This window comes from Medicago sativa, chromosome 3 (assembly GCF_051527215.1).
Source record: "Medicago sativa cultivar Bolivia chromosome 3, Bolivia_mono, whole genome shotgun sequence".
NCBI lineage: Eukaryota > Viridiplantae > Streptophyta > Magnoliopsida > Fabales > Fabaceae > Medicago > Medicago sativa.
This window is the reverse complement of record NC_140751.1, coordinates 36,578,507-36,638,182: the sequence shown is the minus strand read 5'-3', so window position 1 is coordinate 36,638,182 and position 59,676 is coordinate 36,578,507. Positions and strand designations below refer to the sequence as shown.

At 35.3% G+C, this 59,676-nt stretch overlaps 4 protein-coding genes and 1 long non-coding RNA gene across 8 annotated transcripts; 3 read left to right on the top strand and 2 right to left on the bottom strand.

The window, feature by feature from the left end:
* Positions 1-4,993: 4,993 nt before the first annotated feature.
* Positions 4,994-6,939, bottom strand: LOC146937416 (uncharacterized). Its single transcript, XM_085749421.1, has 2 exons — positions 6,559-6,939; positions 4,994-5,994 (listed from the first exon to the last, which is right to left on the bottom strand). Exons 1-2 carry the CDS (start codon positions 6,937-6,939, stop codon positions 5,248-5,250), a joined length of 1,128 nt encoding a protein of 375 aa, XP_085605547.1. The 3' UTR covers positions 4,994-5,247.
* A 20,305-nt stretch (positions 6,940-27,244) lies between these two features.
* LOC146937415 (uncharacterized) lies at positions 27,245-30,331 on the bottom strand. The gene is made up of 2 exons (XR_015033277.1): positions 30,150-30,331; positions 27,245-27,527 (listed from the first exon to the last, which is right to left on the bottom strand). It is a non-coding gene; the product is annotated as an uncharacterized LOC146937415 (long non-coding RNA).
* Positions 30,332-33,320: 2,989 nt separating this feature from the next.
* On the top strand, positions 33,321-39,034 carry LOC146937414 (RINT-1 / TIP-1 family). Of its 4 annotated transcripts, none has more exons than XM_085751740.1 (5): positions 33,321-33,727; positions 33,935-34,033; positions 36,117-36,221; positions 36,319-38,586; positions 38,693-39,034. In XM_085751740.1, exons 3-4 carry the CDS (start codon positions 36,162-36,164, stop codon positions 38,278-38,280), a joined length of 2,022 nt encoding a protein of 673 aa, XP_085607866.1. In that variant the 5' UTR covers positions 33,321-33,727; positions 33,935-34,033; positions 36,117-36,161; the 3' UTR covers positions 38,281-38,586; positions 38,693-39,034. The 4 variants fall into 4 exon arrangements, with proteins under 4 accessions (XP_085607866.1, XP_085607865.1, XP_085607864.1 ...); XM_085751739.1 differs by having other exon boundaries at positions 36,319-38,590; XM_085751738.1 differs by having other exon boundaries at positions 36,103-36,221.
* A 2,167-nt stretch (positions 39,035-41,201) lies between these two features.
* Positions 41,202-45,761, top strand: LOC146937413 (cyclin-dependent kinase C-1-like). The gene is made up of 11 exons (XM_085751736.1): positions 41,202-41,453; positions 41,537-41,618; positions 41,724-41,844; positions 42,864-42,973; positions 43,052-43,124; positions 43,235-43,355; positions 43,484-43,601; positions 44,065-44,204; positions 44,343-44,400; positions 44,809-44,879; positions 45,056-45,761. Exons 1-11 carry the CDS (start codon positions 41,344-41,346, stop codon positions 45,579-45,581), a joined length of 1,530 nt encoding a protein of 509 aa, XP_085607862.1. The 5' UTR covers positions 41,202-41,343; the 3' UTR covers positions 45,582-45,761.
* Positions 45,762-51,443: 5,682 nt separating this feature from the next.
* On the top strand, positions 51,444-52,586 carry LOC146937412 (uncharacterized). Its single transcript, XM_085749420.1, has one exon. The coding sequence runs from the start codon at positions 51,444-51,446 to the stop codon at positions 52,584-52,586; it is 1,143 nt and encodes a 380-aa protein (XP_085605546.1).
* Positions 52,587-59,676: the final 7,090 nt, after the last annotated feature.

Below are 59,676 nucleotides of genomic sequence, written 5' to 3'. Positions count from 1 at the left end.
GCAGTCACCGACAATATCACAATCAATTAATATATATGTATTCACCATCAATATCACAATCAATCAACATATATGTATTCGCCAACATCGACTTCATCATATAATTCAACAACATCATAAGATTTCTCACAATCCAATTAAAGGAGAAAATACAACACATTATGATAAACATCATATTCAACACCTAACAATCATTCACATATCTTCATATAATCATATCAAACTATCCACAAAAGATTTGCAAAGTATTTGGTCTTAAAGATTATTTTCGACAAAGTTCGTCTCTCATTTTACAACTTTAAAACAATTGAGACAATTGAATCAAAACTAAGCAAACAAGTTCTAGTGCCTCCACTATGTATACACTTAGATCACATATGAGTGCAGTTACATATACATGTGTGTTTCACCGGCCAATTGCGATTAAAAACGCTAATCCGACAATTTTCGGCTCAAAGACAAAGTTAACCAAGCATAAATGAAAACCAAGGTAGAATCAAGCTATGACACTCTTAGAAGCTTATTTATACATTGATTGAATAGGGTTAGGTGTTTGGAATCCATTGGCATGCTTAAAAGTACACAAAAACACGAAAAAACGAGGTTTCGGGGTTCTGCAGAACTGACACAGTCGCGTCATCAGGACATGAGGTCGTGTCATCCCTTACAAGAGACTTTGACACGGTCGTGTCACCTCACCAGTACAGCAAAATGCATTTTTAAGTTTTCGCGCATAAAATCTTGTTTTTGATTCCGATTTCAGTTCCGTTTTCGCCAATGCATTCCTAACACTTAGACCATACAAACCACACTTGAAAACTTGAAATTTCAACATTAAAACAACTTAATCAAACTCATCCCAAAATGACTTATTTTGCAAAAGCGCTTAAAAACGACTTTTACTCAAAAACCCGATTTCTTCCCAAAATGATTTCTCTCCAAAACCAAGTGATTAAAACAGAAAATCGTATCATCCTAATTCATTCTAACAACTTCCTTAACTCATTCAACATCATCAAAATCAAACTTCTTCATTATCAACCCATTTTCACAAAAGTTGCAAAATCACCACATTTCAATCACAACAATACTTTCATCAACACCCAAAGCATAAATTGATAAGAACATCATCACACAACAACAACTACATCATATAATCATGATCTCACCATCATTCAACAACCACAACATCATTTTTCATCAAATTGAACAAAATCAACAAAATATACATATATACACATCTTCAGCATGTAGTTTCATCATCAACAACTTAATTAGCATTAAATTCACATACCCAAACATTACATCAAAACCTAAGCACTAATTCCACCAATTAAATTCACAATAATCACTTTTCACAAATAAGCACTTTTGAATTTGAGAGGAAAAAGAGATTATACAAAGGATTATGAATGAAAACTCGCTCCATTACCTCAAATCTTCACAAATCTAAGTTAGTGCTTCACTTTAGCTCCAAACCCTTGAGTCTCTACCCTCTTCTTTCCCTCCAAGTTCTTCTCTCTTCAAAACCCTCTCTCTAGCTCTTTCTCTCTCTACGTCTCTCAAAATGGTTTGTGAGAATGAACAAATAATACTAAGTGACCTAATTTTCATCACAACTAGAGTTTAAATAGGTTCCTCACTATTGGGCTTAACTATTTATGTCTTAATGGGCTCAACTCACTCGCTAAACAATTCACAAAGTTTCTACTCACTTAACGGTAAAAAATAACAATTACTCACCGGCTCTTAATTAATTGCCACAACCCACTAATAACTTAGTAAAATAACTATTCACTCCAAGCACTACAAAATAATCTAAGTGGTAAAATTACTAATTTACCTTTTCCCACAAAATGACCAAAATACCCTTCTAACACAAAACCCATCAAAATACACACATAAGCAGGGCCGTCCCTGTGAAATTAGAGGCCCGGCTCTCTTAATATAAATAGGCCCCTAAAAAAATACAATTTTTTAAAGAAAAAAACTATAATATTTTTTATTTTATTAGAAATAATTATAATGTTTGTTGTTAGAGCTTTGTGATTTTATACGACAAGTATATGCCAAAAATTATAAGTACTCTAAAAAAAAAGTAATATTATACTTTTATTTGTAAATAAGTAGAAGAGAAAATATTGATGAAATATAGACATCAATTCCAATAAAATTAGGCCAAAAAAAGACTCTATCATGCTGGAAAAAAATACAACTTAAAAAAAGAAAAAAATGCCATCACAGGGAGTTGAACTGCCACTAAGCATCACAATGCCGAATATTACCACTGGGCCACGCGCTTTTTATTGTCAATACTTCAATACTACGGCTATATATTATTATTTTCAGTGCATTATATAATATAAAAAAATAAAAAATTGGGCCCCAAAATTGGGGAGGCCCAGCTCCATTGAGTTGTTTGCACCTCCCCAGGGACGGCCCTGCGCATAGGCAATTAATCACATACGAGCATAATTAAAACACACATAAAACAATTAAAATAAATCTAACGAAAATCGGGATGTTACACTTATGACTCAAAAAACAAAGTGATTCTACGAAAAAGTGTTTAATCTTGAAGAATGTATGAACAATGAGGTTTAGAGACTTTAGAGAGAATAGATGCAACTGATTAAATATTTTGGGTGTTATGAGGAAGTGAGTATATATAGAAAAGGGTGGTAAGTGCAAATTTTCGTCCAAAAATAACTAGGTGAATCGATTCAGACAGCTAAAAAACAAGACTGGAGATAATGAAGATGTATGAAGATTGAAATGTATCACACACGATTTTAATCGATTTAAAAGCCTTAGGATGGAGATTGATACGATTCAAATTATTTTGAATCGATTCAAAGTAAGTCAGAAAGATTTCATGATACAATTCAAGCTATTTTGAATCGATTCAAGCATAATACGATTCAAAACTCCTGAAACGATTCACTCCAAGTCAGAGACTTGTAGCGAAACGATTCTCTAAAGTTATGAGAAATGGAATGAATGGAAAACCCTAGTTTTCTCTTAAGAGTTATGAATATATACTCCTCCTTAATGGGTGTTAGCCTGTATTTTTGACAGGCTACAATAAATGCAGTCAACTAAGGTTGACTCAGGTTTCGAAGAAATCTAATCGAGTTTGACTCACCAGCTGAATCAGTTTTATGGACTTAAGAGAGATTTCACCGGTCGATGGAGAAGCTTCGACGAGCAAGCAGGACATCGAATGCACACAAAACTTACACACTAAAACTATTTGCATTATAGGAGAAACGAATAAACAAAATGCAAATGTATGAATTTGTGTACCACTTACATTTATTTATGCAATTTAGCTTTTTCCTTTAAATTCCTTGCAATTTATCCTTTTTACTCAGCGATTTGCTTCTCGGATTCGACGCGTGTTCGGTCCCAACATTTATACTTTTTGGTTCACTTCAAGAACATTCATACTTTCTATCAAACATAAACACAATATGCCTAGAGATTTACTGGTTCATCTCTCAAGTTAACCGTTTTCAGAAACCAGCGTTTTTTTACCAAGAAACAGGGTAAACAAATTGGCACGCCCAGTGGGACTGTTTGTGTTATTTATTTCAGAAAAAACGTTTTTTCTGAGTAATTTGTTCATTCTCTTTTAAAATCTTGTGATTCTTGTTGTGCATGTTCTTAAGGAGCAAAAAGAAACTCCCAGAAATGGTACGTAATACATGTAACAATGATGCACAATCTAGTCCATCACATGCATTTTGGAGAGGATGATGATTTTGGAGAGGAGAAGGTGATGAAGGTTTTAGCGGGAAGGAGAAAGGTCGGGGACTGTTTTGATGGGTATGACTGAAATCTGAAGTGGAAGGTAAGAATAAAACAGGGGTGAAAATGGAAAAGCAGAAAAAATTGCATTTGAAAAGTGAAAACTGAATTTTTTGCGTTTCTATCAATTTAGTCCTTGTACACGTGGCTTCCTTTTTGACACGTGTACAGGACAACACAACATGCAGGGAGCCAGCTCAGCATCACTAACAGACCTTTTGGACGGAGGTATCATTTTGATGAACGTGAGAGAAATTCAGGGACGAAATTGATATTTCGCAAAATTTGGAGACGATTTTGGCTGATGCTTGCAAATTCAGGGACGAAGTTGATGATTCACTCGCAGTATATTACTTAAGAAATTGAGAAGCAAGAAAGAGAAGGAAGGTTAAAGGGCAACGGTAACAGATGTGTGTATTGATGTTGTGTCTTTTAAAGAGTATTGAATACAGTCTTTTTTATTTTAATTAGTTGACTAATTTCTCACTTTGATGAATATCATTACCCTTAATTTTAAACTCAATCAAACAACATTATACTGTTTTACAAAAAAATACAGTTGGTTACTGTAAAAAAAGTTGTAGTTGAAAAGATCCAAGGCTAGTCACGTTAATGTACCTTCTGGAGCAAAAGGAAGTCGCAATCAACGTCAAACTTTGATAAGTTTCAATGTCATCAAACTTTAATGAATCATTCGATGGACTTTTATGAACGACTTTGATCTTCAAAAATAAGCTATATGTGAAAAAGTTGACAATGCTTGACTATATGAGAGTATAGTTTTTTACCTTTATAATGCTTGAGAGCAGTAAGCGTGTTAAACGACGGCGCCAATGCAGAATTTTAGATAATTACTATATGCAATTTTTTTAAAGAATGACTACAATGGCGACGCGGTGCCATAGACTGCAATAGCGTGTTTATATGACCGATTTTTTGCCTTCCTCCATATTTTATCCGCCATCGACAACACTGAGAGCAATGATGCTAACCGCTAAGACATATGTGTATAGATCACAATTTTTACAGATGGGGCTAACCATAAACAATTTCAAATGCCATATAAATGAGACAGCCAACAACATGAGATATAATGCTCATAAGACCTTCATAACATTCAACAAATTGAAATATCAAAGACTCGAAATAAAGGAAAAAGAAAACTCTAATCAATCATAGGATATTGAAGGTTAATCAGAACAGAAAAAATTTGATCAAACAAATACACAAAGTTGCAAGCAATATCTGGAATCCTGATCACCCACTTAAAACAGCTTCGTTGGAAGAACAATAAGCTGGAAACTTAACATTAAATGCGCCGTGGCTAATATATCATGATTCGCCAAACAAGGTTGAGAAAACTAAAATAATGAAATGGAATACATTAAAGAAAAGGTCATGATAGTTCATAATTACAACTGAAATGACATGCTAAACCTAAGGGGTTTCAAATGAGTGGGGCCCATCAATTGACCACATGTTCATGTTCATATGATGTGTGTTATAGTCAGATGACAGAATTGAAGCAGCAGACTGATCCTCTAGGTCGGCCCATTGTGTACTAACGTCGGCTTCATTTGGCGCCGTGGTTTCAGTTTTCACTTGCAATGAATCAAGTAAAGGTGGAGAAGTTAGAACTGACTGATAAGGCTCAAACGGAGGAGGCTGAATCAACGCAGGCATGCAGCCCCAGCTATATTGTTGAGTCGGTAAATATTGGAGTGAAGGGAGCTCAGAAGGAGAAATATTTGATGTGGCATGAATACCGACCAGAAGGTTATTATATCCTTGATACTTATTAAATGGAGGAGACCACGTAATAGGATATTTAACGCACTGATCAAATGTTGCTGGGACAACATGACTACTGCTACAACCGTACAAATTATTGCATGTTGAATCTGAACGATGTCCAAGCAAGCCACTTCCCCATATATCAAAACATGGTGGTATTATATCTTGGCGGAGTTTGTAATCTTTGAATTCCACGTCAGGTATACTCAAATTTTCTGTTTCATCACTCTGGCTGGCTTCATTTGTGAATGTGTCGGCATTTTCTTGATTCGCATTCAATGGTCGTTTGGATCTTGTCTCTTCAGGGTAGACTGGTAAGTTAGCTCGTGTTCGTTTCTTATATCTTGTGTTCCAAAAGTTCTTTATCTCATTATCTGTACGTCCAGGCAACTGCAAAAAGGAATGAACATAAGGCAGTATCCTAGAAAGTATATGCAAAAATGGTATCGTGGCAGAATACACACACAAGTAATAGGTTACCAGGCGCAATTAAGAAGTAATGTTGAAGAGAAGACGAATATTATTGTTCAAAGTATTTAGTAAAAGAATATTTTCAGACACCAGTCAGAGATAACAACTTTGCTTTCGCAGTTTAATATGCTAGTATAGAAGATTCATTTGAAATTGAAAACTGTATAAAACAAATCAATCTATAAGAATCTAGAATGATTTGATCCTGCAATATCAAGTGCATAACCAGGGACAGTGGACTAGGATTTTCTGATTGAACTAGCTTCAACAACAAAGTATTATGTATGTACTAAATTTTAAAAATATAATCATTACAGCAAGATAATCAACAAAAGCTATGAAATGTGAAGATACTGCAATGGTATTATAATTGCATATTGATAGATTTGCAAGCATCAAGAAAATGAATAAAAATACATGGATAAGCTTCTTGAGTGATTCAACTAAACAATGATATTAATTATCAAAGAAGTTACTACAAACCAGTGCAGCAATTTGAGCCCATTTATTTCCCATCTTAAAGTGTAACTCCAGAATTAGGCGTTCTTCTTCAACAGTAATTGCACCCTTTCTTAGATCTGGTCTCAAATGGTTTGCCCATCGTAGACGACAGCTTTTCCCACAACGAGCAAGTCCTGTAAACTTTTGGACTGCACTCCAATTTCCCTCTCCGTGCTTTTTAACATGAGCTATCAAAATATCATCCTCTGCAGACGTCCATGGACCTTTCTTTAGACTACCTTCTCCTCCTCCTCCTCTTCCTCCAGTGTTACCTCCTTGATCAGCTTCTTCAGCTGATAATGATGACGGACCGCGCATTAGCCTTTTGCGATCATCATCCCCGCTTGAAGCGCTACTACTCATGACTCTCAATATACCTAAAAAATTGGCAAGGTTTGAACATTTTAGCAACATAATTCAGCATACATATCTCTGATTTCTCAAATGTAACCAATAAAACCTTATTTTCATATGCCATTTCCAAAATCAACCATTTACCAGCTCAAATTATAAAATAATTAGAAGTTTGCACACATTCATTATGTAATTTGATCCACTAGTCAAAAGTACCTAAAATATGTTTAGAAATTGTGTTTCCCTACACATAATTCAACTATAGTACAATAGGTACAAAAAAATTAACATGCAAACGCTCATATTTTAGACATGATATTATATGGCATCTGATTTTCATGTTTCTTGTTGAAAAATAATTTTGAGGAACTTTATTTACTATTTCTGAAGATATTTTCAAAGAATCCATAATTGAAATATTCAGAAGTCTTGAATCACTAACCAAACATCACTAACCTGATATTAATAAATTTTGAAAATATAAAGCAGATTTCTGAAACAATTAATAAAACCAAATAGAAAGAAATATTTAATTACCTGAATAAATAAAAAACAATTTTTAGCTGTAAGTGTTTATACTAACAGCATGAATACTTCACAGAAATGCAACAAAAAAAAGATCTAGAATCACCCAAACCCCATTACACCAAAACAAGGAAAAAACTTTGGCCGGTTCTATGTACTGAGATGATTTTTTTTTCAAGAACTTTTTTATTTATTTTGATAATTTTCAAAATTTATTAATTTAAGGTTTGTTCGTTCCACTTTTGTCTCCTCCAAAATTGGAACAAACTGTTGTATTTTTCGATGTTTATTTATTTAAATAAATAGCAATTATCCCCCCCAAAAAAAATAGTAATTATCCATTAAGTGGTAATTACGGGTAAAATTGATATTTTATCTTTGCTCAATTGCAGTAACCGCCCACTATCTTCATTTGAAATATGGATGTCAAATGTCTTCAAAAGCTACATAGATACATTTTTGTATTTTGGAATTGTATGTAAGAGTATCTTCTATAAATCTGTCTTGTTTGCATGGAAGTGGCAAGTTAGTCAAGTCTGGAAGTGGGAAGAATAACAATTTGAGCCCCATCTCCGTATGTTTCATCATCAAATTCATGCAAATTCTAACCCCTTGTTATTTGTTGCTTAAGGACAAGCGATAGTTTAAATTTGGGATTGTGATGATGGAATAATATATGATGTAGCAATGTTTTTAATCATTTTGTATTGTTTTCATTCAATTCGTTATAACTCACTTTTATCTTAAATCATGCAACTTCATAGGTGTTTTGAGTCTTTTTAAAGAGAAATCATGTAATTCGACAAAACAAGACATCAAGTGAAGGATCGAGATATGAAATTGAAGTTCAATGATTCTTAGAAGGTATTTGAAGACAATACAAAGTAAAAAATATTAATTTGAAGTTCTAATGCATTGCAAGACGGACGAACGCGTAAAAAATGGTCGAAAATTGTTGAATTTGCATAGGAGGGGTTGCCTCATGCAACCATGTGCATGAAGCCATGTGCCCCTGCACATGGGACATCAACCATCACTTCACCACGCGCCCTTGTACACCAAATCATGCGCCCCACACATGGACATAGGTGAGAAGTGTTGTTTTCTTGTTTTCCAAGTTGTTTTTTTTTTGGAAAAACCCTATTTTCACTCTCTTAATCTCTTAGTAATCATGTAGTATAAATAGAGACTCTTGCACATTCTTTTATGGATTTAAAAAGCTAGTTGTACAAGGTAAGAGTCAAGCATCATAAGCTTCAAGGAAGAGGGTTTCCATCCTCCTCTTGTTCTCTCTAGGGTATGTTTTTCTATTGATTTGTAATGATGCCGGTTGTCATGAGCAACTAAACCTCTTTGATTAGGGTTCTACGATGAACCTCTTCTTATTTGTTGGATTCTATCAATAATTTTTTATATTTAGTTTATAATCTAAAGTCTGATTTAATTCGTATATGTCTGTTTTTATACCATATTTTAGATGGAGCATATTAGGATTGACAACCCTAATTTCATTGGAGCAATGCAGTAGTGAATTGCTTAGAACAAATATTTTATTTGTAATCTTTTAGAAGTCTCTTGCTTGTGTGCTTGAGCATTAGAAGTCTCTTGGTTGTGTCCTTGAGCAAGTGATTATAGTGAAAATCCCTTGAAAGTGCAACGGAACTAAGCTACTCATGGATTGTAGGAGGAACCAATATAATTGCTTGTGTCCTGTTCTCTCTCTCTCTCTCTCTCTCTCTCTCTCTCTCTCTCTCATTATCTTTGTGTTTGATTTTATCCGCTGCTTTCGGACTCTTCGTCAGACTCTGACCAATGTAAAACACTTAGAAAAAAATCAGAAAAAGAAAACACAATTCAACCCCCCTCGATTTAGACAATGGACAAAAAAAAAAGTATCCCTTACATTCCATCACATTTAATGCCCACGTTAGAGAGCTTATTTATAATTCCTTAAAAAAAATGAACTGTCTAAGAAGTTCCTTCTTGAAACTTCAAATTTAACATCTTACTTAAATTTATCTTAATTAAATTTATCATTTTATTAATATTTTTCAGAGACTAAAATGAAATAGAAACGAACCTAACAAACATTTTGTGCTTCAAATAAATAAATAAAAAATTTAAATATTGATATTGTGGGTGTGGAAAAGTCTAATCTTGTAACACCCATACTAGACGTATCTAGAAAGTCTAGCATGTGTATTAGTATAGTACTGGATACATTAAAAATTTACAACAATACAACTACGAATGAATATATATACAACCAAATGCGTTCGTACATAATAATACAACTCAACTTTCTAAAGTATAATAGATGCATCCTTGAATATCCACATCGTCCTGCAGCGGTACGAACAAACATTTGTCGCATAATCCATTCGGCTACTAGCTTGCTAATCCAACCTGTTTATCTGAAACAAATAAGGATTAGGATGAGACATAATGTCTCAGTGAGTTCCCCTAAATCCTTGGCTATAGGCAACCTCAGGGGAAACCTACGGTCACCACGTGTCTAAAATACAACCTGACGGTTGATTATACGTGCGTGGGGACTTGCATACTTAGACGGTCGTGCATACTAGGGCCGTCATAGTCTTATCTCACTTGTTATAGGCTTCACTTCCTATACGTGTCATGGCGGTCAAGGGGAATCTAAAACCGCAATGCCAAGAATACGCTCTACGTATCGAGGCCTAATTCTAACATAATCATGACAAGGTTCTAAACCGGACGATTAGGGGAAACCTAAGATCGTCATCGGCATATCTTTCTCTATTTGCACTAATGCAAAATACGATGTTTCTAACAATGTATCTTATCTTGCTATCATACTAGTTTTGACGATCTACGTCTATGTTCTACTATTCTTGACGATCTACGTCAAGGCTCTACTAATTCTTGACGATCTATCTCAAGGCTCTATGACATAACATAAATATGTCTAATAAATATGCACAGTCAGATTCATTCATAAGTTAGCGTTTAACAAACAAGCATTATCTGAGTTCATTTTACGGAAAGCCCCGAGTGGAGTAACCCCGAACGCAATCCCTATCTATCTGATGGAAACCTAACTAAGGTATAACCAACGGCACTCCTGCAGTGACGTGCGGGATCCTTACGGCTAACCCCGTTTCTCCTAATGGAAACCCCTTTAACCAACCTAGTGTGGACACAAGAGACACGACCACTACATCTTGCTTACTAAGTGACATGCGGGTTCCTTACGGCTAACCCCGTTTCACCTAATGGAAACCCCTTGAGCCAACCTAGTGTGGACACAAGAGACATGGCACCTTTAATTTAAAAGTCTTGGTCTATATATATGCATGAGTGTTAAATCTATAAATGCTATCTCTTTTACCTCGGATGCCTATACGATCCGACTAGAGGTAAACTATATGCTTGCTTGACTTGCTATGTGAAGAGATGTCTAATCAATTCACGTCTGGCCACACTCGTATGACACTCTAGTTTCTATACGAAGAGAATTCTCTATATCACTTCACATCTAATCAAGCATACTACTCATGCCTAGCATTCTATTCTTTACTAACTATTCTAGTTCTTGACAAGCTATGTCAAGGCTCTACTTTCATCCCATGCCTAGTTCTTTGCTACCCAAGTAATTCGGCTAATCTCTCTTGAATCACTCTTGCCATTCATGTTAAGATTGCCATGATTTTCATTTCAAGAATCGTTTGATGTTATGTGCATTGCCTAGATGTTGCTTTGGGGTTATAAAGTTATAAAACGATGAAAGAAAGGCTATGGAATGCACCACCGACCCTAGGATGGACCAACAAGCCAAAGCATGTTGGCCAGGACCAGTGAGCTGCGCTAATAGCTCAGCTGGGGCGTGGCTCATCCTGAAGAATTTCGCTATTAGCGTAGATTTCGCTAATAGTGTAGTTCTTCGGGTCTGTGGTACCAAATTTCCAATTTTTACCCAAAACTCATTCTAATGGTTCCTGCAATGCACCAAAACATCCAGCAACATATATATACCTTATAATACGTCTTTCATGGCAATATTAACATGTACAAGACTAGATCAAGGCTAGGGTACTAAAAATCATTTTTCTCTAAACTTAACTAAAATCATGATTTGCTTGCAATTAAACACATAATCCTGATGGTGGGTTCTATCTAAGAACTCACCTAACATATTCCTTGTGATTCCTCAAGTTCCAAGCTTTCCCAAGTTCAAACCCTAAGCCAAGAATCCTTGCTCAATCCTTTCTCTTTGTTGTTTCTTGTGCTTGAAGCTTCTATGATTCTTGTTTGGTTACCAATTGCATGATTTGGAAAGCCTTGGATGGATTGGAGAGGGAAGGAAGGGCGCATATCTAGAGAGAAGGAGGAGAGAATTCTTTACCCAAAAACCTAGAGAGAGAAGGAAGATGGAAAATGTGATATTTTGGTGCCAAAATCCAATAAATATCCTTTTTCGTGCAATTACCAGAATACCCTTGCCTCAGGCATGTTAAATCCGACATTGATGCTTAACTTGTATTAAGTTGACATCACATAATAAATATTTCCGTCAACTTACTTTTCATAAACTTTCTTCCTCTGGCACGCTTGACTGATAATATTCCGATACTGATAAGCGGGATATTACACTCTACCCCCTTAAAAAAATTTCATCCTCGAAATTTAGAAATCATCTACAATCATCGCAACTATAATCTGCCTCCTTTGGTTTTTGTTATACAATATCTGATCAAACTCACTCCGAAGAGTTTCGAACCATACTTTCCTTATCAATACATGTAATTCTTCCTCTTTCTTATTCTGCATATGATTGAATATGGTTTCTTCAATCTTACTGTCTTTATCAAAATCACAGAACTGTCTGAGAACATAGTGATTAAAACTAACTTTTGTTATATGAGGATTGCTTGTCTCAGATCTATTCCTTCTCTGCTTAGCATGAACTCTGCATCTAAGTAACTTTTCTCTATCTGAATCACTCAGGATTTGCCTTTAAACTGGAGTTCTACTGATATCCAGGTTTGCCCTGCAGTGCTTACTTGTATCTAACACATCTTATCACGCATACATCTTATCACGCATACATAATCTTTCTTGCCGCACCTTGCGACTTTTGCCTCTTACTTTGTTACTCATCTTGATGATTCAGCAAATCTATTATCTCTTTTCGGAGTCTTAAGAAACCTTTCTATCTCTCACAGTCTCCTTGCACCCGAATCCAGGGGTAACTTGTCTAACTTGGTATGAAGAAGCGAAACCATATACACCGATTCACCTGAAAATCTATTAACCAATCTTGAGGTTTGCACGCTCTTAAAACTTTCTACTAAGTCCATTTACACTTGCATTGGACATTCTAAGTACAAATCTGTGCATCCCGTAGGACATTAGTATCACATGAACATCGTCGTTTCCTCATAAAACCTTATCTTCTATAGTTTGCACACATTCTAATACGGCTTCTTGTTAGTTAATAACGATACTCATTCTAGCATTCTGTTTCTAAAATTTCTAAACTCTGGTACATAGGTTCTTGGAACGAATAGATACATGACTAGAAAAATATCATTTTAAAACTGAGTCTATACTAGTACTGCAGAACCACAGGACGAGTCTCTATATCTGAAAAAGGTTTTTACGACTCTCCTTCACACTTGCCTCTAGCGAGTTGGTCCTGAAGTCTGTACGTCTTAAGTGAGATTACTCGCTTTCGACGTATCTCATCAGTTTTAACAATGTGAAATTTCATGTTTTTAAAATAAACATCGTTCCCAAGTTCCTCAATACCAATCTTAACTCTAAAAATTATAAAATCATGGCTTGACACCATTCTAGAAAGTACTGTTATCACCTAACAAGTATGGTATAAAATAATGCGTGCTTCTCCGTGCATAACTCATGAATCGTATTCTTTTATCACATCACAAATTCTTTCTGACTGACCAAAAGCTCTTCTGCGCATTCGACATCACCAAATAGGCAACCCAATTAATTCATCTGTGTAACTCTAGTGTTTCTCATCTTACTTGAGTGAAGATACTTTCTTTAAACTTTTACCTTTATCAATACTGGCTGCATAAGCATCTATACTTACTTAACATAACGAGAACTCCCTGCTCGTTTCATAATACTTCTCACTAAAGCTGCATTTCTATCCTGAACTTCCTTCACGAAGATTCTTACTACCAATTTCCATGTTCCATGGCTACTGTTAACAACTTTACTGATTAACTTCCGTTGCGCTACTCTGATTCTCACCGATTGGTTTCAACCAATACTCTGATCCGTTGAGACGAGTGAACTTTATTCTTCTTCTATCCCTACATTAATATCTGCTTGAACTCTACTCGATACTTCTATGTTGCATGCTACTGTGCAACCTCGCTCTACTCCTTGCTGGTAAGATTGAATCTTAGGGAAACTTACCTCTGGACATATCAATGTCATACTTACTCTTATTCCCGAGCAACTTAACTCAAGGAGCACATCTTTGCTATTACATACCTACTATTCCATGAATCGCTCTTACATCTTCCCATGGTAGACTCATCTTTCACTAGGACATACTTCCTTATGCATATAGCATTGTATCTTCACATCTCGCATACTATGTTTTGCTTAATCATTCCTATGCATGCTCGTTTATTTTCTTTAAAAGAAAACTTCATAAATTAACACACGGGTCATTGACGTTGATGATTTTTCTACTAAATAAAAACATATACTGAATCTAGGCTCCAGTTGTTACTCTAAATTCACAGGACGAGTTGACAACACATACATGCCATCATATCTTAGTCCTAGTGAGTTTAGCCCAACTATATGAGTCGCAACAAACCGGTACCTACAAAATTTTCATTTTAATTCCCAAAATAGCAACTCCAATCACCCATATGCATTTATCTTTCTAAAATCATGTAAACTTTGTGATTCAACATCATAACGAGCCTTAGCAAGTCAATCAAGCAAAACATAGATTCGAGGGGTACTCATAACTTCGCGAAATCCAACATCCTTGGGATTTCGTATGACTCTGCACCACTTTAACTCCTTACTTTATGCCTTCACATCTGTGACTTCCATTCTAGATACTGGTGCCTCTAAACTCTTGGTCTAAACTCATTCTTATCTCTTGTCACATTAACTTCCAAAGTCACGTTAAACCGAATCGATTTTCGTTGATGATTGCCCATGCCTCTTTCCCTTTTGAAAACTTTAAGATATGATATGCATTCGTCACTCGATATCAAGAAAATTTTCGTAACATAAAAGATGGTGAAGAAAACTCTCCAATAGTCACTGCATTCCCTAGAGACGAACTGAAATTTTTCGGGAAAACCGAAAATTTCGCTCCAGGTTCGCTGTTGTCGAGTTTCTTCAGCTCAATTTTTTTTCAAAAACATTCTTTGCATAAATTTTTATTTCTCAGGTAAATCAATGCACATCAGTCATTCCCAACATCTAAAATATCCTACTACATATGCATGGCAAGCATCAACCTAATTCGATACAATTCTCGGCACTTTAGAAATTAATGCCTCATTCCTGATAACATAAAACTTTCACTGAATCCTTTTCTACTACGAGTAGCTTGCTTCTTTGCGTTGCCGCTTAACGTAACTTCGCGAACACTAGAACCTTGTTCACTTTTAACATTCAAGTCCATAACCTCAATAACATAACGCTAATCCTGAGAGTCTACTAATTCCGCCAACGTACGTCGACTGCTCTCTATCTTGTAGCCTTGTGCTTAGTTTCTGGAATACAATTCCGTTCTAACTATGACTCTTACTGAAGCTTCAGGTCCTGCTAAGATATTTCCATATTCTTCACTTACGGGTATACGAAGTTTCATTAACAACTTACGCAACACTTTCGGAACGACCCTTCTCAACATTGTCTTACATTCCCGGAGGATTCATACTTCTTACTTGCTTAGTTCAACGGCCACCTACTGGCACGATCAACTTCTTACTAATACTCATTCCAAGTTCTTACTTCTGAGTTCACACTTTCTGGTGCATCTTCATCACATACTTCGTTCCTCCAGGGTCCTATTCAGCTCTCAGGCATCCATTCTAATCGTCGAATGCTAAATTGAGTTGATTAGGCTCAACTAACAACAACAACTAGAACATTTACCCGGAACCCAATGGTCCCACTACCTTTGTTGTAACTTAATGACCCAAGGCACGATCTGAATCGACCTGCTCTGATACCAAATGTAACACCCATACTAGACGTATCTAGAAAGTCTAGCATGTGTATTAGTTTAGTACTAGATACATTAAAAATTTACAACAATACAACTACGAATGAATATATATACAACCAAATGCGTTCGTACATAATAATACAACTCAACTTTCTAAAGTATAATAGATGCATCCTTGAATATTGTAACACCCCGTTTTCCCAACATAAAAATTTCATATTAAATCAGAGTATTTAAATCATAAACGGAATGTCACATACTACTTTAACGTCATAAAATAGATATTAATAAATATCCTTCCAGGTTCAACATCATAAAAGTCTGGAAATACGCAGCGGAAATAGTTCGACATGAATAAAGTCTTGGCACGCAGGCCTTATCAGAAAATCTCATAATTTGGTTCAATACTTATTCATAAAAAGTTCATAAAAGACACGTAAGGAATAGATATGAAAGTAAGTCTCATCCCGTTACGTATCAGAGCACCTAGACACAAGTGAGGAGTCCACTCACGAACACTTCTAGTCTTTATTACCCTTACCTTAATTTTGCAGAAATCGCAGCTCTCTCTTCTTCTCTTCTTCTCTTGGCTTTTCTCCTCTTTTCTCCAAAACTTGAACGTACGTTGTCAACTATTCTCTCAACCTAGCTTCCTCTATTTATAACCTTTCTATTCTAACCCCCAATTCTACTTACACTAATAATTCTCATATTCTAATAAATAATATAATAATGCCACATAATAAAATACTAACACCTCATATATATAAATAAATCACATAAATAGATTCTAACTTAATAAAAATAATTAAATAAAAGGAGGGCGTTACAAATATCCACATCGTCCTGCAGCGGTACGAACAAACACTTGTCGCATCATCCATTCGGCTACTAGCTTGCTAATCCAACCTGTTTATCTGAAACAAATAAGGATTGGGATGAGACATAATGTCTCAGTGAGTTCCCCTAAATTCTAGGCTATAGGCAACCTCAGGGGAAACCTACGGTCACCACGTGTCTAAAATACAACCTGACGGTTGATTATACGTGCGTGGGGACTTGCATACTTAGACGGTCGTGCATACTAGGGCCGTCATAGTCTTATCTCACTTGTTATAGGCTTCACTTCCTATACGTGTCATGGCGGTCAAGGGGAATCTAAAACTGCAATGTCAAGAATATGCTCTACGTATCGAGGCCTAATTCTAACATAATCATGACACGATTCTAAACCGGACGATTAGGGGAAACCTAAGATCGTCATCGGCATATCTTTCTCTATTTGCTCTAATGTAAAATACGATGTTTCTAACAACATATCTTATCTTGCTATCATACTAGTTTTGACGATCTACGTCTATGTTCTACTATTCTTGACGATCTACGTCAAGGCTCTACTAATTCTTGACGATCTACGTCAAGGCTCTATGACATAACATAAATATGTCTAATAAATATGCACAGTCAGATTCATTCATAAGTTAGCGTTTAACAAACAAGCATTATCTGAGTTCACTTTACGAAAAGCCCCGAGTGGAGTAACCCCGAGCGCAATCCATATCTATCCGATGGAAACCTATCTAAGGTATAACCAACGGCACTCCTGCAGTGACGTGCGGGATCCTTACGGCTAACCCCGTTTCTCCTAATGGAAACCCCTTGAACCAACCTAGTGTGGACACAAGAGACACGACCACTACATCTTGCTTACTAAGTGACATGCGGGTTCCTTACGGCTAACCCCGTTTCACCTAATGGAAACCCCTTGAGCCAACCTAGTGTGGACACAAGAGACATGGCACATTTAATTTAAAAGTCTTGGTCTATATATATGCATGAGTGTTAAATCTATAAATGTTATCTCTTTTACCTCGGATGCCTATACGATCCGACTAGAGGTAAACTATATGCTTGCTTGACTTGCTATGTGAAGAGATGTCTAATCAATTCACGTCTGGCCACACTCGTATGGCACTCTAGTTTCTATACGAAGAGAATGCTCTATATCACTTCACATCTAATCAAGCATACTACTCATGCCTAGCATTCTATTCTTTACTAACTATTCTAGTTCTTGACAAGCTATGTCAAGGCTCTACTTTCATCCCATGCCTAGTTCTTTGCTACCCAAGTAATTCGGCTAATCTCTCTTGAATCACTCTTGTCATTCATGTTAAGATTGCCATGATTTTCATTTCAAGAATCGTTTGATGTTATGTGCATTGCCTATATGTTGCTTTGGGGTTATAAAGTTATAAAACGATGAAAGAAAGGCTATGGAATGCACCACCGACCCTAGGATGGACCAACAAGCCAAAGCATGTTGGCCAGGACCAGTGAGTTGCGCTAATAGCTCAGCTGGGGCGTGGCTCATCCTGAAGAATTTCGCTATTAGCGTAGATTTCGCTAATAGCGTAGTTCTTCGGGTCTGTGGTACCAAATTTCCAATTTTTACCCAAAACTCATTCTAATGGTTCCTGCAATGCACCAAAACATCCAGCAACATATATATACCTTATAATACGTCTTTCATGGCAATATTAACATGTACAAGACTAGATCAAGGCTAGGGTACTAAAAATCATTTTTCTCTAAACTTAACTAAAATCATGATTTGCTTGCAATTAAACACATAATCCTGATGGTGGGTTCTATCTAAGAACTCACTTAACATATTCCTTGTGATTCCTCAAGTTCCAAGCTTTCCCAAGTTCAAACCCTAAGCCAAGAATCCTTGCTCAATCCTTTCTCTTTGTTGTTTCTTGTCCTTGAAGCTTCTATGATTCTTGTTTGGTTACCAATTGCATGATTTGGAAAGCCTTGGATGGATTGGAGATGGAAGGAGGGGCGCATATCTAGAGAGAAGGAGGAGAGAATTCTTTACCCAAAAACCTAGAGAGAGAAGGAAGATGGAAAATGTGATATTTTGGTGCCAAAATCCAATAAATATCCTTTTTCGTGCAATTACCAGAATACCCTTGCCTCAGGCGTGTTAAGTCCGACACTGATGCTTAACTTGTATTAAGTTGACATCACATAATAAATATTTCTGTCAACTTACTTTTCATAAACTTTCTTCCTCTGGCATGCTTGACTGATAATATTCCGATACTGATAAGCGGGATATTACAAATCTAATATGTCCTCGTGAGCTTAACTCAGTTAGTATGGACAACGCATAATATATGCACGGTCCGGGGTTCGAACCCCGGCCACCACAAAAAAAAAATCTAATCTAATGTGAAGACAATTGCTCATTTATCCATGAAGTGAAGTGAACAAAAGTTAATCATTTCAGTCATCAATCAAAATGATTTGTTTCTCTTTTATTATTGAGTTGTGTTATTCAAACAATCATTTTAATGACAACTTATGGGACAACCATAATTTACAAAGAAAATGAGGTATGAACACAAAAACGAAAACAATAGAGAGAGAAAGTAAAAACATAATGTGAGTATGAGAGAAAAAGTTGTTAAAAAATTGTTGTACAAATATCATTTATCTTTATTATTGCTCTCTCAAAGATAAATTATAGGATGTTTTGGGCATTTCACACGTTTTAAGAAATTTAATTAATTTTTTATGAGAAAGAGATATAAGGAGTTGGTTTAGAATTTCCCTTACTAGTCCTCGTGAGCGTAGCTCAGTTGGTAGGGACAATGCATAATATATGAAAGGTCTGAGGTTCAAACCCGGCTACCACCAAAAAAAGAAAGAACTGTCCTTACTAAATGGTATGGCAAAGATAATTTAGTAAGGACAGTATGGTATGGCAAAGATAAATTAAAGAATTGACAAAAGATAGAGTAAAAAATAATTAAGGATATACAGGGCCGTTCATATAAAATTGAAGACTCGGCTCTTGTAATAAAAATAAGCCACTAGTAAAATAAACACACAATTTTTTTTTAAGAACACTCTTTTATATAGATTGAAAATAACATTTGTAAACATTAAAAATCATCATCATTGTAAGTAAAACAAAAATAAATATATATTTTAATCAATAACATGAAAATACAACTTCAAACAAATATTTTTTATCAACCTTTAAACAAGTAAAAACGAGTTATCAAATTGAAGGCCCGACTGAAGTACGTAATTAAAAGGGTTAAATATGTTTTTGGTCCCTATAAAATGGCGACCTTCTAAGTTTAGTCCTTACTTAATTTTAATAGTTTTTTTAATCCCTACAAAAAAAAAATTACTTATAATTTTAGTCCCTGCTAAAATAAATTTTGTTTAATTATCCTTAAACTCTTAAATTTTTTAACGATTCTTTTTATACAAGTTTAGAACACTATGAAAGGTTCATTTACTAAAATCTATAATTTTTTAACATGAAATAAATTAAATATGAATTTTTTAAAACGACAAAAGTTTCAGATATAAGTAACAAAAATATGGACGTAGAAATCAAATTTTTGCGAGATTTTTTTCGGAGGACCTTTTAATAACGTTTTTAACACGCCTGTAAAAAAATTGTTGAAAAACTTAAGAGTTTAAGCATAAATTAAACAAATTTGGATTGAGTAAGGACTAATATTGAGTACAAATTTTTTTTGTAGGGATTAAAAATGCTATTAAAATTAAGAATAACATTCTTAACACGCCTGTAAAAAATTGTTGAAAAACTTAAGAGTTTAAGCATAAATTAAACAAATTTGGATTGAGTAAGGACTAATATTGAGTACAAATTTTTTTTGTAGGGATTAAAAATGCTATTAAAATTAAGTAAGGACTAAACTTAAAAGGTCGCAATTTTGTAGGGACCAAAAACATAATTAACCCTAATTAAAATTATCTTGAGAAAGTAAATACTATATATATATATATATATATATATATATATATATATATATATATTGGTATTTTAAAATTAAATAACATAAATGTCTATAACCTAGTGTTAAAGTGTGACGTATACCAATGTTCATAAAAAATTAAACTTGAGAGCTCAATAGGTGACCTTCAGCTTGCAAAAACTCGGTTTAAATGATTTTTTTTAACATCGCAAGTATACATTCCAATATTTTGCGTCTCATAAAAAAAAATTGACGCCTTCATAAATTGAAGGCCCAGCTTCATAGGATTGTTTGCATCCCGTCAAGGATGTCTCTGATGGGAAAATTATACCCTATACCGAGACACATGTACTTTCACCCCTACACATTTTCATAAATTCCAATTTTACTTTTTTTTCCCTTTCTATTTAACTTTTTACACATTAATTTTTCACTTCCACTTTCACCCTTTTTTCTTAGCAGCATATTATTTGTTGTTGTTCAAACACGCACAGTGCACATAGCTTCATTTTTGTGGAAGTTCAAACGAAGGGGTGCACAAATAGTGAAAGCCCCACAATCCAATAACACACCTTGCTGACAAAACACCTGAAGGCTTATACCGGAACACTTTGCACGCGTTTTTCGAATATCTACCGGAACGCTTTCCGGATTCCTAACCCACTACTAACCCAGAAAATCTTGAAAACCCTAGCAAACCTCAATCAATGATTCAGGTAAACAATTGAGAGAACAAACAAAGGAAAGAACACAGAAACGATGAAGAGAACTTATGGAATCATAAGAAGAAGTAGAAGAATTTTTTTTCAAGAAAAATGGTTGAACGCATGTAACGTGTATGTGGGGGTAAAAAGTGAAAGAGTAATTGTGTTTTGTTTTATTTTATATAAAAGGTAAATTGAGTAGTTTGTGTCAAATGTTGAGGTGAAGGTATAAATATAGACTATTACTTTTCCCACCCTCTTAAGTTCTTGCGCGCCTTATATATTTACAAAAAAGCCATTCGGATTTCATAATCCGGAACTCCCTTTTACCAGAATTTCAACACTGCTTTGCTTTATTTTATATTGTTTAGATGCCAAATTCATAAAATAAATGCAAATATAAACAAAAATAAAGGAACAAAAATACTTCACATAAAATCTCATTTTATTAATATAATTGATACATTTACAATAAAGTTGAAACTTAAAGCTTATTACATATAATATTCAAACACCTAAAGCTAATTTATTAGAAACCTAAAACTAAATCTGCAACCCAAGAAGATGGAGAGGGGGAAGGGAGGGGGAAGGAGAAAGAGATGTTGGGGGGAGGGGGAGGCTACTGGGGTAAGGTTTGTTTTCAGGGCGAAAGAGACCATGATGGTCAACCTTGGACCCAAACAAACCAACCTTGCACCCAGACAGACCAACATGACACTCAGATAAACTGTGCTTCTTTGCAACGTGTTGCCTTCCCCGTTGACCGTTCATATAATCCCTGAGTTTCTAAAGTAGCCTCTTTTTATGAAAGACCAACGATGGAATCTGTCATACCCCAATTTTTGACCTAAGGTCCCACTGACACATGTCTTTTGACTAGGAATATTCCTTGTTTTTTTTTTCAAACCTTCTCTCACTTTTTTTAATTTTTATTATTATTTATTAGTCTTTTTTTAGTTTCCATCTTTTAATAATTTATTTTTATTTAGTCTTTATGGGATGTATGAATTAGCCAGGATGCGTAAATGATGAAAAAGACGAGTGTTGCCATGTATGAATTGGCCAGGATGCGTAAATGATGATATGGGAAATATGTAAGGTTCAGAAGGTACCTTTCGTGACTCAAGTAAAGAATCAAAGCATGTTATCAAGAAAGGAGATGCAACTCTTGAGCTTTATGCAATGAGCTTTATGCCCTTGTATGCAATACTTGTTGAATGAAACGATACTTGTTAAGACATGTCGAGTAATGATTTTATAACTTTTAAAAGTTAAGGTTGGTATTAAGGAACTTGGGAACGATGCTTATTTTAAACATGAAACTTTTCATTGTCAAAACTGAGGAGGTATGTCGCAAGCAAGTTTACATAGGACGAGCAGTAAAATCTTTTTCAAAATTCAAAGACTCGTCTTGTGGTTATAAAGTACCCTTACTGACTCAGTTTCGAAATGATAATTTTATTTAGCTAAGTGTTTATCCGTTCCAAGAACTCGTATACCAAAGTTTAAGAAAAAAAATTCTTCAAGAAAGATTTTAAAAACACGTATCGTTATCATTTAACAAGAAGTGGCACTTGAAAGTATGCACATGTTATGGAAACGAGAATGTTCGTATGAAGCCCATATCCTACAGGATACACGGGAATGTGTTAAGAATGTTTGATGTATGTGCAAGTAGATTGCTAGAAAGTTTTAAGAGCATGTGAACCACGATGTTGGTGATTAATTGTCAGATGAATGATATTGTTGATTTCACACCTTCATGTCAAGTTATATGAGTTACCCCATAGTTTGGGTGCAATAAGATGCAATTAGATTGCAATGAAATCGGAAGATTTCCTAAGGCATTGAAAAGAGATAATAGATTTATGGAATGATTTATATGAGTAATGCAAGTAAGAGGCGTGTGTCTCAAGACTCAGTGAGAAAACCGAGGTATGAATTATATGTTTACCCGATAAAATTATGTATGCATGAAAAGATGTTTTAAAGTTACAAGTAAGCACTGTAGGGCAAACCTGGTTTCCGGTAGGACTCCAGTTAAAAGGCAAATCCTGAATGTTCATGTTTATGATAAGACATCTTTATGAATGGTTTATGTTAAGCGAGTAAGATATGAGTCCGAGACAATAAGTCTATGTGTAACAAGATAAGTTCCAAATCATGATATACTAAGGTAACTCTAAGTTTGAGTGATACTAAGGTCAAGAAGGTTATGTTCAGTTATGTGTGGGTTAAGAAACAAGATGAGGACATGATGCGACAAACCCTTTGAATATGAATGAATGGAAAATGTTTGGTTCAGATCATAGATGGTAAGTTTTTACCATGATGATTGGTAGTCGATCTCTAAATTTCGAGGACGAAATTTTTTTTAAGGGGGGTAGAATGTAATATCCCGCCTGTCAGTATCGGTATATTACCCGTTGACCGTGTCAGATGAATTTAATTCATGAAAAGTAAGTTAATGGAAATATTTTATGAGATGTCAGCTTTTTACGGGAAAAGTATCAGAGTTGTTTTAAACACGCTGGAGGCAAGGGCAATTTGGTAATTTCACGAAAAAGGGATATTTAAGCAAGTTGGGGCCAAAATATCTCATTTTCCCTTTGTGTTTCTCTCTCTAGGTTTTGGCATAAGCTTTCTCTTCCTTCTCTCTTCTTCCATCGATTTCTTTTCTCTCTTCCCACCTCACAAATTTATCAAATCTTCTTCCCTCAAGGCAAGGCTTTGATCTATGTTTCTCCAAGATCATAGAGATGTATGCAAGCTAGAGTTTTGTTGGAATCTCTCCTTTCCTCTAATCCCTCACGCTACTCTATCTTTCTCTCTTCACCAATCTTTCATGACACTCCATCCTCACATGAAGTGATTGGAAAACTAGGGTTTGATGTATGGTGAAGATGGATTCTAAATTGGTACAAGGAATGGTCTCTACATGATCAAGGTAATAATATTAAGTTTGATGTTAAGGTTTGATTATGTGTTTTGAGGGTGATGTTAGGAGTATGGTTTGGAGCTTGATAAGGAGTCTTGGTTTGCAAGAATAGGATGACAAGTCTGAATGGTATGGGTTAAGAGTGCAAGAGAATCAAGTTAGGGTTTTGATGCTTGGAGCTTGTAAAATTAGCAAGATTATGTTAAGGTGAGTTCCATAGCTAGTTTTTCCTACCCTTTGGGATTATGATTATGCCATGTATGTTTAGTATGAATAACATGAAATTCTAGGGTTTATGTATTAGTCTAGTTGCCCCTTTTTATGTCATGCATGCTATACATGTTAATACTTGCCATATGCATGTTTTATAAGTTTCCAATGATCAAATATGTTCCAAAACACATAGAGACACTTGGTTTGAGGTTTTTGGGTCAAAAATACCATTTTTAAGTGTTCTGGACTGTCCTAACTCGCCACGACGAGCTATTACTCGCCACGGCGAGCTAGAACTCTTAAAGGGGGGTCCTGCTCGCCCCCAACTCGCCACGGCGAGCTACCACTCGCCTCCCCAGTGGAATCACTCGCCTAGGCGAGTAAGACAGTGAGAAATCTCACTGTTTTGCTTGCTTCAGGCAGGCATGGGGATTCGCGATGCGGTTTTCTCCGTGGTGTCTTTTTACGAATGTAAACCCCTCAAACCAAGGTCCTAAATGATGATCAAAGAAAGCATGATTCTTATGATGTGAAGCAAGTATTAAGCATGTTAGTAAGGCATGGCATACGAGAGAAATCATGTCAAGAGACGGGTAACAAGTTAGCAAGACTCCTAGAATGCTAAGACGCGAAGTATGAACTCTTCGCATATGTTTAAGAGTGTTTAGCAAGCATGATAAGTTGTGGGTTGATTAGTTAATCACTCCACCATGTTTAGGAATTTACAAGCATGAACAAGTATAAGATTACCGCTAATCGGATCGACTCAAGGGTCCGAGGTATTAAGCAAGCAAGTATGAATATGTTTATGTATACGTACGACAAGACTATGACTTATTAAGTAGGTGGCATGTCTCTTGCTATCCACATCAGGGGGATACAAGAGGTTCTCGATCTAAGGGGAACGATTCAAGCCGTAAGGGACCCGCATGTCACTGAAATTAACAAGATGTAGGTGCTCGTGTCTCTTGTTATCCACGCCAGGGGGATACGGGAGGTTCTCGACCTAAGGGGAACGGTTCAAGCCGCAAGGGACTCGCACGACACCGAGGGAGTCCGATGTACGTACATCGGTCATGTATGGGATTGTACTCGGGGTTACTCCACCCGGGACTTTCCGTAAAATGAATCAAGATAATAATTGTTTGTTCAACGCTAACCTAATGAATGAACTTAGATACGTTTATGTACGATATGAATATGATTATGTTTCTCATGATTATGATTATGATATGTTCACGATCAAGCAAGAATGAATCCATGCACGTTTATGTTTAAGAACAAGAGCATTAGATGCTATATGACAATTATAAGGCGTGGAATAGAGCAAGTAAAGAACATGATACCGACGACGATCTTAGGTTTCTCCTAATCGTCCGGTTTAGAGTCGTGTCATGATTATGTTATGTTAGGGCCTCGATACATAGAGTGTATTCTTGTCAACGCGGTTCTAGGTTCCCCTCAACCGCCATGACACGTATAGGAAGTGAAACCTATAACAAGTTAAGATATGATTATGACGGCTCTAGTATGCACTACCGTCTAAGTATGCAAGTCCCCATACACGTATAATCAACCGTCAGGTTGTAATGTAGACACGTGGTGACCGTAGGTTTCCCTTGAGGTTGTCTATAGCCTAGGATTTAGGGGAACTCACTGAGACATTATGTCTCATCCCAATCCTTATTTGTTTCAGATAAGCCGGATGAGTATGCATGTTCGTAGCTGGATGGATATTACTTCAAGGGTTCGTTCGTACCGCTGCAGGACATTATGGATTTCAAGAATGTATTTTTATGTATGGATGAGTTGTATCGTATTATGATTTATACGAACGTGACTTGATGTAAATATTATTCACTCAGTAAAATTTTATGTTGTATATTTTTAATGTATCCAGTATCAATTTAACGCACATGCTAGGCTTTCTAGATACGTCTAGTATGGGTGTTACACTGACGATATCCTGACCTCAAATCAATCTTGCTGAACACTTCTGCACCAACCAACTGATCCATCAAATCATCAATCCTCGGAAGCGGATACCGATTCTTGATTGTCACCTTGTTCAACTGCCGATAATCCACACACAACCTCATGCTTCCATCCTTCTTCTTAACTAGCAACACTAGAGCACCCCACGGAGAAACGCTTGGCCTGATAAACTGCTTCTCAAGCAACTCTTCCAACTGCTTCTTTAACTCACTCAACTCTAATGCAGACATCCGATACGGCGCAATCGAAATAGGACTCGTTCCAGGTACCAAATCAATTGCAAACTCAACTTCCCTCTCCGGCGGTAACTCGGTAATGTCATCTGGAAAAACTTCTGGAAACTCTTGCACTACCTGCAATTCACCAACTACTTTCTCACTACTTTCCTTCAAGGAAGCAAACATCATGAACACACTAGCTTCACCATCCAAAGACTTCTTCACTTGCTCCGCAGTCAAGAACTTCCCACCTTCCTCAGCTACCGGCTTAGAAAACGTCACACTCTTGGTCAAACAATTAATGTTAACACCAAAAGTCAACATCCAATCCATGCCAAAAATCACGTCCATATGCTTCAACGGAAGACACATAAGATCCAACTCAAAATCAACAAGAACCTTAACACAAACCACAACCAACTGAGCCTCCGCAGCCAAAGATACCTTCCCTTGCCAGACCCAACAAACCTGAAGCAACCTGCTACTCCCCCACTAAGCTCAAGCGCACCTAAAAGAACGGAACAACACAACAAGTACCGACAGTACTTCCGTACATGTCGCATACAACAGGAAATTCAACGGGTTTTGGTCTGGACAAGACCGACCACGGCTCTGATACCAACTTGTAACACCCTATTTCTAATAAGTGGTAAAACGCGCGAATACATCAGACATATTCTAGAAATAGATGCTACGTCTCCGAATAAACCACAATACAATACATGCATAAAGATCATGTTACACAACATAGCAGCGGACATACTTAAAAATCATAAAACATCTCCAGATCTCAACAAAATACAATTGTATTCTCCAAATCCCAAATAACAGAATATATCAACAACTCCAAGATACATAGTCAAAATGAAACAACATGCAAGGACTATCCTAGATCAGAGCCCTAATCTAGACACTTGCATGAAAAAGAGGAACTCCACTCCTCGGCATCAACAAGCAACAACTAAGCATCCTGCACGCCGTCTACCCATCCATACAGAGAGGTAGGCGGTCCACCACAGACCACTGAGAGTTAGCATTACATCATCATAATCCATAAAAGATTTAAACAAGAACATTGGAAATGAAAGCTATATTCAAGAATACAAAATAACAAATCATACATGTATTCACAGTATTCATGATTCTCATACCATTCAAACCATTCCATACAATCATTCCAAGTTCATATCAACAAGTGTATCATACACATATCACATATACATAACCCTCCCTCCTAGAACACTAGCATCACATGATCATTATTATCCCCCATCACTTACATTTCAAGCTATCACATTATTATCATAGCATAGCATGCATATTCAACCTCTAATCAAGTCATCAACAAAAGCTCATCATTTATCAACATCAATCAATGAAAACATTACTCACTTCATTACTCATCTAGCATGCTTATCTCAACAAGTACAATTCGTCATATCGAAGTTATAAGCAAGCCATCATCATTATCAAAGAACATCACCACATCATATATGTATATATACATATACAAATCTCACCTCATCATTATTATTAAAATAACCATCATCAATTGATTCACCAGGTGTATAAGCACAAACAATTAAGACATGCAATTAGAGCATAATACAATTAGTCACAACCATCCACAAAATTCACCAATGTACATATACACCAATCCACACAATCACAACATTCACCAAATTTCACCAATACACAAATTCACCAAGTCATATATTCAATTATGACACAACTCATCAATTATTCAAATGCATGCAATGTTCTAGACTCTTCTCTAGATGCATGTGGTATCAAAACACCTCAAGGTCGTCACCTTCGATGCAACAAAAACATCGTACTCACCTCAATTGGATATAAAATCCGCCACCATCAGTCTTGGATATAAAATCCACCACCATCAGTCATGAATGCATGAACATATGACTCAACTACAAATGCATATGTTCACACAAACAATAATCACCTCACCATCACCAATACATGTATATATGCAATCATCAACAATTCATCACCAATTAACACATATACAATCACCAACAACATCAAAAATCACACAACATAAAGTTTTCACATAAATGCACCACCAATCATCTTCACATATCATATAACAATTCCCTATAAAGGATTCACAATCAATTGGTTCTCAAAAGTCATCTTTAGTCAAGTTCGTCTCTCAAAGTCAAAACTTAAAATTAATTGAATCAATTAATTCAAAACTAAGTAAACAAGATTCAATGCCTCAACTAAGTATACCTCTAGGTTACTTATAAGTACAGTAGAGGATACAATTACGTTTCACCGGCCAAATGCGACGAAATCATGAAAATCACAAAATTCGTCTCACTTTATCACTTTTCAAGAAATTTCCATTTTCGAATCAAAACAAGTTAGATCCATCCCACCATCAATTGAATACTCTAAAACACCTTAATTGAACTTAGAGAACATAAATTTGAAGTTAAGAAACATTCCACAGAGTTTGGGTTGACTTAGAAATAGTTATGCGGAATTTTCGTAAAATTTCCCTAAGACCACCTTGGAGTATTTTCCTCATAACTCACAAACCAAAAATCATTTTCTAGTCAAACCAAAACCTCTGGAAAGCTAACAAAATTATCTACAACTTTCATGTTTACGTCGAAAGCCAAATCAAAACAAAAATGTGAGAAAAAGACGCGAGAACACAGAACAGAAGTGCTGTATGAACAGCAGCTCCTGAACTGGATCAGCTTCTGAACTGGTTCAGCTTCTGAACTGCTTCTGAACTGGTTCAGCTTCTGAACTGCTTCTGAACTGGTTCAGCTTCTGAACTGCTTCTGAACAGTAGCGCTTCTGAACTGCTTCTGAACAGTAGCGCTTCTGAACAGTAATAGATTTTCAACCTTCACGTTTTCGCGCATAAAAATCAAACCGTTAATCCGTTTTCGACGCCGTTTTCGCCTATACGCTCCTAACACTTAGCTCTCTCATAATCTACAGAAAAATTCAAGTTTCAACCATCCCAAAATCATTTCTCTCAAACCTCACATAATCATTTCTTTTGCGAAAATGCTTAAACACCGACGTTTCACACGAAAAACCCGTTTTCTCCCAAACAACTCGACTAACACAACCACAATATGAAAACAGAAATTATACCAATTCCAATTCATCCAAAAACATCAAAAACTCAGTCAACAACCTCATATATCAAAATTTCATTTGGGTCCTTCACATGAACAACTTAACACAAACTTCACCAATTTGAACAACAACAACAAATCTCATCATAATTCATCATTTCAATGATACCCATTGTATCAATTCATCAACAACACATGTTAAAACAACAACAACAACATTTGAACATGAATTCATCAACAATTCAACAACCACAACTTCATTCTTCATCAATTTTTGCTCAAGAACACAATTTACCCACAATTATGCATTTCAACATGTTAATTCACATACTAGCTTGCAATTATCATATAAATCATGTTCTCAAACATAACAACAACAATCATGCACGAATTTACAACAATTAGATTCAATTCATCAATTTCATAAAAATGGGTAAGAAAGAAAAAGTTATGAATTATGGTTGAATTCTAACCCTCTTACCTCTAGCACCAAGACTCTCTAACCCAAGCTTCAATTTAGCTCCTAGATGATGAATCCTCTCTTGCCTCTAACCCTTGTTCTTGTTCTTCCTTCTAGCCTCTATCTCTTTTCTTCTCAAATGAAAAATGTTGTGGAAAAACCCTATTTCTCTACTAACATTAGTTTATATAGGTTCACTTAATTGGGCTTATCTCACAAACCTTAATGGGTCTAACCCATTTCTATTCCAACCTCAAAAATGTTATTACTCTCTTAACGGTAAAATACATCACTAACGGTAAAATACATCACTAACGGTCACTTACCGGTAAATAAAATAATTACTACACTCTCTCTAGTAACTTGGTAAAATAATACTCTTACTAAGCACTAAAATAATTCTCATCCAAAATTACAAAATTACCCCTACTCTCAAAATGACCAAAATGCCCCTAAGTCCAAAATGACTAAAATACCCTTCTACACCGAATTCTACAATTCCCAACCAAAAATACACACAAAGGCAAATAATCACATAAGAGCACATATATCACAAATAAATAAATAATAAAATAAAACTAGCGAAAATCGGGTTGTTACACTTTACGTCAAAGATGTTCATTTCAACTAAGATTTTTTTATGCATTTATTAATTATTTTCTATGTGATACTCTATGAAAACTCTCTGGAAAAACCTCCAAATAGGCATTCTAGTGTTGTTCGGATTATATAATCTGAAATGTTTTTGTCATTTCTGGATTATATAATCCAGAAACCTTCAGTTGTTTTAGGACGGTGGCGTTTCACCAAAGGTTTGGCCGGTTAGTGGAGCCATTAATGCGTTTTGGGACGGTTAGCACCACAAACACATTTTCATTGACTGCACTTATGACCTATGACTTGTTTTGGGCTATAAATAGGCTTGGATCTTCAACCATTTCCTTCATTCTTCTTTTCACCTCTTTTCTTACATTTTCTTCATTTTTTTTATAGTTTTTTAGGAGTGTCTGTGGTGTCATGGTCATTATTAAACGTTCATATAACCCCTGCAATTGCTTTGCAACTTCTGCAGAGGTTATATAACGATCAACAAAGACATTTGAGATCAAAGAAAACACCAAAAATCACACTTCAAATTTGTCTGGATTTCGTTTTCTAAAAATGCTAACAATCTGGTTCGAATTTTATAATCCGGACCAGGGGTATTTTCAAGTTTTTTGCAGGGCGTGCGAGAACAGAGGGTGGGAAAAGTAATAGTCATAAATATAAGGGTGTAGGGTATAATGTCCCTTTTATGATTTAAGACAATTTTTATTTGAAGTCTGCTCTTCGCCAACAAGTTTTGCTCGCACCCAACTGAAATGCCGAAAACTCCTTTGTGTTAGTTAAGTAACACAAGTGTTTAATTATGCGCAACTTAACTAAAGCTGCGTTAGTTAAGTAACGCAAGTGTTAAATTTATTCTAATTAATTTGTTCACTTTTATTCAAATTTATTTATTTACTTTATTCTAATTAATTTGTTCACTTTTATTCAAATTTATTTATTTACTTTATTCTAATTAACTTATTTACTTTATTCAAATTAATTTATTCACTTTATTCTAATTTATTTGTTCACTTCATTCTAATTTATTTGTTTATTTTATTCTAATTTATTTATTCACTTTATTCTAATTTATTTATTTATGTTATTCTGAATTAATTTAATCTCATAAAATAAATATTTATTCAAATTTATTCATTAAATAAATGCAAATATAAAATAAATAAAAAGAAATGAACTAAATTAATGTTTATTCGAATTTTTTCATTAAATACAAAATCAGAAAATAAAAGCAAATATAAATAAAATAAAATTAACAAAATTAATACATATAACAACATCTCATTTTATTAATAGAATTCATACAATAATTGATACATTTATTAGAATTCACTAAATCTACTTATTTTCTTTTTACCCTCTTGGGGTAAAAAGTTCTTTTTACCCTCTTGGGGTAAAAAGTGATCAGCCTTGAGTAAATAGTGAGCAGCATTCTTGGGGAAAATACATCATCAACCCTTAGGTTAAATCTAAATCTGGTTCTTTTTATACCCCAAGAAGATTCTTTTTACGCACGGTAAAAAGTTTTTGGGGTAAAAAGAAGAAAATTTAATTTTATCCCAAGGGTTGATCACTTCCCCAAGTCGGCTACTCACTATTTATCTCAAAACTGACCACTTTATACCTCAAAGGGGTAAAAAGAGACTAGAGACTATTGAAGAGAAAAAAGAGAGAAATAGAGGGAGAGAGTGAGGAGGGAGAGAAAGTGATATGGTGTGAGGAAATGGGGAAGTATGGAGGGGTATTTATAGGTGGGAATGGTAGTATATATTATAACAACCATAAATGTGGTCAAAAAAACGTGTAAACTTGATAAAAAAACGTGTAGATTGAAAGTTGAAAAGCTGACCAAAGTCCAAAACCAACCGGCCAACCTGCGTGAGTTAACTCGCACCCATGCCAGTGGTGCGTGACTTAAGTCACGCGGAGCTATAAGGTGCATGAGTTAAGTCACGCAACGTGACTTAACTAACGTATGGGTATTTTTGGAAGTTAAGTTGGGCGCGAGTGAATTTTGTTGTGAGGGGAACATATTTTTTTTTGTCACATAGCCTAGTGGATATAATTCACTATTTTCAAGATGAATAAGTGATGTATCTGAGGTTCGAACCCCGCCCCTACATATAACAATGCATGCCCCTGCCGACTGAGCTATGCTCACAGGGAGATCAATTTTTTTTTTGGTCAAGTAGCTTAGTGGCTAGAATTCACTTTTTTCAAGGTGAATAAATGGGGTGTCCCGGGTTCGAACTCCGACCCATGTATATAACAATGCATGTCCCTACCAACTGAGCTATGTTAACAATTTTTTTTTTCTTCTAAAGCAACATATACATTAAATAAGGAGGGAGTAATATATTTTGATTTAAACAAATTAATTATCAATACATAAAAAAAAAAAATTAATTATCATTTTGATCTGTATGAACTCAGTTAAATAACTTCTATCTATCTATCTTTTTTTTTTTTTTCAAAAGAAAAAAACTTTTATCTATCTTTGGTCAGGGATAATCTAGTTGTCGGAAACATACAAATTAGAAACTTACCAAAAAAACATACAAATTAGAAATGAAACCGAATGAATTGAACTGAAACCGTAAGATGAGACAGTTTTGTTTATAAATTAGAAACAAAAACAGTGACACATTACAGAGCAAGCAGTGAGTTACAAAGAACAATGGAGTCACCACCACCCCAAACACCACTTGTTACTTTACCAAACATGAATGACCTAACAGCAAAACAACACAACATAGACGACATAATAGGATTTCTAGATCAACATTTGAAAACCAAACAAGACCTGTTTATCGAATCCACTCAATTTCTCATCTCTTCTTCACTCACTAAACAATGTTCTCAAATCCACTCTTATCTCCTTAACCGCATCACTAAACGCACCGTTTCATGGATTTCTCGCTCCTTCAAAGCTAATTCATCCTTTCATCACCTCACTCTCTCCCTCCAAAATCTCTCTCTCCTCACTTCTCCCCGTCCGTACTCCCTACTACCATCTTTTTTCTTTTTTATTATTTAATATTTTCTCCGCTCCTAACTATATAGATAGTTGAGTCGACAAAAGCTGATGTATACGAAATATACATCAATTTTTGTCGACTCAACTTCTCTTATATATATAGTACCGGAGAGTGTAATGTTTATTGTTGATTTATGATATATTTTGATTTTTTTTTCTATAGATGGAGTTGGTTCTAAGAGATTTCGATGGGTTTTGAGTGACGAACTTCCACGATTGGCCAAAGAATTGAACCGAGTTGAGTCAGTTCGTAGCTATCTTGGTCAGTCTCTATTTCTGTTTTATTTATTTTTTCAATTTTCAAAATTGATGCTGAAATTGTTGTAGGTTGTTATCAACTTTATGTTTTGTTGGTTCGAGTTATTTATCGGTAAGGCTTAGCTCAACTAGCAATGGCAAGACACCTTCATGACCTCGCAGTTGTGTGTATGAGTTTCAGGGGATGTTTGCTACACACACAAAAAAATGTTGTTAGATGTTGGCTATAGTGCTTTTGCATAGTGGAATTTGAACAAATTTCTATTGTTCTGCTATACGCTATTCAGTACCCTGTTTAGCACCGAATATTGTGAAGTATCGGCTATAGCGGCACTATAGCAATGTTGCGTTGCGGAATTTGAGCCAACCACTGTTTTCTGCAATGTGCAATTGACAACATTAAAAAACTAAAAATGCTGAACATCAATTTGAGACATCCGACACCTAAACTCAACAACTTTTTAAATGGGTAACGAAGTTCATATATGTGGTTAATGATGTGTTAGATTTGGTTAATAAATATACCAGATATCACAACTCATTAATCATCTATTGAAATTTATATTATATTGTAGTTTCTTAGTTTGTTTTGGAACATACCTTATAATATTTTTATATTATATTGTATTTTCTTAGTTTATCTTGTTAGATCAGCTTATAATTCTAGAGTTTTTAGATTATCTCTTAGGATTAGTTTAATATTACTACTGTTTCTTGATTTCTAAAATTTTATTTAGGATTATGAGTCTTTCTATCCCTATGAGCAGGGATATGTATTTAGTCTTCTGTATCCAGTACTTTCTAGTTATTTTCAATAGCATTCAAATTCTTATTCTTTCGCTCCTCCTTTTGTCTAAAACACATCATGGACATGGAGTGTGGTTCAATCCTTCGTGACCTGACATGTCACTAATCTGCTACCTGAGTTTTTGTTAAAGAGTCCCACGTCGGTTGAGAGATGGCCTGAATACGTGTTTATAAGTGGGGGCAATCCTCACCTCACAAGCCGGTTTTGTGGGGTTTAGGCATATCCACGATTTCTAAGTGTTTCCGAAAGTTTGGAAATGTAATAATTCATGAATTTATGTAACCTTCTGTTAGACTATTCATTATTATTAAATAAGTATTATATTTTATAATAGCAGTTTCCGAAAGTTACCGTCTCCCGCTGCCGCCTGAGAATTTGCCAGAAACTTATATTCCCACCAGTAAGAAATATTTTCAGCGCGTTCAACACACATGCCAATCTCTGAACCTCTGATTGCAGTGTTATCTGTGTTGTTCTACTCGACGGTGCTTCGTCGGTTCATTCTAGGGGTTGTTTGTTTGATTTAATCACTCAATTAGTGTTGTCCATCCGCCTCCTGATCATTGTGATACTATTTACAACAATCTCAATTTTCTGTGTTTCTGCTGCTCAGGTTTTGACACCTTGTTTTGCTGCCTCTGGTGCTTATGTTGTTTGGCTACATTACAGTTATTTCCATGCATCGATCATTCCAATTTGGTTCACAGTTATGATGCCACCAACACCACCATTAGTTTTAAGTTTTGTTAGGACTTCAATTTTGGTTAGGCTGCTCCAATGCTGTTTTAGTTTGATTTTAAGATGCAACACCTTCTAGTTGGGGCACCGACACTTTTAACATTTCTGTTTACAAATAGTCACCGAAATTGAAATTTTTTATCACACCTGTCTTTCTTCAAGGTACTATTTTGAAATTTTGTGAATTTTAAGTATCAAAGACGAACTGTTCCAATTCCAGGAACTAAATTGTTGATTGGATTCAACCCGTGTCTCTATCATAGATTTCATTGAAATACTGTATGATGTAATAACGGTGCTCATTTTATTATCCTTTTCTGTAGATTTCTTCGAAATTCTAGCAAAACTGGCTAACCGTCGATCATTTCCTTCATATATGTTTGATTATAGAAAAATTTCATGGTATAGTTGAGCCATGCTTGACAATTGTAATCTATGCTGTGTGTAAAGAAATGCAGTTATTTCATTAGGCACTATTATTTGACTTAGCTACCTGAAAATTTGCCTTACTCATTATTTTGTCTCAGAGACTGCGGTACAGCTAGAAGCTTTGGTTGGAGATCTTGAAGATGCTGCTCTCTATGTCATGTCCTGTCACAGTGGCAATATGTTTTCATCAAAGCTCTCAGTTTCATCAATTTCCGATGTAAATATTATTCCCATTTTGAGTTAGTAAATGTGTGTTGGAATGATGAGTTAAGTACTCATCATTGATTTTTATGTTATGCATGAACGTGCTGCAGGATAATGCAAGAAAGCATGACAAGTTGCTTCAGGCCATAAAATCCATGAATGGCATCGAGCAAGTGTTGGTTGTTATTGTGAAATTCCATCCTCAATGGCAGTGTATTCTGAGGTCTGTGGATGTTAGAGTGGATAAAATCTTGGCTGCTCTTCGGCCACAAGTTTTTGCAGATCATCGAGCTCTTCTTGCTTCTCTTGGGTGGCCACCAAAACTGCTGCAATCAGAAAACGGAAGCGAACAAATCACAGACCTTCCTAATCCACTAGTTCTAATGCAAGAAGATAAAAGAAGAAATTACTCTCAAAGTTTTATAGCTCTTTGTGCTTTACAGCATCTACAAGATAAAAGGGAAGAGAGACAGCATAATAATCTTAAGAAAAGTGAGAAGCGCAATTTACGGCTTTGGGCTATTGATGAACTAGTGTCTCCTATTTCATCGAGGATGGAATACCATTTCGGAAAATGGACTGAGCAGCCAGAGTATATGTTTGCTCTGACATATAAAGTTACCCGGGGTTTTATTACAGGAGTAGACGATGTCTTGCAGCCTATTATTGATAAGGCAAGGCTTATCAGTTGTAGTGCAAAGGAGGCGTGGGTCTATGCGATGGTTCAAGTGCTTTCTAGCTTTCTAGAAAAGAAAGTTATCGCTTTGCTTGCTGAACGATACAACGCAAAGCATTTGAAATCTGATGTGTTATCTTCATGGCTTCACCTCGTAGACCTTATCATTGCTTTTGACAAAAAGATGCAATGTCTTGTCAATCTAGATACTTGTTTCTTGGCGGAGTCCGGAAATTTTGAAGGGCCCTCAAGAGGTATGTCAGTTTTATCAATATTCTGTGATAGGCATGATTGGCTGAAGATCTGGGCAAAATTAGAATTTAAAAATGCCTGGACGAAACTTAATACAGAGCTGAAAGAGGAGAAAATATGGGTTGTTTCTGGCACATGTAAACCTGGTATTGACACTGATCAGGAACATCTGTTATCCACTACAGAAGATCAGAAAGCTCCGCCAATTGCAGACTTCTTCCTTAAAATTATCTGGGAAATGATTGAACGCTGCCAAACTATGCCGTCCATTTTACCACGTGCACAATTTATCAGATCTGCAGCAGGAAGATTCATTTGGTATTTCTTCAAGATATTGCTTTTGCGGTTCAAGGCAACTGAATTATCTCCTCATAATTCTGATGATGGTTCCATAGTTAAAGCATGCGGGTTAATTAATGCATCCAGGTATATTTCGATTAAACTTCAAGAATGGAGTGATGCTGTTGATTTTTTGGAGATGAAAATCGCGGAAAATGATTCTAGCAAGAAAAAACTAGATGATAGGATGGATAGTGACTGCTTTTTTGATGAAGAGATAAGAAGCTTGTCTGAAATGGAAACCAACTGGCTTGTGGAAATTATTGCGGTTATTCTTCGACAATTTGAAATACTTTCTTGGGAATATGTTCAAAACAAATATAGCTTTGAGGAAGATCAAGATTGTAGAAACCTAGATGTTGCAAGAGATTCAATCGATTTAGTTGTCTCCAATGATTTTGTCGAAGCTTTAGATGCTTTAAAAAGTTGGCTCTGTATTGTGAAGATAAATCTCAACAAAAAAGATTTCTTAGATTTATGGAGAAGCATTGCAGAAGGGCTAGATCATTACATTTCAAGCAGCATTTCAACAAGTGAGATTCGGTTCTCTAAGATTGGGATCAATAAATTTGATGCTGACATGCAAGCTTTGATATTAATTTTCAAGCCTTATTGTACTCGCCCGCATGCATTTTTCCCCTGTATTAATGAGATTCTGAAGCTTTTGAAGCTAAAAAAAGAAGAAGCAAATATAATTAAAGGGTTACTATCCAGTCAGGAAAGTGGACGTAAATGTTTGCATCTTCGTGGAATTTCTCATCTATCAGTTAATCAAGTTCTTCAAGTTCTTAGATACAGAAACTGAGTCACTTGATTTATGGTATAATGTTGCAAAAATCTTGGCCAAATAAGCGAATATTGTATGTAATAGAATATGCATATGAAATAAGCAAATACAGAAGTCATTACTGGCTGTATGGAAAGTTGTTGGACTCCTCGCAACATGTAAAGGTTTTTGACAAAAAACACTTCGCATACAGTCATTTGTTTCAAGCAGAATTTTTGTTGATGAGATAAAATGTATGGAACTGTGTGCTGCATTGGCTTAAATGCAAAGCAAACTTGCTGGAACTCAACTAGCAGCTGCAAAATTTCAGCTTAGTTTCTAAATGTTGGCAAGTTATATTTACTTTTTTTTTTTTTTTTCCCTTTAATTTTCCATCTTGTTTGAAGTATTTGTCATGATTTCTGACTTGTTTTAATTTTGGAAATTGCAGATGGGATAGTTAAATTTCAAAGGGTATTGAATGAAGAATTTCCTAATGCAAAAAATGTGTAAACGGAGTCTATTAAAAGAAAATCACACATCTGTGAGTTAAGAGACTGTATAGTTTCGAAGCATTGTTCAAACAACTGGAATTATTAGCATTAATCTCAATATCTTTTTTGCTTGATTTTTTATTTAAGAGTGCTAGAATATCGTCTCTTGTTCAAGTACAATTTGCCTTATTATATGGCGAAACTCGCCTAATAATATCATATATGTAGTGCTCTTACTGGAAAAAAAGAAAGATTAGACATGAGTGTTTGTAATGATGCTTGGGTTCAATTTTGGTAAATATATCCTGTTATACTTTGTCTAAATCAAAATCTAATCATTTTTCTATTTTGCTTGAATTTAATAAGATTTCTTGATAAGCATATCTCTTCTTTAAATTTTTAAAAGCTCGGGCCTCTCATCCCGAGTGCCGTAAGTTGGTACTTGATGCTCGGAATTCTACTTTTGTTGGTTGTTCAACGGTCATCTTATCTCAAAAATTGAAAGCTTTGAAGCTTAAAAATGAAAGGTTGGAATCAAACTGTTTTTGGAGATGATCAAAACGTGCATGATATTGAATGAGGTAATGGACCTTGATCTGGTGCTGGATTTTCAAGGTGATAGGAATACCAAATTCTCCCAGCAAAAAATTTAATTAGAAATGTAACAAAGCATATATCTATCTTGAAAACTTATAGTGGTGTGTTGATGATGCATTAGATATTGAAGATCACGTGATAAGTCAATTTGAGTATATACTACCTCCGTTCCTTTTTAAATGTCACTTTTTAACATTTTACACAAACCAAGACACTCAATAAATGTTACTTTTTCTTATACAATAATCTATACTTTTACTATAATAGCCTTAATCATTTAATATCTTATTTCATATATTTCTCTTTCCACAATAAATAACTAAGGGTAATGTTGGTAAAACAACATTTATTGTTGCATTGAACTTTGAAAGTGACAGTTAAATAGGAACAAAAAATTTCTCCAAAAGTGACACTTAAAAAGGAACGGAGGGAGTATTTGGCAGTGCTAATATTACAATATAATCACAAGTATTGGTGTCGGATACGACATGTGTCGAACATTAGGACACGCCTTCAATCAAAAGTATCTGTGCAACAGAGCTAATAATTGTTTTGATTCGGAAGTAGATAATGTTATACACACTAAAATATCCATTACGGAGGAGGTGCATAATACAGTTGTTCTTCTAACAACTCTCTTTTCATAAACCTTCTTGAAATTTGGTTTTTAGAAAATATTTTTCATATCAGTAACAACTTATTCAAACAATTTTAATGTAAATCATATTGTTGCATGTTTACTAGAACACATAACGAACACATAACATGTCAAAAAGTTTATCATAGTATACAACTTTTCAAGCGAGATGCTTCTTTGACAGAACTTCTTTTAGCAAGAAAGATCTTTAGACTTTTGTTTGAGAGTTTGGAGGGAAGGAAGAGAGGGTTTTGGAGGGTGAGAAATATGGAGGTAAATGGAAAAATATTTATATTTTTTAAAAGAATATTTTTTTAGACAATAATAAATTAATGCTTGTGATTAATAAATTTTTTAATTTTAAGATTTTTTTTTGAAGTGGTTATATTTTTTTTTAAGAGTATGAAAACAATATTTTGTAAAAAAATAATGTTATAACAACATAAATTAAAGGGTCATGTTAACTTGTGTCCTTAGGGCACAAGCTAAGAAGTTTAAAATAGAAATAAAAAATAAGTTTTATATTGAAAATATAACTTTTGAGACTTTTAAGACATTGAATGCACAATTTTCAAGCAAAAACTTCTACATTTGGTTTCTTAACTTATGCCTCAAATGCACAAGTTAACATTTCCCTAAATTAAATTTAAAAGATTCAAATAAACCCTCCAAAACCCTCATTCAATACAATTTTGTTCTTTCAAATGAAGAGAATTTTGTATTATGAAGAAAAATAAACCTTCAAAGTCCTTCCATTCTAATGCATCTATTTCTTCCACTTGTTTTTTTTTTTCTCTCTCTTTCCAAAACCATAATATCTCTCTCCTAACCCGCAAACAAAGCCTTAACCTATAGATTACATCTCGAGTAAAAATTTGAAAAGAAGCTTCGAGTAACAATTAGTTCATATCCAACAACTTTTCTTTCAAAGCTTTCGATTTATACTCATGACCAAATAGATACGATCTACAAGCTTATTGGATAATTTCAACTCTTAATTAATAAGGCAAAAGTAGATATTGTAGATATCACATAACAAAATCATCAATTTATCTCATAACAAATCATCAATTTATTTAAATAGTAACCCTTGATTTTTTTTACCTTACACTTTACTCAATTGATGAATGAGATTTTGCTGTATCGGACAAGTTCATTTGACTTATTAAAAGATGCTTAAAAAAAATAAAAAATAAATTAATATATGTGGAATCCATGGGATATGTTTAGGGAAGATTCTCCTCAAAAATGATAAATATAGTATAGGTAAGATTGAATTGAAAGTAACCTAACCTAACAAAATCAAAGAGAAAACCTATCCATCATTGATCGATCAATCATCAATTCTAGGGTTTATTGAGTGAGTTTGTGGTAATGACAATGGCGGGTCCAGGGCAATTGAACGTGATCGAATCACCTTCGCGTGGATCTCGTAGCGTCGATTGCTTTGAGAAACTCGAACAAATCGGCGAAGGCACTTATGGGTACTTACTCTTTCTTCCTTTTCTTCATTCAATTCTTCTGTATTCATTCAATTTAATCTTGTTCTATGTTTTTATACTTGCAGTATGGTTTATATGGCTCGAGAGATCGAAACTGGTGAAATTGTTGCTCTCAAGAAAATACGTATGGATAACGAGAGAGAAGGGGTATGAATACGAATATGAATATGAATGTATTTTCAAACATTTCATTTCTATCTGTGATTCTGTGTAATTAATTAATTATACTCTAAATTATGCTTGTCATTGCAGTTTCCTATTACTGCTATACGTGAAATCAAAATTCTAAAGAAACTACATCATGAAAATGTAATCAAGTTAAAGGAAATCGTGACATCGCCAGGCCCCGAAAAAGATGATCAAGGAAGGCCAGGCAAGTTATTCTTTTTCATCAAATTAATTAATCGATTGCTTTAGTTTACAGGCGCATATCATATACTTTATTATTTTGACTATATAATTTATGGAAAATGCTAAAACCCACTCGGGTTGATCTGTGGTGTTGGCTTGAGACTTTGAGACTTAGGAGTGTGCTCCTCCTCAAGGTCTCAGGTTCGATTCCTGATGCCAATTTAGGTGGACTAATTTAGCTTTTTAAAAAAAAAAAAAAAAGGTATAAACTCTCCATTGTTATACTAATTAACAATTAATATAAATATGATACATCAAATCCAACTGTCATAAAGCAAATAGTGAGTCACAATAGCCTTGCTTGGTTCATTACTCAATGAGCCACATACTCACTCGTCTTCCCTTTACATTCTCTCTTTAAACAAACCAACATCTTTCTCACAAACTGCATAACATAAACATAACACCAATGTGTTTGTTCATCCTTGTTATTTGCGCTGGCCTTTTTTGTCTTTTCACTCTCCCTTTTCTCAAATCCAATCACACGGTCCATCATGTCACCTTCGTCTTCCTCATACCCTCCAATTTCTGTTGGTGATACTTGAGGCCAATCCATTCTTGATTGAAATATGTTTTCAAATGAAATTGGTTGATGGCTACCAATTGATGAGATAGAAATGGCGACAAGCTTAATAATGGAACAAGTCTCACAACAGATTGTGGTTTCCATCGATGCTTGCAAAACTCATTGGCGTAGATTTCAATTGTGAATGGTCAATGGTAGACATAAGTTTTCTTTGTAAAAAGATATAATATTTTCTTATCATTTATATTGTGAGAAACAGATAAACCCACACTTAGGAAAAGGAGTATAGCACACAACGCATTCGTCGAAATTCGTCGGCAAAGGAGTCGTGCTATATAGCACTACTCGTAATATATATATATATATATATACCCACTACTTGCCTTTGGATTATTTTATTTTTTATAACTTCCTGCTTCATTTTTTGTTTATCATTTGGTTTTGGGATTGCGCAGATGGCAACAAATACAAAGGGGGCATATATATGGTCTTCGAATATATGGATCATGATTTAACAGGTCTTGCAGACCGGCCTGGCATGAGATTTACTGTCCCCCAGATTAAGGTATACCAGTTGAAATGTTAATTCATATACTAATAATTAATATTATATTGATTCTTGAGTTATTATTTTCTTCCAAAGTGTTACATGAGGCAGCTTTTGACGGGACTTCACTATTGTCATGTCAATCAAGTGCTTCATCGTGATATCAAAGGTTATCTTTTGTTAATTTCTTCCAAAGTGTTACATGTCCAAGATCTTGATTTTGATTTTAGGTCTTACCAAATCTGTTACCCGCATGTGATTTATTTTGTTTCTCTGCAGGCTCAAATCTTCTCATAGATAACGAAGGTAATCTGAAGCTGGCAGATTTTGGATTGGCAAGGTCATTTTCAAACGAGCATAATGCAAACCTTACAAATCGAGTCATCACTTTATGGTACAGGTAATTTATCTTGATTATATCATGTCTCTAGTGCTGGGTTTAATATTAGTGTTGCCTAAGTTAATTTGGGAGGGCGGTGTTATGAAATGGCCAAAGGCACACATTGATTTATTTCATCATGTATTTAGACCCCCTGAGTTACTATTGGGGACAACAAGGTACGGGCCAGCTGTTGATATGTGGTCTGTTGGGTGCATTTTCGCTGAGCTTCTGCACGGGAAGCCCATCTTTCCTGGAAAAGATGAGGTTAGCGATACTTCATATATAATCTTGAGCAGAGATAGGGGTAAAGTGTTCAATGATTGTCTTGAAAATTTATTTTGGCCAGGTTTGGTGTAATCTTTTACATTTTCAGAACTCACTTCAGCTATGCATTATGTAGGAGAGGTTTTTAATATCACTTTCTCAGCCTTTCTGTCTTTATCTTAGTGGCTTTGTAGTTATGGTGCCAATCTGAATACTGGTTTACGTCTGAAAATGTTCATTTTATTAAGTAGATAAATGATGTATGTTTTTCCATTATATGCTTAAAGCAACTGGTGATGTGATTTATATATTTCTAACAGGGCTAGATGGCATAATAATTACAATGTCTGGCATGATTACTAGATCTAACCTACTTAATATTTTTACTGTGGAAAGCTTACAGTGTATAATTGTCTTTAATACAACTTGAGGGTAATGCCTGTTTTCTTTGTAACTATTGTAGCCAGAGCAGTTGAACAAGATTTTTGAGTTGTGTGGAGCACCGGATGAGGTGAACTGGCCTGGAGTTACCAAGACCCCTTGGTACAATCAATTTAAGCCATCAAGACCGATGAAAAGGCGTCTGAGGGAAGTTTTTAGACAGTAAGTATCAGATTACGAGCATCATTATTCATATGTGCGTTTTTATTAAAAAAAAAAGAGTAATAAATGTTATACTATTTTTCATTATCTTTTAGCTGATTTAATCTGAATAGCTTTTGTCTGTGACTTGAATTCTAGTTTTGATCGCCATGCATTGGAATTGTTGGAGAAGATGCTCACACTTGATCCAGCTCAGGTATATCACTTCATCAACTGTGGGTCCTATATATTAATTGCTAATTAAATGTATACTTGTTATTTTACATGGTTACAGGTCCATGCTATTACAGTTTATCTTAATTTATTCAACCTCTTTAATTTGATCATGTTTAGTGGTAGTTTGTCTACCATTTCAGTAATATTATGCACCTTGTTGCCAACTTGCGTTTTGAGCTTATGATAAAATGCTATACATCTAGTTTGGTTGAGCGACTTCTGTAATGTGATCAAAATCTGATAACTAGTTGATAACATAATGTTGGTGACACATAAGAATGAATTGGGTTGTGTTGTTTTTAGGTGTATCCGAGGGCATTAATATCGAGCATGCTTTTATGATGAATAATTAATTTCTTGATTTGTTCATTTAATTTCTTTGCCATAGAGAATTCCTGCCAAAGACGCACTTGATGCTGAGTACTTCTGGACTGATCCATTACCATGTGATCCCAAGAGGTAGACCTCCCATGCACTTGAGTTTTTCATTTTCAAAATAGAAATAAATTTACTTTTCTGATCTTCATGAGATAAATGTCCATTATTTCCCTCCTCTCCTAAGATTTTTGTATCCATCAATTAATTATTTTCTACTCTGCTTCTTCAACTCATTACTACCCTCAATTTTTCCTTAGTTTACCCAAGTACGAGTCATCACATGAGTTTCAGACCAAGAAAAAGCGTCAGCAGCAACGGCAAAATGAAGAAAATGCCAAGCGTCTTAAAATGCAGAATCCACAGCAGCATACCCGTCTTCCTCCGATTCAACAGGGTGGACATGCCCAAATGCGGCAAGGTCCTAACCACCTTATTCATGGCTCTCAACCAGCAGGTGCTGCAGGACCTAGCCATCATTATGGGAAGCCTCGAGGTCCCTCTGGTGGTCCAGGAAGGTATCCTCCGGGTGGGAACCCCAGTGGGGGATACAATCATCCAAATCGTGGAGGTCAAGGAGGGGGTGCGGGTTATGGCAGTGGACCATATCCTCCTCAAGGGAGGGGGGCACCTTATGGGTCTAGTGGTATGCCTGCAGGAACTGGTGGTGGTCCTCGTGGTGGAGGTGGCTTTGGAGCTCCAAATTATCCTCAAGGTGGTCCTCCATATGGTGGATCGGCTGCTGGTCGTGGGAATCGCAACCAACAGTATGGCTGGCAGCAGTAGAACATTTTCTTATCACAGACGGGTAATATTATTGTAATATGGTGATGCTCCATGAGATGGTTTATGATAAGGAGTGATAGTAGGATGAGAGATGATGGATTGAATATTATTTTGGAAAATTATATGTTCTTTGTGGATTTTAGATTGTTTATATGACAGTATGATTATTACTTATCGGTATGGAAGCCTGTGTGATAAAATGAAGTGGAACAAAACGAAATGGAGATTTTATTCCATTGTTTCAGTAATCTATAAAAAAAATATAATAAAACTCATTCCATTAAAAACTGGACAATTGAACAAGTTATAACATATACCATTATTATTAATTCTGTAAAAAAAAAAAACCATTATTATTATTATTATTATTATTATTATTATTATTATTATTATTATTATTATTATTATTATTATTATTATTATTATTATTATTATTATTATTATTATTATTATTATTATTATTATTATTATTATTATTATTATTATTATTATTATTATTATTATTATTATTATTATTATTATTATTATTATTATTATTATTATTATTATTATTATTATTATTATTATTATTATTATTATTATTATTATTATTATTATTATTATTATTATTATTATTATTATTATTATTATTATTATTATTATTATTATTATTATTATTATTATTATTATTATTATTATTATTATTATTATTATTATTATTATTATTATTATTATTATTATTATTATTATTATTATTATTATTATTATTATTATTATTATTATTATTATTATTATTATTATTATTATTATTATTATTATTATTATTATTATTATTATTATTATTATTATTATTATTATTATTATTATTATTATTATTATTATTATTATTATTATTATTATTATTATTATTATTATTATTATTATTATTATTATTATTATTATTATTATTATTATTATTATTATTATTATTATTATTATTATTATTATTATTATTATTATTATTATTATTATTATTATTATTATTATTATTATTATTATTATTATTATTATTATTATTATTATTATTATTATTATTATTATTATTTTTATTTTTTAGGGAAAAACCATTATCCTTATTTATTAATTTTGTTAAGTCTGTAACAACTTAACTTAATTTTTTCCCTCCACTAATCCCTTATTAGGTTTGCAACAACTCTATCCTAAAATTTTGGCTCTAAATTTGCGTCATATATTTTTCATTTCTCTCTAATAATAATAACTGTGAATATTTTTCAAAGCAAAAATTTATTATTATCCTTATTTATCCTTATTTATTAATTTTGTTACGTTTGCAGCAACTTAACCTAATTTTTTCCCGCTCATTTGCTTTATTAGGTTTGCAATTATTTAACCTAACAAATTCCATCTAAAACAATGCATTGCACACCAATTTCATTCTTATCCTTTCCTCAAAAAAAAAAATTTCATTCCTATCCGCTTGCCTTTTTTTTTTGAAGAAAATATTTTCTATCATATCAATGATCACTTATGATCCTTCTATTTTATAATTTTTTTTTGTTCAAGAATTTTACACTTATTTTTTTGGGTTTTTTTTTAATTTCATGCATTTTTTTTAACATCCTTATTTATTAATTTTGTTACGTCTGCAACAACTTAACCTAATTTTTTTCCCGCTCATTTGCTTTATTAGGTTTGCAATTATTTAACCTAACAAATTCCATCTAAAAAATATGCATTGCACACCAATTTCATTCCTATCCGCTTGCTTTTTTTTTGAAGAAAATATTTTCTACCATATCAATGATCACATATGATCTTCTATTTTATACTTTTTTTTTGGTCAAGAATTTTACACTTTTTTTTTGGATTTTTTTTTTAATTTCATGCCTTTTTTTTATAACCTTATTCTTATTTATTAATTTTGTTACGTCTGCAGCAACTTAACCTAATTTTTTCCCGCTCATTTGCTTTATTAGGTTTGCAATTATTTAACCTAACAAATTCCATCTAAAAAAATACATTGCACACCAATTTCATTATATCCGCTTGCCTTTTTTTTTTAAGAAAATATTCTCTACCATATCAATGATCTTAAGGGTTAAAAAATATTTATTGGTCTTTATTATAGTCGAGAAAACCCGTGTGACGCACGGGTAAAAAGTCTAGTTAATTTTGTTAAGTCTGCAGCAACTTAACCTAATTTTTTCCCTCCATTAATCCCTTATTAAGTTTGCAACAACTCTATCCTAAAATTTTGGCTCTAAATTTGCATCATATATTTTTCATTCCTCTCTAATAATAATAATCGTGAATATTTTTCAAAGCAAAAATTTAATAGATATCTTAATCCTTATCCATATTATTTATTAATTTTATTATGTCTGCAGCAACTTAACCTATTGTTTCTGTAGATTTTTTTTTAATTTAATAGATATCTTAATCCTTATCCTTATTATTTATTAATTTTATTAGGTCTGCAACAACTTAATCTATTGTTTCTGTAGATTTTTTTATTTTTGGCAAGTTGTTGAACACTTATTTAATACGTTTACAAACAGAATACCCTAATTTCCATGCAAACTCGGCTACCCTAAATAATTTGTTAGGAACCATGAACTACATTAATTTTTGATGTTTAACTATAAAAGTAATAAATAAAATTGACCCGTGCAACAATATAATTTTGTATTCTTTTTATCTTTTTATCTTTATATTTTTTTTTATTATCATTTGATTGTAATATTGTATCTCTAATAATCTAATTTGCGTTATATTTTGATACGTTATCTTTTGCAGCCTTGCTTGGTTCCATTCCACAAAATTGTTCATCCCAAATTTATGACATACATTTGGCTGCGGTAATTCACTCACTCCATGGTATTTGGCTAGCTCGGAATTCTTTGCGTTTTAATGACAAACCGGTCTCCTTGCAATCCACAAAGGTTCGTATTCAGGCGGATATTAGTTTTAGTGGCAATATATCCACTGGTAAATGTATGGTTTCTGATGCAAATATTCTAGATGCTTTATCGGTCTCTCCTCACAATCGCCGTGTTAGCGATATTTTGATGGTATATTGGAAGGCTCCCTCGGCCCCTTGGATTAAAGTTAACACCGATGGCTCTCTAATTGGTTCTCACGCTGCTTGTGGGGGCCTGTTCCGTGACCATAGAGGTTCTCTTTTAGGAGCCTTTGTCTGTAATATCGGATCATCTACTGTGTTTTATGCTGAGGTTTATGCTTTTCTTCTTGCTTTGGAGTATGCAGTTCAGAAAGGGTGGAGGAATGTCTGGTTAGAGAGTGACTCGACGAGTGCTCTTTTGGTATTTAAAAACCAGTTGCTTGTTCCGGTTTTACTTCGTAATCGATGGCATAATGTATGCAACCACGGTATTCAGATTATTTCATCTCACATCTTTAGGGAAGGGAACCGTTGTGCGGATTTTTTGGCTGATATGGGTCACACAACTCAAGGCAAAGTTTGGTTATCGGTGCTGCCCCAGGCTATTCAGACTGACTTCTTCTTGGACCGGAGTGGGTTCCCTCGTTTTAGGCTCCCTTAGTCAGCTGTTTTTCTTCTGTTTATGTTTATTTTTCTGTTTTGTTTTCTAGAGGGTTTTGGCCTAGTCCCCCCTCTTCTTGTAATTTTTTTCCCCCTTTTTTTAATAAAATTTTTCCTGAGTTTGGTGGCATAGGATGGAGGTTCTGCGGGGTGCCAACCTAGTTGGGATGTCGTTGCTTCCCCTTGATGCCTGTCCATTCTCCCGGCTTAGAAAAAAAAAAAATCTAATTTGCGTTTATTGATCGACCCATAATCTTACGGATTAAAGATTATTTATTGGTCTCTATTATAGTCGAGAAGACCCGTGCGTCGCAAAGGACGTCTAGTTATTACTATTACTAGCAAAAAGATGGGCACGGGTTGCCTGTCTTTCCGGTTATTTTATTGCGCTAACGGTTGAAGATTATGAACGATATTTTTTTTTATGAAATTTTGATTAAAATTAAAAAAAAATGTTTGTTGCTTTTAAGTTATAAAAAATCAAACTAACCATGATTATCTATTTCAAAGACACCAACAATAATACAATATAACAAAAAAAAATATCACTATAAGAAAAAATATAACAAAAAACTATAATTTAAATTCTTTTTTAATGACACCAACAACAATTTTATTATAGAAAAAGTTGTTTAAGGGTATAATTGGAATGTTGAAAAAGTAAGTATAAATATACTCGTATAGTTTGTTACACTTTTTAAATGATAAAAGAATATATATATATATATATATATATATATATATATATATATATATATATATATATATAATGTTTGTTACATTTGTTTTAATATTTAAATATGTTTTTGGTCCCTATAAATATACCAACTTTTCGTTTTAGTCCCTCTAAAATTTTCCTTCAACTTTTAGTCCCTATAAAATTTTTAATCACTACTTTTGATCCCTATTTTAGTATTTTTTTTAATGAAATTGTGCAGAAAATGTCTAGATGGAGAGAGAGAGAGCGTGGTCTAGAGAGAGAGCGTGGCGGCTATTCCTGTCTTCACCTGGGACAACCGCGTCGGCAGTCACCTTCGCCGGAAGTAAGGTACTATAGGGGGGAAGGGGGCCAAGCAGGGTGCCACTACAAGGGGGGGTAGGGGAGATTGGTCCGACGTGAAACCGAGGAAGAGGAAAGCGCAGGAACAGGTGGACAGACAACGGGACAGGCTTCAGGAGGAGCAGCGGCATGGAGGTTCGTGGAAGTGGCGGCAAGGGCAGTCTAGGGCTAGGGTTGTGTATGATTCGGCAAGCCAGGATGAATCAGAAGAGGATTTTGACTATGGGCACCAGGTTTTATCGCAGGATGGGAGAGTTACCATTCATTATGAGCGCCCAGCTAGGGTTAGAGACCGTGACTGTTTGTGTTATGAAGATGCCCATGTTTTGCAGCGGCGATCACCGTTCCATCATCATGATCAAGTTGCGACCAGAACTGAAAGGCGTGCGTTGCTTCACCAGAGAGGGACCAGGTCTGTTTCACGCAAACACAGGTCTGTTTCACGCAACCAGAAAGGACGCAGGTTTGCTCCGCGCAATCACAGGTCTATTTCACACAACCAGGAAGGACGCAGGTCTGTTTCATGTAATTACAGGTCTGTTTCACGCAACCAGAAAGCTGTGCAACGTGGTCAGTCAAAAACGGTGCAGTCTAATTTCGTTTCATTCTATTTTACAAATGTTCCGCATGATATTTCTTATTTAGCTTTGAGACAAGGATTCGAGGTGTGTGGTGTTATGGAGGATGTTTATTTGGCTCGTAAATGTAATGTAAATGGCGGTGTTTTTGGTTTTGTTCGGTATAGCAAAGTTAAGGACGTAGATAAATTGCTCAAGGCGGTAAATAATGTTTGGTTTGGTGATTGGAGGGTGGTAGCAAAGGTGTCTAATTTTGATCGTTTTGGGAATAAGAGGGTTGAGGGTAGAGAGTGGGGTGAGGGAGAAAAAAGTTTAAAAGGATATAAAAAATTTGAGGGAGAAAAAAGTAAGCTTGGTGGTGAGTTGGGTATCGAGGGAGTCTTTAGAAAGGAGGATGAAGGGTAGTTGGTGACGGAGGTGGTAGGAAAGAGGTTGTATTAGCACAAGTGGTGAGTGGAGGGACGGCTGGCGGTGTGAAGGGTGCACTAAAAATTGATTCCGGTAATGTGGTGAGGGAGGTGGCGGTTGACGGTAAAAAGCTTGTTCCTAAGTATACTTCAAGGGAACAGGATGTGTTGTGGGCAAGTAGAGGTTTGGTTGTTACTGTATTAAATGGTGCGGCTATTCCTGTGATTCAATGACGAATTTATGATGCTGGTTTCGATAAATTGGATATTTTACCGATGGGAGCAAACAAGGTTCTTTTGAGATTGGAAGATGATGGGGATGTCCGTGGTTTCCTTAACGAAGCATCCGATTTTTTTTCAAATTTCTTTTCTAATCCTGCGATGTGGAATAAAGATTTGGTTGTTTGTGAAAGAGGTGTATGGGTGAGAATTTACGGAATCCCGTTGCATGCATGGAATTCAAATTTTTTTAAATTGTGTGTGTTTGACTGTGGTCGTCTGTTGAAAGTGGATGACTTCACTCTTGATAAAGCTCGTTTTGATTATGCACGAGTTTTAATTTCGACGTCGTCTTTGGATATTATCAAGTCTGATGCTACAATTTTGGTTGATGATGTACTCTTGGAGTTTAAAATCATTGAGGAATGGGGGTTCTCGTTAGGGGAAGATGCTTGTTTAGGAGTTGAAGATGAATCTGATGGGTCTGTGGACGACCAGCCATCAGAGGTTCACGAGGAGGTGGCCGCGAGTGGTGAAGTGGATGTTCTTTTGAACCATTTGTCGGAGGATTGGCAGAACGAAGACAACGGTGCGGCTGTTCATAATCTTGAGTTACGGATATTGCAAGCAACATCAACACCTATTGGAAAAGAAACAGCTGCGCATTCTGTTGATAAGGGCGTGGCTTCTTTGGTGGCTACATCATCTGCTACTAAGGCGACCTGTGGAGATAAAGATAAAAAAGTTGCGTTGATTGGTTCAGAAGAGGCTCGGCATTCAGAATCAAATGTTCCTCTAGTTCCGAATTCAGATGCACCTAGAGTTACAAAGAAAAAGGGCAATGGTCATATTCGTCAATGTGCACAAAGTTTGAAGCGTATTGCAAGGCTGTCAGTGAAGGATCAGAAAGAGGTTCTACGTGTTTTACATAAGTCTTATAGGCGACGTCAACGGGGTTCACAGACATCGAAGGTTAAGGATAAAGTGGGTGTCAGTTCTTCGCAAAGTGGTTCTCAAAATTCAGTTAATAACGACTGGACAAATTGGTTGGTTTTACATGGGTGCGATAAGGTGAAATCTGATGATGTAAAAGGGATCGGGAAGGTGGTGGGGCTGAAGTTTAAAGGGGATAAAAATAATTCTTTTGATGTGTTGTCAGGGGTGGGAAGGAAAAATGCAGAGGGAGGAGGGGAAGAGTGAGAGGGTGTGGGGTTGGTGTGTGGTGGGGGGGTTGGTGTGGTGGAGTAGGTGGTTTAGATGAAGATTATCTCTTGGAATGTTCGGGGTTTAGGTGGGTTTGAAAAAGAAGGGAGGTGAGTCAGTTGGTAAGGGAGAAAAATCCTTCTATTCTTTGTATACAAGAATGAAAATTAGCTGTTTTTGATTGTCTGATGTGTAAATCCATTTGGAATGATTTTAATGTTAATTATTCGTTTCAACCTTCATTGGGTGCCTCTGGTGGGTTGGTTACGCTTTGGGATTGTTCGGAGGTTGAGGTGTGGACGTCTATGCAGTTTGAACATGTGTTAAGAATTCAAGGCCGCTTTGTGAAGACCGGGGAAGAGTTCGTTTTGTTGAATGTTTATGCTCCTTGTGATACTAATCGTCAGCAAACATTGTGGTACAATATTTCTTCTCGCCTGACATCTTTACATGATTTCAATATTTGTGTGTGTGGGGATTTCAATACTGTTAGAGGTGTGGAGGAGCGCAGAAGTGTTGGTATGGGTGGTTCTCATGCAGGGAGTGTTTATTTTAATCAGTTTATTGATGGTAATTGTTTGATTGATTTGCCTCTCCGGGGTCGCAATTTTACGTGGTTTCAGGGGGATGGTAATTCTATGAGTCGCCTAGATCGTTTTTTGTTATCGGAAAGATGGTGTCTGACGTGGCCTAATTGTTTTCAGTTGGCTTCTGCGAGGGGTTTATCTGATCATTGTCCAATTCAGTTGTGTATTGATGAGGAAAATTGGGGTCCTCGCCCGTTGCGTATGTTGAAATGTTGGGAAAATTTTCCTGGTTATAATGAGTATGTCTGTGAAAAGTGGAGGAGTTTTCAGGTAGACGGGTGGGGCGGTTATGTGTTAAAAGAAAAATTTAAGCTCATAAAATCAGCTCTGAAAGAGTGGTATCAGCGTCACGCAAAAAATTTACCAGCAAGAATCTCTAATTTGAAGGACTCTATATCTAGTATTGAGGAGAAGGCTGAAACAGTGGTGTTGTCGGATGAGGAAATAGAGGAGCTCCATGGGTTGTCTGAGGAATTATTTTCAACTTCTAGAATTAATGCAAGTATTTGTTGGCAACAGTCTCGGCTGCAGTGGTTGTGTGAAGGGGATGCGAACTCCAAATTTTTTCATAGTATAATCTCTAGTAGGAGTCGTAGAAATGCTATCCAATTTTTTATGGTTGACGATGTTATGGTGGAAGGGGTGGAAAATGTCCGTGCAGCGGTGTTTACGCATTTTGCTAATCATTTTAAAGCAAGCCGTGAGGACAGGCCTAGTATGGATGGTTTGCGGTTCTGTTCTTTGTCTCATGGACAATGTGCAGGTTTGATTATGCCTTTCACGTTGGATGAGGTGATGGCGGCGGTTTGGGATTGTGATAATTATAAGTGTCCGGGGCCTGACGGTGTTTCTTTTGGTTTTATTAAGCAATTTTGGGATATGTTTAAGGAAGATGTTATGCGTTTTTTGATAGAATTCCATAGAAACGGGAAGTTGACCAAAGGTATTAATAGTACTTTTATTTCTCTTATTCCTAAGGTCGATAATCCTCAGCGTCTGAATGATTTTCGCCCCATTTCGTTGATGAGTAGTTTGTACAAAATTTTGGCAAAGATCTTGGCTAATAGGCTCCGGTTGGTGATTGGGTCGGTTATTTTTGACTCTCAGTCGGCTTTTATTAAGGGTCGCCAAATTCTGGATGGGATTTTAGTGGCGAATGAGGTTGTAGATGAAGCCCGCAGATGCAAAAAGGAGTTGATTCTTTTTAAAGTAGATTTTGAAAAAGCTTATGACTCTATTGACTGGTTCTACCTGAATGAGGTGATGGTGAAAATGGGGTTTCCGACACTTTGGCGCAAGTGGATTAATGAATGTATTGGGTCGGCTACTGCTTCGGTATTGGTAAATGGTTCTCCGACTGATGAGTTCTATCTAGAGAGAGGGTTGAGGTAGGGTGATCCTTTGTCTCCATTTCTTTTCCTTCTGGCTGCAGAGGGCTTTCACGTTTTAATGCAATCATTAATTATCAACAATTTATTCACTGGTTATAAGTTGGGAAGACATGATCCGATTACGGTGTCGCATTTACAGTTTGCAGATGACACGTTAATTTTGGGTGATAAATCTTGGGCTAATATCCGGGCTATGCGAGTTGTTCTTATTCTTTTTCAAGACTTGTCTGGGTTAAAGGTCAATTTTTCAAAGAGCCTCCTGGTTGGTGTGAATGTTTCGGATTCTTGGTTAGCTGAAGCAGCGATGGTGTTGAACTGCAAGGTTGGTCTTATTCCTTTTGTGTACCTTGGTTTGCAAATTGGTGGTAATGCGCGAAGGTTGAATTTTTGGGAACCACTTATTAAGCGCATTAACCATAGATTGTCGGGGTGGAGTTCGAGATATCTGTCATTGGGTGGCCAGCTGGTTGTTGCCTGTTTATGCTCTTTCTTTTTTCAAAGCTCCATCAGGTATCGTTTCCTCTATCGAATCTATTTTTAATAAATTTTTTTTTTTTGGGGGGGGGGGGGGGGGGTGAGTGTAGACCACAGGAAAATATCTTGGATTGATTGGCACACTATTTGTGGGAGTCAGGAGGTTGGAGGTTTGGGGGTAAGGAGAATTAGGGATTTTAATTTAGCTCTTTTAGGGAAGTGGTGTTGGAGATTGTTGGTGGATAGAGATAGTTTGTGGTTTAGGGTGTTGTCTGTTAGGTATGGTGTGGAGGATGGGAGAGTGAAGGAGGGAGGCCGGGAAGCTTCTGTTTGGTGGAAGGACACTTCGGCTTTGCGGTCCGAGGAGTGGTTTCTTGGTAACGTTAGTCAGGTAGTGGGAGATGGTAGTAATACTCTCTTTTGGAAGGATGTGTGGGTGGGAGGAGTGTCTTTTAAAGATCGCTTTTCTAGATTATATGAGTTGTCAGTGTTGAAGAGCAAATCTGTTTTTAGTATGCACTTGTTGGGGTGGGGGACAGGAGGGGGGGGGGGGGGGGGGGGGGCTTGGAGATGGAGGCGTAGATTGTTTGCGTGGGAGGAGGAAATGCTAGGGGAACTTAGGATTTTACTTCTTACGGTTATTTTGCAGATTCACAGGGTTGACAGGAGGGTGTGGCGGTTGGATTCTTCTTCCGCGTACACTGTTCGAAGTGCTTACAACTATTTAACAGCTACTGTTTCTGTTGTTCCTGAGGTGCCTGTCTCTTCTCTGTGGCATAAGGATGTTCCTTTGAAGGTGATTTTATTTGCCTGGCGCTTGTTTCGCGACAGACTTCCTACCAAAAATAATCTCTACCATCGTCATGTAATTGATGTAGATGCTCAGCTGTGTGTCGGAGGATGTGGGGAGGTGGAAACATCTTCACACTTATTATTTCATTGTACTGTTTTTGGTGCTGTTTGGTATTATATCCTTCGGTGGATTGGTTTGATTGCGGTTATGCCAGGTGATGCTAATAGCCATTTTTATCAGTTCGGGTTTTTGGGTGGTGTGGCCAAAACAAGGCGTTCTGTGTTACAGGTTGTTTGGTTTGCAACAACGTGGGAAATATGGAAAGAAAGAAACAATAGAATTTTCAACAATAAAATTTGTTCTATTATACAGGTGGTCGACAAGATCAAGTCTCTGACCTTCACGTGGTTGAAGGGGAAACATGTCAGCCTTCCCCTCAATTACCATGGTTGGTGGACTAGTCCGTTCTCTGTTTTGGGCATTGGTTAACTGTTTCTCTTTTTCTAGCTTTTTGGTACTTTGGTGGTTAGGCGTTAGCCTTGTAAATATTATTATGTCTCTTGTTTGAACTCGAGTGTTTCTTCCTTTGCACTCCTTGTGCTAGGAAGGCCCTTTTGGTGTGTTAATATATTTCATTTTAGCCTCTTCAAAAAAAAAAAGAAATGTGTAGAATATTGTAAAACTCTTACCCAAAAGAAATTAGAATTTTTTAGCAAAACATAAATTTAATATGAATTTTTAACCATCAAAAATGTAAAAACTCATATTAAATTCATGTTTTGTTAAAAAGTTCTAAATTTCTTAGGGAGAGATTGTTATAATATTATAATTTTTTATGCAAAATTTTACACAAAAGTATGAATTCTACATATGAGTTTACTTTAAAGGAGGGACCAAAAGTAGTGATTGAAAATTTTATAGGGACTAAAAGGTGAAGGAAAATTTTAGAGGGACTAAAACGAAAAGTTGGTATATTTATAGGGACCAAAAACATATTTAACCCTTAAATTTATTCTTATCTCTTTGTTAGATGTATTATTTATATTGAAAATTGAGGGTATTTTTGGAAAGAAAAATCCAACTCAAGTGCTGAAAGGTGTAGTTTTCTTTATATATAACTAGCAGAAAGACGGACACTATTGTGCCCGTATGTCCGCTCTTTCTACTGCGCTAACGCATGTGATTATTTTATTATGTTTGTTTGTATAATTTTGATTAAAATTTTAAAATATTAATGGAAATTATTGATATATTGATTTATAAACAAAATATTGTCAAGGCATGTAACAAAATTATTTATGAACTCAACATATTTTAGTTTGCCTGCATATAAAATAAAGATAAAATAATGATCATTTATTGTTTATTCTTTAGGTTTTAGGTTTTCATTTATTGTTTATTCTAATAGTAATTAGTAACATCATAACATAAATGTATAAATGACATGTTTTGTAAAAGAAACATTGTTATGATTGCGATAAAAGAACTTTTGTTTAGAACTTTTGTTGAATTACTGCTCTCCCCCTGCACTTTTCACTCGTGCCCAGCTGAAATTCCGAAAATACCCCTGCATTACTTAACTAACGCAAGTGTAGACTTAGTTTTTACACACGCGTGATTTAAATCACGCTGCGTAAGTTAACTCACGCTGAAATTAACACCTGCGTGAGTTAACTCACGCTTTTCAAACTGTGGTATTATTACAATTGCCTTCTTCATTTCTTCTCAATCAATTGTGCCTAAATTATGGTGGTATTATTACAAAAAGAGGTAAAGGAAAATTGTTGGTAACCGACAGCAATTAATCCACTCAAACCCCATGATAAAAAATTGGCTTTGCTTCTTCTCATACTCCACATGTGGGAACCGACATCCAGCATATATTCCACTACCCCCATGGAAACAGTCTGAGTAGCTTGATGCCTCAGACTGTCGAGCTGGCTGACGGTTAATGGATGAATGTAATGCATCCTGGGCAGCAATGGGGAAGGCAATTGTAATAATACCACCATTTGAAAACCAGCGTGAGTTAACTCACGCATGTGTTAATTCCAGCGTGAGTTAACTTGCGCAGCGTGACTTAAGTCACGCATGTGTAAAAACTAAGTCTACACTTGCGTTAGTTAAATAATGCAGGGGTATTTTCGGAATTTCAGCTGGACGCGAGCGAAAAGTGCAGGGGGGAGAGCAGTAATCTTTTGAGAAACTCCTCTTGATGCATTATTAAGATCTGATAATTAAAATAAATATGTAAGAATATTTATGACACAAAAAATAAGTATCACAATATAATAATAAATAATAGTAATTGTTAAACATGTGTAAAATTATATAATTTTTTTTTATCAGAAACCAAGTGTTGGGTCATTAATATGTATGGTACTTTATTCTGCTTCGTTGTCATGGGTTCCTTGAAAGTGTGCATTTGAAAAATTCATAGCTGTGAAAATTTGATTGGGCATGTTGGTTCAACGATATCATTAGTGCATGATATTTCAACTTCATTTCCTTTTTCCGTTTCTTTCCGTCGTTTATTATTTTCTCGTCTTTGAAGTAGTCATTGTTGTGTTTGCTCATTGTTCATTCTTTGTTTTCTTTTCCTTTCATTGTTCTTACTTTCTGGTGATCCTCCCTCGATAGTTGACTTTTGCTATTACCCATTTTTCTAATAAGAACAGTCAAAATTAAAAGATTAATAATCAATAATGAAAGAGATTTTCATTTTTTGTTTTAAAGAGGTAATAATGAAAGAGTTAGTAAAAGTACCATGCATATATTTAAGTTTTTTAACAAAAGAAGGCATGATTTTTTAATATTTTTTTTATCAATGTATGACTGTGATATTTGTCCAAATAGCGACATCCATCATTGCTCCATTTAAGTGTGCTCTATTCACCAAATTTCAAGCCATAGATGTGTGACATGTCGCCAAAACAAATTTAAGTGTTAAGATTAAATACAATGTGGGAGCTAATGTAAATGTGAGATTGTTCCGGACCTATGCTACAACAGCAGTAGTGAGGGAAGGTCATTTGAAAATATTGGAGGTCCTTATCAATGGTGGGGCATCACAACTTGCATGTGAAGAGGACAACCATTGCTGACTAAACTAACTACAAAAAAACTTGAGTGGAGAAACAAAGATCACATCGAAAGCATAAAGGATTAGCTCGATAGATGGTTCAATGTCATCATCGGCATCGACGTTACATACGTTGTTGAAGCTATATTGCCTTTATTAAACAAATAATGATTTATTTAATAATTAAAAAAAAACCACGGTTCTCTTTATATAAAAAAAAGCCACGCTATCATAGTTTGTATATGTTGTAAATTATGAATATCCTTATCCTTGTTATCTAATCCTAAAGTACAATGTAAACAACTATTCTAAAACCCTAATCCTATGTTTAGAGCGGGAAAAATTCTTTTTAGCCTCATTTAATGCAATTTTTGAATTTCAAATTTCCCACCTAACTATTCATAAACACCAACGTGTCTAATCTATTCCTCTTCTATCAGCACACCTTGAAAGTCTCTAATTAGTTGCTTTGAAAATTGACAAAGCATTAAAATTTGATCAGAGATTCCAATAGGATGAAAGGTACACACTTACACTGCTCAATACGGAGTCTCCTTCTCATTTGTTCCTCTCTCTTCATCTCTCCTTTTACCTAGATTTTAATTGTTAACAACTCTCTCTCTCTCTCTCTCTCTCTCTCTCTCATGGGTATGCATCGCAATAAACTTTGATACGGCAGAGCAACGTTTCAAAACTGATGCCAAGGAGATAAGTGATTTGAGAAGCTGCGAAGAAGGAAAAAGCGTATGCTTGAGGAAGG

Bases quoted from the DNA above. Each gene is read 5' to 3' on its own strand.
- LOC146937413 (XM_085751736.1), top strand. From the start codon at position 41,344: ATGACAATGGCGGGTCCAGGGCAATTGAACGTGATCGAATCACCTTCG. The intron at 41,454-41,536 runs GTACTTACTCTT...TTATACTTGCAG, and splicing joins ATCGGCGAAGGCACTTATGG to TATGGTTTATATGGCTCGAG. The intron at 41,619-41,723 runs GTATGAATACGA...TTGTCATTGCAG, and splicing joins TGGATAACGAGAGAGAAGGG to TTTCCTATTACTGCTATACG.
- LOC146937412 (XM_085749420.1), top strand. From the start codon at position 51,444: ATGGGAGCAAACAAGGTTCTTTTGAGATTGGAAGATGATGGGGATGTC.
- LOC146937414 (XM_085751738.1), top strand. From the start codon at position 33,412: ATGGAGTCACCACCACCCCAAACACCACTTGTTACTTTACCAAACATG. The intron at 33,728-33,934 runs GTCCGTACTCCC...TTTTTTCTATAG, and splicing joins CTCTCTCCTCACTTCTCCCC to ATGGAGTTGGTTCTAAGAGA. The intron at 34,034-36,102 runs GTCAGTCTCTAT...ATTTTGTCTCAG, and splicing joins GTCAGTTCGTAGCTATCTTG to AGACTGCGGTACAGCTAGAA.
- LOC146937416 (XM_085749421.1), bottom strand. From the start codon at position 6,939: ATGAGTAGTAGCGCTTCAAGCGGGGATGATGATCGCAAAAGGCTAATG. The intron at 5,995-6,558 runs GTTTGTAGTAAC...TCCTTTTTGCAG, and splicing joins GGGCTCAAATTGCTGCACTG to TTGCCTGGACGTACAGATAA.